General features: G+C 42.9%; 1 protein-coding gene across 1 annotated transcript; it reads left to right on the top strand.

The window, feature by feature from the left end:
- Window positions 1-8,522: 8,522 nt before the first annotated feature.
- LNX2 (ligand of numb-protein X 2) lies at window positions 8,523-34,395 on the top strand. The gene is made up of 9 exons (XM_009956853.2): window positions 8,523-8,929; window positions 17,899-18,137; window positions 19,345-19,544; window positions 23,221-23,592; window positions 25,080-25,226; window positions 27,432-27,609; window positions 29,382-29,613; window positions 31,318-31,476; window positions 34,260-34,395. Exons 1-9 carry the CDS (start codon window positions 8,529-8,531, stop codon window positions 34,393-34,395), a joined length of 2,064 nt encoding a protein of 687 aa, XP_009955155.1. The 5' UTR covers window positions 8,523-8,528.
- The last annotated feature ends 17,853 nt before the right edge of the window (window positions 34,396-52,248 follow it).

Here is a 52,248-nt window from a genome sequence, read left to right as displayed (position 1 = left end):
ACACTCTTTTGACTGTGGGCTTAAGGAGGCTTTTACTGTCTTCTTTTTTTGGAGAGTCTTGATGTGGTCATACTCGTTTTCTTTCGTTAGGGAGAAAATAAACAGTTTCTAGGCAGGGCGGGCTGGTTTAGGGGATTGCCTTAGCTCTTCAAGTGATGCTCCTGAGCTGCCGGGGTGCTGTTTGGCAGGTTGAGGCTGGAGGCTGAAGCCGCAAACCTTCTGTCTAGACGATCCTCGGCACTCTTTCTCTCGTACTTTCAGGTTTCTTCCTCTGGCCGTGTGTTGTCATGGGTTCCTCGCAGGTAATGGTCACTTGCTCCCGCGGAGAACTCTGCCTGCTTTCCTGCAGAGCAAGGGCAGCATGTGGGTTATCATTTGTCTGTGTGATCTCTAAATCATGTCCTCTTGGCTCCGTCTTGCAACAGATCTTAGGTATCCTTGTTTTGAGAGAGATCGGGGGGGGTTTTTTGGCTTAATAGGGGGTAGCTTCATTTTTTCCATGGTGTGGTGGAGTTAAAGAACTGCTTACTAACAGCATGGGTTACCTTTCAAAATAGCTTTCCACCCTCACTTGGGTTGTGGTTGGTTGGGGAAACCAGCTGTAACACGTTACGTAAGGTGGCATATACCCGAAGGAAGAGATGAGTCTGGGTTCACCATACAAATAGTTAGTCCTGCGATTTAACTACCCAGAAAGTTCTTTTATCCTTCTTTCCACCCCTCCACCCCCAGCTTATCTCTTTCATCAAAGCCATTTTGTGATTAATCCAAGTGTTGTCTCCTTGAATTTTCTCCATGCACATCCGTAGGGATGGAGGCTGGTTACACAGAAGAGCAGAAAAAAGGAACATAGCTCACCACTTCCTTCTTTATTTTCTTTGAATTGCTTCAGCTCCTTAAAATATGAATTAATCAAATCAAATTCTCTCTGTGCATACCCGGGAACCAGCTACGCTTAATCTAGTTGAGTGTTTTCCGTTCATCCACGAAAGTCCCAATTTCAGGGCAAAGTGCGCAGGGGAGGGCTTTCCAGAAGGTTTAGCATCTTGATGGACAGCTTTCTGCTGCCTTCATCTCTCCAAACAGAAAGGGTGGCACATATGGCAAGGGCTGGTGGACAGATTGCACTGCAGAAAATAACCATGGCGGATAAGCAAATGTTTTACTCTCTCTTGCCTTTCTCCTCCGCTCCATCAGTGAGAAGAATGCCTCACTAATTGTCTCCTTGTGGTGGATTTTTGACTGTTGGGGTACTTTTTTTGCTCCCACTGGATATAAAAGCCCACGCGTTACAAGAACGGTAATGAGATACTGCTTTTGTTATGTTCTTTGCACTAGGAAGGAAATTTGTCTTTGGCTCTACTGGCAGGTAAGTGTGGGTTATTTGCACTTTCATTTCATTTTACTACTTTTTATTTATTTTTTTTCACTGCTGCAAAATCCCAGAAGGGATTTTCACGCAGAATTTTTTTATACACTCCAGCCTAAAAATTTCAAACCTGCTTGGTTGTTGAGAGGCCTGGGAACATCTTGAGCCCCCAGGCACTTATCCCGCATTCCTTTGTTTCTGCGGTGCGATGGCTTCTGCCACCAAGCAGGGTCAGCCCCCAGAAACAGGCCTTTCTCATTCCACTTAGCAGAAAATTGAATGTAGCCACAGAAAAAGGATCTTCCAAATTGTAAAGGCGGCCACCACCTCTCTTGTGAAATAGGCTGGCAGAGAAGGGCAAATAGTTGTGAGACTTCAAGTAAGGTGGGCAGCAGTGGCTGCCGTGCTTGCAGAGGAGAGGTGCAAGTTGAAGTCCTTTCTTCTTCGGGGCATTCAGGCTTCCTACAGGCCAGGACAGTGGGGCCATCTGAACCTGGGCAGCTCTTGTCTGGCTTGTGTGTCATCTTCTTTTTTCAGCTCCTCTCTTGTTCAGTAAGAATATGCAAAGTTTAATCTGTAGATGCATAGATGTATCTTCATTAAAGATTCATGCTCTTGTCTGCTTTTCTTCTATTCTGAGATGATTTATCAGATGTAGCTTTGTATTTGCTATAAAGAATGGATATTTCGTTGCAGAGAAACATAAGGTCACAATCCTCATCTTCCCTGTCTTGTTTGAGACCGATTTGACTAAAGTAAAGCTATTTTAATCTCCAGGTCCCAAAATAGAAGCCATTCCATTTGTGCTTTAGAAAATGGCTGCGGGATGATCTTTGTGTGTTTGAGCAAAACCTTCTGGCAGCTTGTTTTATCTCAGAGCACCACGTCCTTCTCTTTCCTCCTGTCATCCCCTGGTGTCCAGCATCCCTGGGTTGGAGGTGCTAGTTTTAGGAGGTGGGCATCACCCATCTTCTCTCCTAAGGTTGGATGGCCTTGTGCTTCCCCTCGGTTTCCCCTTTCTTTACATCTCTTCGTTCCTTGGTGTGATGGTTGCTCAGACTCCATAAGCTTCTGCCGGCAGCCACGGGGCAAAGAGGGCAGCACAGGCGTTCCTCCTGCCTGTCCCCCCTGCCTGGCAGCATATCTCACACACCGCTCTACCGTGGGGACCCTTAACGTTGCGGCAGTAATTAAAGCCCGTAGCCCCCCGTTGCCACGGAAACGCAGCACTCCACAAATACCGAACACAACTTATGGTTCTCTTAATTTTCCCAAACACTCCTTATTTGCCAGATTTAAGCAGGGTTTCATTTTGCAGCCTGGAAAAATGCTGTACTCCAGAAATACCCAGCAAGGGGAGCGCATGTGCACATCTTTTTTAGGATATTGCACATAAAAACCCGCACCCCTGAGAAGGGGCAGGAAAAGCGTCACCTGTGACCCATTCATTGCCTTGCAGCGATGATGCCACGTCAACATCTGGTGTAGGGCTAACACCCTAGCTGTGTGGGCACTGCTTTGATGGAGCGAAAAGACAAGCACAGAGGCAAAGAAATAATCAGTGGAGAAATTGGTTTTTTACTGCAAGCCCAGCCTTGCCTGGTTGTGGTTCAGTGGAACAAAGTCACCGTTCAGGCATAATTTTATTTACTTTGAATATAAAAATTCCAGTCATTCTGCTGAACGACTTAAAAAAACGTGGAAAAGTATTGCTCATAGGTACAAAAAAATAGGTGTATTGGATAATTGGCATGCGGTGACAGTGTGGCTGCAGCATTAGCAGAAATCTGTCCCAGTCTAATTGCTGTGCTTTGCTCATCTCTCATAGGTTTTTCCCTAACTTTTGAGTTGTGTGCCATTTTTTGACAACACATTCAGTTGTTTGCATTTTTAAAAGAGGAAGAGTCTAACAGGATTACTGTCTCATAAACTTGGACTGGAATCAAATTGGGGTTTGGTGTTTGAAGACAGTGCAGCCCTCAGATATCGGTATAATTAATATGGATATTGTAAAGTCAATACAAGTTGCTAGTTCTGCTTCACTTGTTTGCGGTATGGCTTTAATATTAAAGCAGAGATTGTATCTGATGAGCTAGGTCACACTTATTGGAAGATGTGGAGTAACACTTTTCCCTTCTAGTGCTATGTGCCAGCTATTTATTCTCATCATGTTTTTTATTACAGTTTATGCTGTCTTTTATTCTTCCACTCAAGCTAGGGTCTGCTTTGAAAACAGTTATGAATCATCAGCCTGATGCTGTAATTCCTGTGAAGGATACTGGACTGGGAGCTAAGAACTAGTGTTTAATGAGTTATGATGTGGTTTTAAGCAATGGATGTAACCTCTGTCTAGTTTCCCTCTCCTGGGGCTTGTGTTAATCCACTCCTGTTCACAGCCCAGGCGTTTGAACAAAGCAGGGGAATTTGGGTACCCTGAGATCCTTTCTAGCTAGCTTGGGCGCTCAGGTGCCATGGACATGGAGAACAGACTTCAGAAATCCTATGACATTTTAAACTTAAGCCAACCTTTCCTGAAATCCAGTGTGGTGACCATATTTTTGTTCAGTTACTGATCGATATAGGTTGTGTGTTTCCTTGCAACCACAAATCTGACTGACCAGGAAAAGACTGCCTGAGTTTAGGGTCGTATGAAACCTTCACTGTAGCTATTACAACTTCTTTTCATACACTGCCTTTCCCTCCTATGGAGGGGTAAGAAAGGGATATGCTGAGGCATTCCAGGAGGCAGCAAAATTTTGAGCCCGCTGGGATGAGAAGCAGCAGCCAGCACCCAGTGGCCTTGAATCGAGAGGAAATACAGATGGACATTTTCTTACCTGCAGTTGGTTTAAGCTACACAGTAGAAATTAAACATTGATTCAGTGATAGATACGCTCAGTGAGAAGATGTCCATTGTGGCTTAGAGAGTTGTTAGCCACAGAACTGAGAGATCTGCATCCTAGCTGTTTTGGGATACAGGGACTTCAAAGTCCAGCAAAGCAACAGGGATGTCATTCATCAAATGGCGTTCATTTGACCTCTGCTTTTGGTTGAGGAACTTGCACAGGGTAGTAAACAAAATAGGAAATTGTGGTATATTAAAGATAGTTTTTAAAGAGCTGAGTTGGTAAGATGGGTATTTTCCTTAGTTGTTTGCTTCTGGGATATAGTCAGATTTTTTTGTACAATTTTGAGCAGTCACTTAATAGTCTCTAAATCTCCAGGATGTTAATAAGAGAATTTAGAAATAGATTACTTAAATCTCTGAGAGCATTCATTGCAAAATACGTATTTCCATTAACTTTAAACTGAAACTAGTGTTAATTGTTTGTGACTTAAAAAGACAACCATAGCAGAAAGGCTAAGTTATTGCTACAATTCTGGTTTGCTTGTGGTTTGTTTTGGGGTTTTTTTTGTAGTGCCTGTTCAGACGGAAGGAGTAAACATCATGAAATCTGATGTCAGTATAAAGCCTGACATCTTATGCTTTTCTAAAAATGTGTCAAGCTTCTCCAAAGAATGTTAGTTGAATCAATAAGTGAGAACTAGAGGAGGCCTAAGGATCAGGCTGTCTTTTTCAGTCTAAAATTGCTCTTATGCACACTCCACCTAAAAAAAAAATAAAAAAATAGCACAGTTGGATGTCCAGTCTTGCCCAGTTCCCAAGTGGATTGTGATTTTTAAACTGAAAGCAGGGCACCACCTGCACTGTTCAGCTGTTGTAATGAAGTCCCAGGAGAGTTATTTCCTAGGGAATTATATGACTTGAATAACAGGCCTCGTTGGCTCTTTTACCCTCTTTATATTTTTTTAAAATTCTGAATATTTTTCCTGTTTGTGGCTTTCCTGAGCTGCTGCTGTCCTCTGGACCTGGTGATCTGCAGTGATAAGAGATACAGCAAATAATATAAGGGATGCATGAAGAGGAATGAAGTAGGGTGTTATAAATGGCAGTGCTCCGGTATTGTGGATTTCAGGGATATAGTGCTTTACATCAATGAAATTTAGACTCTGCCTGCCATCCTAGTTGTTGCTCAGACCACAAATACTGTGTTTGTGGACTTTGTAAATCAGTTGATATTTTGCACTGGGGATAACCTGTAAAAAGTCTTGGAACTGGTAATTTGGCAGCTGTGGTATATAATCAATACAAATCCTGGTGACTTGATTCCTCTGTCATGGAACAGGCTTGCCCCAAATGCAGCACAGCAGTGAAGGAAGCAGACAGCAGTGTGAAAGTGAAGAGATCTCGATGGGGGTTTTTTGGGGGGGTGTTTTGGGGGGGGGGGTTGTTGGGTTTTTTTTTTTTGGATGGTCATAGTGGAGTTTGGTTTGGTTTGGTTTTTTTGAATCTTCATGTTGTAATCCACTATCTACTTCTACCGCAGTTCTGCTGGCAAAGGGATGGTGGAAGGGTGGTCACATCAGCTGCAGAAAAGGTGGTGGGGTTAGTTTATGTGGTATTTATTGATGATTTAAGCTAACAGGGCACTGGCAGCGCTGAGAAGCCACTACAGGCAATGTCAGCCGCCAGCAGAAACAGGCCTGAAGTTGCACCTCCACAGCAAAGTGCAGCCAAGGGCAATTGTCCCTGCACCAGCAGCGTTAGGACACTGGGATGGAGCAGTCATAGGAACAGGTCTTATCTGCTCACCTCCTTCCGTGGTGGGCAATAGAGAGTGACTGCCTGTGTTTCACTGAGGACAAACTCTTGTGGTTTCAGTAAATAGAGCTTGTCACTGAATATACCTTTGCTATGAGAAGTCATGATAATTTAAAACATGACAGTGAAAGCCTGATTGTTCAATAACTTTTCTTATTTTACTTTTCATAGTAAGCTATTTTTTAAAAGTTTTTAAGACACAAAAGGATTTAATTACAACCTTCTAAAAGAGGGGTGCGGATGTCTTTGACCATAGCAAGTATATGGTCAGAGTATCTCATGCCTGTATTTACTGTATGACACTGCCTGGTGCTCTGTAGCGCTGCCATATGAGTCACGTAGACTTCAAGGATGCAAATGCTAGAAGCATTCAAAAAGGTGAATTCAGGATGCTTGCTGTCAGGAGTCAATAACTGGAGCTCCGTAACTGCAGTGTATAGAATGGTCCCTAGCTTTTTCCATAGCCTTGCTGATGTAGGACTTGCTCCTTTTTTGGGACTTTGGTTACTGGGAGAAGGAGGAAGAGTCCTGGTCATAATCAGCAGTAGGAGTGGGTCTAGCATTTTGGCAACACTCTTAAAATGGCTTTCTCTGCCCATTCTGCATGTCGCTTTCCTCTGCCCTGCCTGTTGGTGTTGCAGGTACCGCCAGGTACAATATGACATGCACCACATGTTCCTCTCCTGGTGTCCTAAGCGGCAAAATAATTTGGTAAAGTTACAAATCAGTGCAGTGTTTTTCTAGAACATTTATCTGCTTTATTTTGCGTTACATAAAGAACAGCCATTAGATGAGTCTCATCCTTTCTGCATTAATCCAGTGACATGAACGCGGAGCAAGAGCTGCGGTTTGAGCATGAGGGCCCCGTGCACTGCTCTCCTTATCTGCTCTCCAATCTTTGAACTCTTATATAATATGTTTAAGACTGATTTTTGAGTAATCTCTTTTGGGGTCTCATTTTGCATTCTTAGTCTCCACTAACAAAGAACCGCTATGCTCTTCCCTTGTGAAATCCTTTCCAGAAGGTGCACATTATCTACTACGCAGCAGGGCAATGATGAGCATCAATTTCCACGGCAGAATAGAAGCCTGGATTACAAATTACTATTTAATCCTTTTTGCGTCAAAGGATATAATAATCCTTGTAAAATGTGCTCTAAGTCTTGCACTTGGCTGTGTGAGGTTAAGGGGCAAAAACCAACAACAGGGATTCTCTTAAAAAGTAAAACGTGGTGAAATGCATGTGTTCCACATGAATTTCAGGATATGTTTATGACTACGTTTCAGCAGCTAGAAATAGATGATGGGCTGGTACCTAGACTAGCATTTTGCATTTCTCCGTATGCTTGCTACTGCCCTACTAGAATAGAATAAGTGACTGTCATGAGTGTTGCTTGCTGAACTGAAATAGAGAATTTAGGCACAAAGTGAGCATTGGTCAAATTTAATCATCCCCCCATCCCCGTTACCAAAAACTAATAAATGAGGAGGTCTCTTAAAAATGTGAGAAAAATTGTTCTATTTTCTAAATCATCCTGTTACAACTGTCATTTCCTGACCAGGCAGCTGTTTTAAGAAGGAGAAAGTTTAATAACTTACAAAGTTTTAGAAAATAAATCCCGCAAACCCACAGTAGTTTGCCTGACATGATTATCATCACGTTGAGTATGCTGTAATTTTGTTAGATAAAAAGCAAAACCGGTTAGTTATTTGGAACCAATAGCTTCATATGATTAGTTTATTCCGTATTTTTATTACTGGCCTCTCTACTAAATTGAATGTGGCATATTGGATAGAATCAGTCTGTCTTACTGTGTAGCAACCCACAGAGAAAACCTGAAGGTAAGTGGTGACATATATGCAATATTACTAATGAAAAGAACAGGGTAAGCGGTTTGTTGCTGTTATTTTTAATGCAGTGTATTTAGACCTTTAATGTGTAATATTCTACATTAATAATCAAAATCCCCAAAAGATAGTAGGACCAGATTAAAATCATAATCTCATATTAAAGAACACATTTAATTACTCGACCATATAACCATTGTTCCACAGTAGGGTATTTTTGTGCTAGAGCTAATTGCACGCTTCTAGTGTGACATTGCATAATGCGGTGTCCTTGCTGTCACAAACTGGTCATCTTACAGATGAAATCTGTGCAGCGCAGCAGTTGTTACAAAGCTGTAAAACATTTATATTGTAAAGGAAATTGTACTTACAGATTTTCTTTGTTGCTCTGTTCTATGACAAGTTCACAGAAAACAGGAATATTCTCTTAATCTATCTAGCTGTTGTGTTCCGGTAAACCCAGGAGTTGATTGTTCCAACAAGAACTTTAATAATTCATGCACAGTGAATAATTTTTATTTCTTTATTTGTTGCAGAAAATGACGCTTGACTGAAGAGTCACCCTGGAAGAATTTGCTTCCCTCTGAGCTTCACGTGAGCACTCCCAGCCTATGAGGAGGGGGATCGAGCATACTTCTTAGCTGTACAATGGGGACTACAGGTGATGACATGGCTTCAGTGGAGCAGAATGCCTCCTTGAACCCTCTGTGCTTCGAGTGTGGCCAGCAGCACTGGACAAGGGAAAACCACCTTTACAACTACCAGAATGAAGTGGATGATGACTTGGTCTGCCACATTTGCCTTCAGCCCTTGTTGCAGCCATTGGACACTCCCTGTGGACACACTTTCTGCTACAAGTGCCTAAGGAACTTTCTGCAGGAGAAGGATTTCTGCCCGCTGGATCGAAAAAGACTCCATTTTAAACTTTGCAAAAAATCCAGCATTCTTGTTCATAAACTGTTAGACAAGCTATTTGTTTTGTGCCCCTTCTCTTCCGTGTGTCAGGAAGTCATGCAGCGATGTGACCTGGCGGCACATCTCAAAAACAGGTGAGTGGTGCAGATGCTTGCATTGCATGTGACTTACACGCATGGTAAGCCAGCTTGTGTAGCAGTAGACATTGGGGGCAGGAGAGGGAAGAGGGTTGGTGGTGGGTTTTAAATTCACAGTAGAAGACGGTGGGAAATGGTCAGTCTATATCTGTGCACAACTAGAGCACTGGATCCCATTTTGGACATCACACCAGAAATAGTGAAGAATGCTTGGAGAGAGTCATGAGGAGAACGACATGATTCATTAGAGGTCTCAAAAACATGATTTAGCAGAAACAGTTAAAGAAAATGGAGGTTGTTTATGGTAGGGAAAAAAAAAGGCTGAGGGAGGGGAAAAATGAGATGTGCAAACTCTGTCTGCAGAGAGGAAGGAAATAGTGCAATAGCAACAAAGGAGATTTAGTTCCGATTTTAGGAGAAAAAGCTTTATAATGGTCTGGCCCTGGCATAGATTGCTTGGGTGGTAGTTGTGTATTCCCCACTTCCAGAAGTGTTTGTGAACATGTTAAACCAACCTTTATCAGGAACAGTAACAGCGGAATTAATTCTGCTTTGAGGTAGGCAGATGGACAGGGTATCTCTCGAGACTCCTGCAAGACCTGTTTGTTTAAAAAAAAAAATCTATTTACTGAACAGGTTGATGGTATGTCATGTGAGCATGATGGAGTTTCTAGGATTGTTTCTTTGTTTTGATTGCTTATAGAACACTTCCAACATCTTGTTAATTTGATAGAAACTAATCACTTCACACCAATGGGAAATTTTGGTGCAGGTTTTGTGAGTGATTTTGTGTCAGAGAGATACATTCCAATATTACCTGCACCTAAATGTTTAGGACCTTCTTTTGAACAGTTGGTAAGTTTGTAGTTCTTCTGCTTCATGCCATCCTACCCTAAATATTTAAGTATTGAAAGGAGACCGTGATAGAAAGAGAGAAATAAGGTTATTACAAGGTTGGACCTTGGACCAGATGATCCTTGCAATCCGTTCCAACCTGGTATTCTATGACTATGATTATCAAATTCAGATAGAATGAATGATACTTCATATTGTGCAGGCTCGTGCACTTTGTTCTTCCAGCAAAGGAATTGCCTCTGCACCCTGCTACGTGAAGACGTTTCATTCTTCTCTGTAAGGCATTCTTCTCTACTGGAAAAATATTAAACTTGTTTTGAGAGCTACGTTTGACGTTTGTTTCCTTTATATGTTGGAGAATATTTTCAGTCAATAAACAGATAGAGCTTTTTTAATCATTGGCTGTTTCATTACATGATTCATGAACAAAACCTTGGACATATCATTTATGTCAAAGCTGAAATATGGTGGAATTAGTGAGTTGGGGCTAAAAAAATATTATGCATATCTATTCCAGCTAACTTTGAACTGTTTAGAGATTTATGAAATTGTAAGAGGAGTATAGTGAAGAGTTACATAGAGAAGGAAATTATGTATTCAAAGGAAATGCATCTGACTTCAGAGGGTCCAGTTCAGGTGAATTGCATCTGCTACCAGAAAATATTCCCTGTGTACAACTCAATGCTATTTGACAACCCGTGTTCATTTTGCAGAGAGAGGTTTCAGAAAAGTATGTAACTGTCCCTGCAAAAAAAAAAGTAAAACCCAGAAGAATAGGCATTGCGCATATCCACTGTACATAAACGAAACACAGGGAAATACAATTTAATATGTGAGTATTTTTGTCATCAGCGTTCATAAAAACAAGCATATTGTCTGGTGATTCTTTGCGAAAACGGATGGTACAAGTCCTAACTCTGCTGGTGTCCTTGGTCACCAGCTGAGATGAGATCTTTTCATTTCCATGACTTCATTATGGGCTTTGTTCTTACCTGCTTTGGTTTCTTTCAATTTGATGCTCTTTTTTATTTTTTTCCCCTTTATTTTTTAAACCAGCCTGCATGAACTTCTGCAGTTGCCCATTTCAGGAGGGTGTTTCATGGTTTGGTAGTGTTATCTGTGCTGGCTCTTTGGGTAAAGACCCCTCCACATTGGTCTTGAAATCCCTGGCCCCAGAGGGAGGGACAGTGTTGGCTGCGGGGAGATGGGGAGAGGTTTCCTTTCCTGTCACCCTCCCCAAAAGGAGGGCTGTATTAGCTGTGTGCCTCCTCTGCTCACCCTCAGTTTGGTCCAGCAATGCTGGTGGCCACCCATGTGGAAAGGTTTATTTGAGAGGTACATGGATCTACCCCATGAACTTCTTTCCAAGTCTCAGCCTTTGTCCATTTGGAGGCTCTTGGAGACCATCTTTGGGTGAAGGGTGACATTGCAGAGGAGGTTGTTTGGGAATCAGGCGTGGTGTGGGTGTTCATTCAGGCAAGTGCTCCACAGAGAATGGGAAGAGAGCAGCCACCACCTGCCCTGGAAGCTGTTCACATGCCTATTTCCAGTGTGCCCTCTTCCTTCTTACCCACATCCTGAAGGCTTCTGGGGACTCAGAGCCTGGGAGGACCTTGGGCTTGCAGACATGCAGCAACCCTACAGGCTGTGGTGAGCCTAGAGTTGCCTGCGTTTTGTTGGTTGTTGTACCCATAGCATGAATGTACACGTGTGGTGTCAATGTCAGGGAGGTGCGGGGACTAATGAGGAGCCTTTCTCTAGGGTTTTTTTTTTTCCTTCTTTTATTTCTCCACATGGTTGCTGTGTTAGCTTAGACTCTTGCTTGTTTCCTCCAGGCAAGTAATTTGTGATCTATATGATGACTTGGAGGTGGTGAGGAAGCCGAACTGTTTGTTCAATTTATAATCCTAATAATAAACTGATCTGCTTTTAATAAAAGGCAAAACGCTAGCAAGACTCCTGCTGCTTATTTGGGTCATCTTCCGGTTCCCCACTGTCATATCTGTCACCTTTTCAGTCCATTTTCCTTGGTAGGCATCTCTTTGAATGGTATTAGAGCTATTTACAAAAGGGCCACGTAATTTGTTTGTACATGGAACACTATGTATGCCTTCTTTAGGTATATATGAAATAGGCATTTACTTAATGCACAAGGTTATTATGAAATCAGAGTGAGCTGAGTCTCTAGCTTTTCCTGTTTGTCAGCTGGAAAAAAGCTTTCAGTTGCAGAAGGCTGCTCATTTTCAATTCCTTCTGTTGTCTTGGGATGCCGATAGGCATTTTGAGTATAGGGTGATTTACAGTTTTTAATTAAGTTTATTTGCAAACACCTGAGCACCTGTAAATTATCATTGCTGACATAAAGGATGGCAGAAACTGTGCAGTTTGAATTTGATTTTATATGGATTAGTGAATCCAGTAAAATTCTACTACTGATCATTAAATGTAGGAAAGAAATATAAAATTTAGTATCACTATACTTTTCAGCATAGATTAATATAAAACAATCTCAACAAGCCTTTACATGAGCTAGTTTGTATTTCTAAGAAATGCGGTGCGGTTGGTTAGTTTTCACTATCTAAAAGCATCCACACTTAGGTTTTCCAGTGTTGTTTTAATCAGCTCTGTTTGAGCATAAAACCTGCAAGAAAATGTCATCATATCCACCAGGCACCTTGGAGTGTAATGTTGCTGCAAGCTGCTCCAGCAAGGAATTGAAAGGCACAAGACGCAAACTTGCTTGCTTCATGGTCACTAATTGCACTCCATATTCGTGATTATCAGTCTTTCAATTTCAAAGTTCTACACTTGGGAACTGTGGTTTTCAAAGTTAAACACGATGCACATAATCTGATTTCAAGGAAAAAAAAAATATGAGTAATGCTGAGTTGTACTGTTTTTCCCAGGCAGTTGGTACAGAAAATTTGTTAATGTTTAGTAAAGTAGGTGCCAATTCCGCTTCTAAATGTCAAGAGTAAATTTATCAAAAGGAAATCTGTCAATAAAACTATTGAGCTTTTCTGTATATGATTTTAATTCAGTTGATTCTTATGGATTATTCAGACCTGAAGAAACTCCAGTGTACAAAAACATACTCTGAAATTCATACAAATTTTAATGAGAGGGTTAGGTGTTGTGATTATGTATTGCTTTTGAGTTAGGCTTCAGTTTTCCCCTCCTATATTTTACTATGGTAGTTCAAATTATCATTTTGGATGGAAACTTTTTTCCAGGTGTTTTAATGTTGAGGCTAATGTTCCAGCCAATTTTATGTCAAGTTGTTTGAACTTTATGTAGGATCATATTTTGTGGAATTGAAGAAATTATTGAGCTATTCACTGTGTGTCAGCAGCACACTTAGGATACGGATTTAGAGTGTCAAGATCCACAGGAAAATTAGTTGTATAGATAGAGAATTTTATCATTCCGAATCTTGGCAATGCCAGTTATTTTGGTGTTTATGATAGTGCTGCTGAGTCCTGTTCTTCCCACCTGGCCCACGTTAGCTGCAAGCACTCTCCCTACCCTGCTCATTGTAACACCAGGAGAAGTGAAGAGGATCTGTAGGATTTAAACTTCTTTTGGCAGGTCTTTTCTTACGCCTGAGTAAGTGGATAGGCAACAGATTCACTTTCTCCATGCCTTATGGATTCTTTCCATTGCTGGAAAGGTGAAGGATCTTTCTGTGGTTGTTCTGTGCTCTGAAGCCACCTGGCTTCTCGTAGGTTCCTCAAACCGCTGGGTGTGAGAGAGAAATGTGCAACAAAAACACTCCTCCCCCCACCCCCGCCTTTCCCCCCTTTTCTTTCCACTTCCCCCGTTCCCCTCACTTTTGCCTCCTCTTCCCTTCCTTTTCCTCCCCTTTGCCCACTTTCTCACCCTTTTTTCCTTTTCTTTTTCCTGAGTCTTCTCTGATTTCCAAACCTAGATAACTCCTAGTGCCTCCTTTTCTATTTTGGTTTGGGTTTTTTATTGGGTTTTGTTTGTTTGTTTTGGTTTTTTTCCCTGGCAAAAGGAAAACCAAGACCCAAACACTTAACTTTCCAAAGCAGCATGATGTTTTACTCTGAATTGCAGCTGTAAACCTTGCCAGAATTACTGCTTAAGGTCACTTTGCTGGCAAAGTTTTATGAGCAATAGCAAAGGCATTTGGGTTGCTTCTCTGCAGTCTTTGCTTAAATTCAGCCCCTGCTTGGAAAACTATTTAGTGCAACTGCTTTGAGGCTATTTGGTCTGTTTGCTTTTATCGAACCTCTAGACTGGGCAGAAGCTGATGGCATGTTACAATCAAATCTTTCTTTTCAGTAGTTAGTGAGCAAATGTGGTTTTCGAGCCCTTACTGTTATTCCACGGAACACACTGTAAACTACATCTTAATTTTGTATGAAAGCTCTTTTTATCTGCAGAGAGGGATTGCTGCTAGTGAGTGTTCCAAGAAGTCAGCTTTTAAATGAGAAACACAGCAGACTTACCTGTAAAAAAAACAACAACAAAAAACCAGCAACACACCCCCCCCCCAAAAAAACCCAAAACAACCCTTTTCTTCTCTGTCTGATATGGATTAAGAGAAGTTGAATGTAAAAGCTGTGCTTTGTCACCATCCAGAATTGAGCAAAAGCTGATGCTGACAGGAGGAGAGGAGGGACTTGATGAACATAAGCAGAAGCTCCTTTTACATCCCAAGAACAACCACCCTTCGAGTTTCCCGATTAAATGACATCACTCAGTTGCTTTTGCTGGTTGTTTCAGTATCTTTACTCTTGAGCATCTTGATTCATGAAAGAAATGAAATAATTTCTGGAAGTTCTAAAAAAACATTCCTGCCTTTCTTCTTGCTCCTCATCAAAATAGTCTGTCGATAAATAAGAAATGCCATTCCTGTAAGACACATTTCAGCCTCATTTCAGCCCTTATTTATGCAATTTGTTGTATGAGAATGGATGCCTGTACCCGTAAAAACAATCTTCAATGCTCATTTTGATCCCGAGTTGCCCATCTGTGTCCAAAATGTTTTTTATCCCCAATATTTGGCAAATACAGTAGTAATGAAGGTGTGCACATTTAGGGAATTATTGGTGCTTGTTAACTGTTAAAACTGCTGTATGGTTTTGCTGTTTGTGAATAATACATTCCTGCTGCCAATAAAAATCTTCTTATATTGCAAGTGGTAATGCAAAATCTCCTTATAAATGTGCTGGAATACCAACACTGGGCTTTGCCTCTTGGTAGGTGGTGTATCATGTTTGAAGACCTAGGAATTGGCATCCCATTAATTACTGTCTTCACCAGAAAACTACTTTCCTGGCAATGCAGTTGCGCTGTATGAGGCTGAATGTCGTAGTCTGTTACAATTACTGGTTAATTTTGGGAAGAATCTGGGTTTTTTTCCTTTTTTGCCTTGTAGAGTGCTGCATAAAAGGGATTCCGCTGAGCTAAGGAGGTATGCTCAGGAGGCTGTTTACATTTCTTCATATTAGCCTTTGAAATGATAATTAAATATCATTGGCAAAAATAAACCTCAAATCTATCTATATTTCACATGACAACTTTCATCAGCCACCAGGTAACAATGGGGGAACGTGCTCTCTGAAGGAGGGTGGAGGAGGACCTGGCTGTGGTTTGGAAGGTTTTGACAGAAATAGGATGCTTCCAGGGGTGATTTTTGTTCTGTCCTGGTTTGATACAGCTTAAAATTAAAAAAAAAAAAAATCCAAGGTATGCTTTGCCATCTACACCAGGTCCTTTGGGATCCACAGGCCTTGTGAGCTGACTCAATAAGTCGACAGCGCAGTGTTTTGGTAGAAGATACCGAAGGAAGTTTCTGGTTCACAGTAGTCCAGTAAGGCTGGACTCTGCCATACAAGCTCAGTGGGATTGAAGCGTGGTCCTCTGACAGTATCAGTTTTGAGCTATTCATTCACCTCTTTCCTGAAAAATCGCCACTCCTATAGCAGAGCAGTTCAGGGACAGCAAGGACGTGCAGTGTGGGGTGGTTTTGTCCTAAACTCTTGCAGGTCGGTGTTGGAGAGCACAATCTGTCAGAGCTCGCAGTAGACAAGAGGTGTCCTCTGCAAAAGCATTTACCCCTTGCCATGTTGCTGCAGAAGTGAGTGGTGCTGGAGATTGGTCCTTTTTTTTTTCCCCCTGTTGCCAGTGCTAAGATTTGGGGGAGTGTGGGGCTAACCCATCAAGTTAAAATATTTTAGAAATTTTGGGGGAAGGGACTGCATCTCTCCCTTTTCCGGGCCCTTTTGGATTCCTGTTTTGAGGTTTGCGTTGTGAAATGGTCAATAAGAAAAACTTCCTGCTGAGTTTCACCTGTAATTCTGTGTCTCTAGCCACCAGAATAAATGAAGGCTGGGCCAGATTTCTTCGCTGATCAGTCCCACTATGCCAGTGACTTCATCTAGTAAATATTACCTGGGCAAAACCAAGAAGTAGGGTTGTGTTCCGTCATTAAAAGCAGAGGAACTTTTTCACAAAGCACAAACTTTCAAGTCATTTCCATCTTCGATTCTTGCACTTTCTTCACTTTGAAGAACAGGATGACCAGCAGTCGCCTTGGGGAAAGCCCCAAGAAATGATTTCTTACATGTGTCGTTTCATAATGTGAACTGTCTCTAATTTATGTATTTATGCATATTTCACAGCACATTTGGGCTCCCATATGCTAATCTTCTAAACATCTATATCTTGACTTATGTATAGCTCAATCATTATATATATATTAATCACTTTATGTATGTATAACATTGCTGGGGGTCACAAAAGGTATGCAGGTGTCTTTATCAACGTTCTTTGGAGTTGAATAACTTTGTTAACATTTCTTCAAAATCCCACATGCTTGAAACAGTCTAACCATATAATTATCAAATCCCCTTCACAGAATGTCAGAACAGATTTGTGATTCTCAAAACATTCTGGTTTAACAAGTTAGGACGTTGTTAGACTTCCGCTGTCTTTTACTCTGTTAACACATTTCTTCTCTGGCTGCAAAACCAAAGAATTTCTTCTGTGGCTATAACAATCTGTCAAGTTCCCAAACAGGGAGTCCTTTCAAGAACACAGTTCCTTTTTTCTGACATTGCTACAGTATGAGCATCTTTAGGTGGTCAACAGCTCCGGAAGCAGGAACTTTAAGAAGGACGCTGAATACTGTAAGAAGTGATATATCAGACACTGGTAAAACTGTCACACAGGGAGATGTAAGATTGATGTCCACATCCAATTATCTACACTTAAATGTAAGACCATTCAATAAATGGAGGCCTCCCATGAATTTGCAACGTTGCAGCCCTTCTTTGCAATAAACTATTGTAGGGTTTTAAACATAAGCAAAAAAATTACTGCACTAAGAATAATGGGAAGTCACAAAAATGAGTTTATAATGAAAAGCGACAAATGCTGATGGAGCATTTTTACATGAGAGAAAGCAAAAAATTGCACCTCCTGTGTGAAGTCAGGAAGAAAAAAGGGGAGACAGGAGGAGGATGACACACTTTCTACTGATTCAAGAGGAGATGATGAGCAGAGCTGTTACTTTTGCTAAACTTTTCATGTAAACTTATAGACAAGCATTTTTTTTTTTCAGTATTTTAACAAATAGATTGCAATATAGGTAAGATTTTCATCTCTTTCCTCCCCTGAATGACGCCAGGAAAATATGATGCTTCCTTCTCTTGGCTTACTAAGGTGAAAGGAGAGATTGTTTCAGTGGGTTTCCAAATGTGTCTTTGAAGGGGGCGTCTCTTCTGTGGAATTTTATGCCGGTCCTGTTTAATCTTTTCAGCAAGGTTATCTTCCAGAAACTGGAATATACATAGCAATGTACATGACAGAGTAAGTCCACAGTCAGAAGGTGTTACAACACACGTAGTTGATGGCCAAAAAAACTATGTAGCAGAAGTTTTGTGAAGAAGGCAGTATTGTTTTGGGATTCTGTCCACTAAAACACATTTAGGCCTCAAGATCCAATGTCTTTAATATTTTTTGTTATTAGCTTAAAGCTGTGGCTTTGAACAAGACTGATTTCATTTGATGGAGTACTCGGGCATTTTGTGCTACACACATTCCTGCAGCCTTGAAGCATGGTATAAACATTGTCTTCACAGGTGTCCTGGGGCTTCTCATCGAAGGGTTGTTCTGGAGAGGAGGAAAACAAGCAAGCTGCAAGCAGAAGCAGAGGGCGAGAGTGGTCCCGGTGGGACGGAGCAGCCTAGCAGTTTATCTTCAGATGCAGATCAGGGAATAGTGCCAGCTGAGCAGAGCTTCAACTCGCCCGCCCTTCCTGCGTGGACAGACGAGCCCAGCATCGACAATCCGCCTTTTGAGGAGAACACAGTAGCAGACAGTATGTCGTCACTTACCTTCTTAAGTCTCTTTTATCAGATGTGGAAACATTTGTGGTGTCAGAGCTTGTCTTTTGCCAACCGTGGATGCATGTCTTCATTTTCTGCTCTTTTCTCTTGCGATTCCTAGAGAAATATTAGTGGGTTTTGGTTATGTACAAGTATACAACCTGGGATAAGGTCACAGTTTGGAAGGAAAAAAATATCTTGGAGTGTATGCCAAATATCACGGTGCTGTATCATCATCTGTCATGTCATGGTGCAGTAGTTCGTGTTTATCTACTGGTAATGCTGGCCTTGCAGCAAGACAAAAGGAGTATATTTTGTGTAAAATTACCGAAGTTTTTTTCTAAGATGAGATTTCTTTTCTCCTCTTCTGCCTTACCCCCTGCCCGGGTCAGCAGCCTTCCCACACTTGAAGTGCTGTCCTGCTCGAACAAAAAGGCAGCTGAGTAACTCTTGCATCCTTCTGCACCGAATGAGCAGTAGCATCTCTAGCATCTGGGATTTTAGAGAGGAATCACTGAGCCTTGCCACAGAGGAAGGTGGTCTTGTCCCCTTCCTTCTCCTCTGTGTTTGCCATCTTTTAGCATCACGGTTTTTTCCTCTTTAGTTGTCTCCATGTTTCCTTCAGAAATAGGCTCCTTCTCTTGACCTAGTAATGCAATGACAGCTCCTAGTGCAGTTGTGAGACCAGCTGACGAAGAGGCATGACTAACATGTAGATGTGGCACTTCAGGACGTGGTTTAGGGCGTGGTGTTGTTGAGTTGACGGTTGGACTTGATGGTCTTAGAGGTCTTTTCCAACCTTAATGCTTCTATGATTCTATGACCAAGTCATGCTCTGTGGGGTAAGCCCCAAAACACATTTTTATCATCACCAAATGTGAATACACAAGTGATCAAATTGGAAATGAAGCGTATGAAATTTATTATAAAGGACAGGATCCAAAAGGTTCAGAATATCCTTTTGCAATCCAAGTGACCCCATTTCAGGAAGCATAGATGCTACTAAGTCATTAGAGAGCTCTTTCTAACGAGCTAGGTGTTCCAACAAGTAGTAGAACTAATCCAATTGTGCTTGTTTAGTTTGTTGTTAAACTGTTGTATTGTGGCCTGTCTACATTGTCCTTTGGTGATTTGCTTTATTGAAAGTGAATGAGGTATAAAGGATATTAATCATCTTTCTTTTTATAAAATAATTGGCAGCAAATCAACAGCCACCTACCTTGCCTGAAGGAGAGATCACTACTATTGAAATTCATCGGTCAAATCCTTATATCGAATTAGGAATTAGCATAGTAGGTGGCAATGAAACGCCTTTGATCAACATTGTCATTCAAGAGGTTTATCGAGATGGGATCATTGCCAGAGATGGAAGACTTCTTGCTGGAGACCAAATACTTCAAGTATGGAACCTAATTATGTATTCTGTCTGCTTACTTTCCATTCACTCCTTGCAGAACTGCCTGTTAAATGAGATGGGAGATTTTCGTTGTCAGACTGTGTTGTGTAAATGTTAGCTTTGCAATTATCAGTTTTAAGGCAAATTAATATTCAGAGCAGAGCCTGTTGTTCTAGCACTTTTGGCTATGATGCTTTATGTTGTTTGTCGGATCAGTCGCTGGAATTATTTTTCCTCGTTACCATCTCTTATCAGTGTTTAAAATATGAGTTGTTTGTTGAGGTTTTTTTAAATGTTGTGGAGCTTGGTCTTTATTTCAACTTTCTGCATGCTTTCCAAAGGAACCCAAGGTTACTTCTGGCTAACAAGTTGTCTAATTTGTCCTATGTAAAAAGCAATTTGTGGATTGTTAGGCTGACTTCATCTAAACTGGTACTTAATCTGGCTTCACTGTTACCTTCCAATAGCCTAGGCAGTTGACATGCATCTTTCAGGATGTGTAAAAGAGTCAATGATATTCTTCACTGGCATGATTTGAAGCAAGGTGCTCTAAATATTTTTCCAAGAAAAAAGTAAACAATTAAAATGTAAGTTGGTTATGAGCATGTATTTTTGTTACAGTTTTAAGTAATTAGCCACAGACAGTATAAAAAGATCAAATTCTATTAGTTTTGTAGTTTTAGTGGAATTTTATATTAGGGGAAGGGGTTGTTTATAGGACCCTTAGGAATGGCAATAACAGTTCTACATAAACAGGACAGTCCTGCAACTTTTTTCTGTTTTTAATCATTCCACCTGAAAGCAAGGTATTACCATCATTTCAAAATGACTTCAGTAACAATGTTTGCTTTTGATCTGATAGCCTAAGATCAGTCCAAATGTAGTATCAGCCTTTTTCATTTCACTTTTTTGAAATCCAGCTGATAGAAGTAGCTTAAATACTGTAGTTACCCTTGGAATGAGATTAGTTTGCACTTCAGAAGATAAAGTCCCTTTTGAGAAACATGCCTTTTTCCTCTCTTGGAGTGTTAGCATAGTGTCTGGCCAAGAAAGCAACCCAAGAGGTTTCCAAAATGTTGCCTTTTTAAGAAGCAGTTGCAGACACTGATTGAATGCTGCCTAATTTATTGTAATACTCAAGGGCTCTCCTTGATCACCAGAATAGGGAGCTTGAGCTCTGTTGAAGCTTTGGAAATCCTTGCTGTTCAAGCAGGTGTCAGTTATAGTTTCTAAAGCTGTAAGTGGCAATAAATTGATTATAAATACGATTTATAAGCTGCAGTGAATCTTTCCTATCAATGTGCTAGCACTGGGGCTGTCAGATGCTAGCAGGGTGTCCATCAGAGTCCTTCTGTCACACCGAGGGAGAGGTACAGGAGGTAACGGACAAACTTTTTGGAAGGTGCAATATCTTTATTGCTTTAAATTTACCTGTGCAGGTGCTCAGCTGTTGTATTAAAATGGCCAGGCTCGGTCTTTGCTGTCTGTAATTGAGTGCAGAGTTCATCGCAGCTCAGTGGTACACTTCAGTTGGATATTTCTGAAAATGTCTTCAAAGGCTTTTATGAGCAGTAAAGGGCTAAAAGAAAGCCAGAAAGGACTGTGAGGTGAAACTCAGCATTTTCCTGCCCAGTCCAACAAGAAGTATTACCCTTTCAAAATCTGAGGGAACAGCATTTAGTAACAGCTACATAAAACCGTATGTTTTCTGCAAGGTATAGATAGGTGCCTAACATTTTCAAAGTGCTCTACAAATTGTCCGGTTTTAGTGCTGGGCTGTGACTGTAATTCATGTAAAACACGTCCTAATGAGAATCTTTTTCCCCAAGAAGTGCTAAGGGTGTTTTATTCTGAAATTGTGAACTGCCTTGTAGAGAGAAGAATTACATTTTATTGCATATATTCTTCTGTGCCCTTTGAATCCTTCCATATTTTATGTATTTACTTTAGCTAGCGACAGCTAAAAATAAAACTAGATTTAATTTAAGGGCTCTGACGGATGAGCCCTAGCGGGTTTTGCTGGTGGCAGCTCTAAATGTTATTTCTCCTAGCTATGCCTCCTTTCCCTCTGCCCAAGGTTACAGCCTGTCTCGGGGCAGTAGCGGACCAGGACACAGCCGTGGTTCTGTGTCTGAGCTTGCGGGGCTGCCGGGAGCAGCAGCTTTGTGCTGGGCAGGGGGCTGGAGGATGGAGGTGGCTCTGGGAGGGCTGCCTTGCACTTCACTGCTGGAGTGGCAGCCTCTCGCAGGGGTAGGGTACCAGTGGGTACGGCCTCCCCTTTGCCATGCTGAAACCACCACGGCCAAATGGTTTGGCATTGACCTCTCGGAGCCCCTCAACTCTGACGTGTGGTGTAAATGTGGTGGCTGTCATACATAGATTTCTGGGTCCTTTCTCTTCCTATTTTTTATAAGTGTCAATAGTGCTATTAGATGGTGGAAGCCACAAGTTTATATTTTTACTTACTTAGGTTGCAATGGGGAGCATTACAAGGCTTAGGTAAGGGATGTCAGTATAGCCCATTTGGTGGTCGTTTCTGTCTGCTGAAATTATGGGGCAGAGGTTTCTCCAACAGGTCACAATAGGATGTGCTAAGGATGAAGTTTTAGCGTTAACTTTGAACCCCTTCTTACAGAACAAGTCAAATTCAGCTTTTGTGCTGGTTTTTGTGGTGCTGCTATTTTCTGTCAAATCTCATTGCACTGACAATTTTTCTTAACTTTATAGTGCAAGAAATGACTGAAGATTACTGATCTTTTATCAGTGGGCCACATAACAAACACAATTCTTGTTTATAGGGAGTGAAAGTTTAATTGGTTTTTTATTTACAACTGAATTTTGAGTGATTCAGGTTGTAAGTCTGAAACTCTGTCCTAGTTGAAGTTGGTGGAAAATCTCCTAAGTTCATGCTGAGACTTGAGAACTAGTACAACCACCTTTTTCTACTGTCTTTGTGAACAAATTTCGTTATTCTGTATTTCAAGGGGTTTTTTAAATTTTTCACATCATGGAAGTACTGTATACTATTAGACATAAGCTTTCTTCAGAAATTTGGGTGTATTCTTTTTACAGCTGTTGTTTTATAGTTTTAAGTGATGCTAGGTTTGACACTGAAAGTACATGCAAAGTTCTTGTGCTGGAGAACAAACAGTATAAAGATCCAAGGAAGACAAACCCTGGACTGATTACAGAGGGTGTTCACTGTTAGAGAGATGTTGTCACACTTGTAGGGAAAAGGACTCAAGTTGCACCAGGGGAGGTTTAGATTGGATATTTGGTAAAATTTCTTCACCAAAAGGGTTGTCAAGCATTAGAACAGGCTGCGCTGGGAAGTGGTGGAGTCACCATCACAGAGGTATTCAAAAGATGTACAGACATGGTGCTTAGGGACATGGTTTAGTGGTGGGCTTGCAGTGCTAGGTTAACGGTTGGACTTGATGATCTTAAAGGTCTTTTCTAACCTAAAAATAGGTTTGTAGAATGAGCAGCCAAAGTTGGTTTGCAGGAGAGGGTGAAAGGGTGAGAGAGGAAGCCTGGTAGGGTCAGATATGTAGGCTGCTCCAAGGTTGGTTTTGCAGTGAGCTCTGAATTTAGTTTGGAAAGGACTTTATTTCCATAACCAGGAACAATTAAACGCCTGAAAATATCATTCGGATTTTTTTGATTTTGTTGTTTTGCAGGTCAATAGCTTTGACATAAGCAACGTGTCTCACAACCACGCTCGAGCCGTGCTTTCCCAGCCGTGCTCAGTGCTGCATCTCACCGTGCTGAGAGAGAGGCGGTTCGGCAGCCGCACGCACAACCATGCGGACACCACCAGCTCCTTGCGGGAAGACAGCTTTCAAGTGACGCTGCATAAACGTGACTCCAGCGAGCAGCTTGGCATTAAACTTGTACGCAGAACAGATGAGCCAGGAGTTTTTATTCTTGACCTTTTGGAAGGAGGGTTGGCTGCTCAGGACGGCAGGCTCTGCAGCAACGACCGGGTACTTGCGATTAATGGACATGACTTGAAGCACGGGACGCCTGAGCTTGCTGCACAAGTTATACAGGTAATTTGCATTCCCTACCTGAGTCCTTAGCTCAGCTTTATTTCTTGAGCAAAGCCTGGGGTAGAATCTGTCCCAGACAGAACAGCTTGTGTAACACCTAAAAGCCTGCAGCGATGCAATTTGCTGTGATTTATGTTCTGGAAATAATAGTGCAAAACAGGGTCTGCTTTGGCACCCAGCAGATGAACTTCACCTCCTCAGAAGTGAAAAGTGCATTAGTCTTTCCTGGCATACAGCCTGAAGGTTAGAAGACTGCTCATGTGAGCAAAGAGAGTACCACGTAGCCTATTGGTTAGCAGAAAGAAACACGAGGATTATTATTATATTTATGTATGTACAGTAATTTTAATCTCTCAGTAAGGTCTATAAAAGTGGTCTTTGTTTTGTATTGATTTGCCTGTGCATGGAATTGGGGTTAAAACAGGAAAGTGATTTGTCAGACTTTGTAGAGGCAACAGGTAGCAGCTGGGAAGGAAAAAAATAGGTCTTCTGTGAGTCCCATACAGTAAAACTCATTTTCTGAGTGTTCAAGAAAGAGCTATTCCCAATGTCTGGCTCTGCTCTGTATTACCCGAAGCTCGATGCAGTCTGACATCTGACCCTTCCCTGTTCCCCACAGGAAAACCTTTATTCCATGCCTTTCTTCCAGTCTATACGGAAACAGCTGCACCACATTGCTGCTTCCTGCTGATGAGATGTTGGTGAAAATTGCTGGGTTTAGGAAAGCTGGAATAGACCAATAGTTGGTTCTTGCAGTCTAGTGCAGTCGTCTTTGCTTAACCCAGCACCACAAAGAGAACTCCAATACAAATGAGTAGTAAATATTTGTTTCAGGTATTGTTTGAAGAGCTTCCCTTGCAGTTAAAAGAAAATAACAACGATCTTGGGAATTGTAATTTCAGTTTCCCAGTGTTTGGATACAGTGAAGTATCTATTGAGGTGTGGTTTTGCGGCAATAGGAGAAGTTGATGCTTTATTTAACATCTGATAACTGAGTCTCCTTATACTCCCCAAACTCCACGATTTGATTGTCTGCTTGTTACAGAACATATTTCTTGGAAGGCTCTTTGGAAAGTACCATAGGTGTTCGGAGCTTTTGATGAAAACCTGCAGACCCTAGAGCCATCACGTGGGCATTTCTTTCTTTTATTGTTACATGTTGCAGAACGTCGCGCAGGCTGCAAATGAAATTGGAGGGTTTATAATGTTTGAAGCTTCATAACACAAAATGCGAAACGGTCCGTTTGGCAAAGGATTTCCAGCTGATATAAATGTAATATCAGAGGCAAAGGAGGGAATTGTTTAGGGGGAATTGCAGCAAGAAGCAAGTAAGGGACAGTGCAGTCTAAGCAGTTTATGGCACCCCCAGGAAATGGAAAACAAGTCCTGCTGTTGTCTCGTTTCATATTTCATTGTACGTTTTCCTCCCTCTCTGCTAATAATCAGTGTCATATCAACCTCGTGACTTTGTTTTATATATTCAACAGGCTAGCGGGGAGAGAGTGAATTTGATCATCTCTAGACCCTTGAAGTCACAGACAGTCAGTATTATCCGAGACACGGGGACTCACAACAGCAACTCACACCAACACCAGTCCCAGCAGCTGTTTCATAGCAGACCCAACTCACATAAGGTTGGTGTTTTTCCTTCTAAGAGGCATAAATACCATTTTACTCATGTGATGGTCTAAGTGTGTAGAAAGGCAAGACTGGAAGAAAGGGTTGTATCTTCACTTAAAAAAAAAAAAAGAAAAAGACAAAGAGGACGACTTCCACATACTCAAGTCCTGCATCATGTCTGGAATGGAAAAAAAAGATATGCAACAGCTTTTCAGTATTTTTTTTTATTTGATAACTGTAGTGAAAGAAGCAAGTTCTCTGAGCTCATATAGCTGTAGTTGTTAGACCTTGCCTAAGACAGTGGCTCATGTGTTACTGCTGTGTGGGAAAGCTGTTATTCAAGAATGTTATTTCTTGCTGCCACTGTGCTGGCTGCAGCCAGCAAGGACAGGAGGTGTGCTGCACACATCCAGCATATAAAGAGCATGTTGAAAGGATGTGTCATCTCCTCCATGAGCCAGCAGTGCTGGCTGCAAGACTGCTGACTTCTGCAGGGTCAAGCAGGGAGGGAAAGGCAGAGATTTTCATGAAGCTAGTGTCAAATTATCTGGAAGACCTGCAGAAATAAGTCCTGTGCTCGAGATGTTCTTGTAGTTAGAAAAATATGACTTCTCGCTGTTGGGAAGTTGATTTTGTGAAATACTTGTCATGTTGACCATGTCAACCAAGCCACCTTTCCTCCTATCCACTCTGTTGGCATTACTGTTTAGTGTCAAACAGGAGTTGTGTTGGGAGGATTTACATGTGTTGACAGTATTTTCTTTTAAAAGTCTGGGTAATTTCAGAAAAGAACAAGTGAGGCTCTAGGAAGCTTGTTTTCCTCCTGAGGGACAAAGGTGAGGCTCCTGAATAGTCAGTGGCCTTTAGTACTTGCCACAACATTAGGCATTATCAGCACAATGATTACAGCTCATCTGTATGAGAGCTTTCCATCTGCCAGCATGGACTGTGTTCGTGTCACGGTTCCAAAGCTGATCCGTTGGTTGAGCTGATTTCTCTCACATATCAATGCCATCCCTGGGCACTTTCAAAGTGGGGAGTCTCATGTAACCACAAGTGGACATTTCCCATGCTTCACACCATTTATCTTTGCCTCTGTCTCATTAACCTACAGTTGATTTAGAAGTCTTGTGGCTTAAAAAATGTTTATATAATTGCATGTCACCAGCCAGTTAGTCCTCAAGCCTGAAGACTTAAGAAGGAGCTCTCTTTGTAAGCTGTGGTATGTATACATATAGCTAGATGTGTGATTAACATGTATATGCAAGGAACAGTGTCAATCAGAAGGAGAATGTGACATTGGAAGTCAAACAATGCCATTTTCCAAGAGAAGGCAGGGGAATAAATAAGTATTTGTAGTTGGAAGAATCTCCCAGGTTATTTCTTCTGTTATTTTGGATTCCTTGCAAATACTCTGTTGATTTAAGATGCTATGACAGGTGTATGTGTAGTGGTTTGAATGTGTCACTAAATATCCTGAAGAGGAAGGGCTTCAGCAAATAAATTATACTTTGATTCAGGTTTAGGACCTTTTGATGTGGCAAAACTAAATATGGGCTAAACTTTTAATTCAGATGGTAGAAAATTAAATACAGGATCTCTTCTTGCTTCAAGTTTGGATCTTCCTTGCAATTATTAGGAGGTCTGCACAAGGCACCCATTACCAGCCTATAGCACTGATTGGCCTTCATTACTTTGTGCTCTGGGAGATTCTGCATACCAGTTGTGAAAGAAAACATGACATAAGAGGGCATTAAATGGTCTCTCTTCGTCATAGTGAAAACACGTGTGTTCATTTCTTCGGAGCTTCTTTGTAATTCTGGGCCATATTCTACTGACAAATGAGGTAATACTGATGTTCACCAAGACATCAAAAGATTTGTTTCTGTTTTGTGTCCACTCTTTTGACCATACGGTTTTGTAGTGCAGTCCTAAAATTTGGCCTTTTCCAGTGTAGGATGGTAAGAAAAACTGGAGTGGGATTGTCAAGATGGGCCTTTATAAACTTTCTGTCTATATCTAAGTATCTACATGAGCGGATTTTTTTTTTTTTTTTTCTGACCTGGAGGAAATCCAGCTGAAGCCGATTAGCGCTACTTAGTCCTTTTAAACCATTCTGTTTAAGTGCCAGAGTATAGCTTTGGGTTGTATTTAGTTGTGTTTTGTTCTGGGTTTGTTTTTTTTTTTTAAGTTTTAACAATGTTATCCTTGTCAAACAGGATCTCTCCCAGTGTGTTACATGCCAAGAAAAGCACATTACTGTGAAAAAAGAGCCACATGAATCTCTGGGAATGACAGTGGCAGGAGGCAGAGGCAGCAAAAGTGGCGAACTGCCCATCTTTGTGACAAGTGTACAGCCTCACGGGTGTTTGGCAAGAGACGGCAGGATTAAACGAGGTGGGACTTGGCTTTTCTGGTGGCACGGGTGGCCGCTGATTGCTGTTTGATGAGTACGTGCTCTGGAGTCAGGCGGTGTCAAAAAGTCTTTTCACAGATGTAGGGAAGCGCTGATGGATGCTTTTCTTCATATTTCAATAATGGAAATAGAATATTTAGTATCACACTTCCACCTTTTCTAGGAAAGGGATGTTTAGAGAACGATAGCAGGGGAAGAGGATAGGACCAGGAAATGTCTGGTTACATTCTTTAAAGCTGACGATAATCCCCTGAGCTGAGGGTCTGCTGCAATGCTTTGTACTGTAGTGCACGCATCCTGTTTTTGTGTTTCCTTTGGTGTGCCGGGCCCCATCTCTCTCTGAGGACTCTCTGCTCCTCAGTATATTATCTGAACAGCAGAGGTGCTCTGATGACAGGCCACAGCTCACCCGTGCTAAGTTTATCCCCAAAGCTACATCAGTGTTGACCCTGGTTCCTGAATGCTTTCTTAATCCTTGGGACAGCTTGGGTTTGCTGGTCTTCAGGGGTGCTACAGCACCTGTCTGTGTTCCTCGGCTTTGCAGAAGGGAAGCAGGAGGTGGAGGTTAGGCTCGGTATAGGTGAAGGCAGTCCTGCCTGATCGATAGCAAAGCATTTGTTGATTAAAACGTATTGTGCCATATGTGAAACAAAGACTGCCTATGGGATCTCTGCGATTCAGAGTTCACAGAATCACAGATTGTTTTAGGAAAGAAATTTAGGAAAAAAACCTTCACAGATTGCAAATTTAAAAAGAACAGTGTGGGTGCTTCTGAGAGAGGGAGATTTACACCCACATACCAACGGGTATGCTTTCTTTTTCTGTACTACTATGAAAAACACACTTGATAGAAGAATTGCAGTTGCTCTTTCATTGTGTAACGTTAAAGTAGCCACCGCAGCAACAAAAGTGATTTCCAGTTAAGCTGCACCTCAACTTTAGCTTTCCCTGTGAGGAAAAAGCATTTCAAAAATCAGTCTCGTTCCAAATGTCACCCAAGTGTTTGCATTTTTTGCTTTGGTTTTTCTGGCCTTGATCAGTGAGACATTGTGTGAAAGAAGCTGTCACTGCTTGGACAGTAAATAACATTCTTGTTTTCATCCTGAGGCTTTTAAAAAATATTCTGAAATAAAATAAAAATTGTGGCAATTTTTTTAGTGGCTTCGATTCTTTCCAGATTATCTTTGTAGAGATGCTCTTTCGTTCTTCTAATGGACTGGGTTTTGTACCAACCTTTCCAGTAGTTTTTGAATTCCATTTTGTTCTCTCGAGTAACAAGTTAGAAAAAGCAGAAAACCCACAACACAGTGGAGCCTCACTTATCTACAAGAGTTGGTTACTTTGTGGTGCCTGTATTGTTCCTTCCATCATTCTTCCTTCCCTTGTAAAGTTAGCGTGGACCTGAGATCCACCACTGGAAACGATTAGTGGCATCTGCAATAGCAGTTGCAGCCAAGATGGTGAGGTGCTTAGGTAATTTTTGGTCTCAAATTTTCAGAACAGTATACCATGGAAACTACAGCATTTGATATGTTATGTGGAAATAAATTATACTGGCCCAGCTTAATAGTTCAGTACATTGGTGTTTCAAATGGGCAGCGTAAGGTTTCAGAGCTATTCACATTCCCAGGCGTCAGTTCAGACTGTCTCAACTCCAAAAAATACAGTATTAAATGAAACCCTGGCATGGGAGGTGCTGTCAGTAGGAACAGCTCTGACAGGCTGATGTGTTCTCCCTTGTGCCTTTCAACAGGTGATGTGCTGCTGAACATCAACGGCATCGATTTGACTAACCTGAGTCACAGCGAGGCGGTGGCCATGCTGAAAGCTAGTGCTGCCTCTTCAGTAGTTGCCCTGAAAGCCCTGGAAGTCCAGATTGTAGAAGAACAGCCCCAGGCTAATGAAGAGCAGTTAAGTACCATCAGTGAAAATGAATACGATGCCAGCTGGTCACCATCGTGGGTCATGTGGCTGGGACTTCCAAGGTACAAAATTAGTTGCTAAATTAATTAATTACCTCTTTTAAGCTAAGCTCAAGAGAGATATAAAAGCAGAGACCTTATTAGTTGCAGCACATCTGCTCTTATTTCCATTTGACTGACCATCTCAGCTACGTTCGGTTGGCAGTATGCTTACGAAGCGGGCTGTGAACAAGAGCGATGTCTCCTTAGGAAAATGGAAGATGAATAGACTTGGTTTATGCCTTCACAAAATGTAGTAACTACCTGTGTGGATTCTTCTCATTAAACACAATCTTTTCTAGTGTTTAACCATGTCGTAACTTCCTGTAGAACATCTAAAGCCAGAGAAATTATTAATAAAAACACAAACTATGTACCCATGTCTCTCTCTGCTAATCTGCTACCTAAATTTATGAGGCCAAATATATAACTTTAGAGTATTGGGTCAGACTTGCCATTCTGACAGACTCTTGACACGGGTCTCTTGCACACATATAAGCCTGTAGTTCCAAATCCCCATGTCTTTTTTTTTTTTTTTTTTCAAGAACCTACTACCATTTCTGCCAAACACACAAACTCTTCAAGATTTGCAGCGAGTTCCCTCCCCTTCACTAATTTGCATTCTGCTGGATATCACTGTGTTTCATTTTTACTCTTCTGTTCTTCACTCTCTTGTTGCTATAAGCTCTTTCTGGCATTACTTGCTGTCAATTCCTCTCCCTCTGATAGAATTACTGAGCTCAGATGTATAGTTTAAGCATAAAACCACGAGAACCAGGCATATTGGTAGCAGAATTGCAGTTGAAGATAATAGAACCATGTGTTGGCCCTCCAAATATTTCACACTTTTTCTGAGTTTTACTATCAATTAATTTCTCTTCCATTCAAGTATTAGTGAGTTACCTAATTTCAATTAATAGCTCTCAGTTTGGGTAAATGTACTCCTTTTCCGTGCTTCAGCAGTGGTTTATTGCTTATATACTACTGATACCCATGCGTGGCTCCTAAATTATGCTATGCATTGTGCTGCTGTTTGTTAAAGGAGTGTTGTGTATCAGTGAAGAACTTGGCATCTTTTTTACCCAAAAGTTAATTTCTATGTTTTGTTTTGGTTTGTTTTTTTTTAATTACAGTGATTGCCAACTTCATTGGCAAGAACTAACTTTCACTGGAGGAGATAACATATACCAGTACAGTTAGCAAAACATTATCTGAATTATTTATGTTCTGTGCAATAAAATAGTTAATAATTTATATTTTCATTACTGGTGACTCATCAATTCAGAGGTAGCAAAGATGATGCAGGGATTTTTAGATCTTTACTTAAAGCAGAAAAAGCCTAAACTGACTCGGGGTGGAAGAAAAACTCACTGCGTTTTTGACTTCCAGACTAACTACATCGGGTACCCATTTTGCACCCGCATTCTTGCCACCTGTGAAGTCCCTAAAATGCCATTCTATTACTGTCAGTTTACAAAGTAATTATTCTACCACTGTATTATTTCTTTTAAAACACTTTTCTGTCTCAAGATTTTGGGTGTTTTTGATAATCAGTTTGAATATTTTAAAATTACTCTGGGAACAGAAGTCTAATCACCATCCCTCCCCTTCTCTTCCACACTTAGCATGGTGGTAATGATGAGACAGCAGGTGTTGTGCCTACTATAAAAATACCTATATGTGGTGTACACGGCATTTCTCTTGCTGTTCTGTGCTTCTGTTCCACAGCTGCCTACATAGCTGCCATGACGTAGTGCTGCGGCGGAGCAATTTAGGGAGCTGGGGTTTCAGCATCGTCGGTGGCTATGAGGAGAACCACACGAACCAGCCTTTCTTCATTAAAACCATCGTTCTTGGAACTCCTGCGTACTTTGATGGAAGATTAAAGTAAGCTGAAATAATAGTAACAATAATAACAATAATCCACACTTTTAAATAGTTGTGTGCTAGTGCAAGTAACAGCTTAAGGAAATACACTGTAGTGCCTTCTGCTGGGGGATCATGCAGCCCAGTAGTGCTTTGCCTCCCTGATGAGTGGGATGCAGGGAAGTACGGGGTGTTTCTGCTGGGGAAAGGGTGTCTGTCAGAGGTGGTGCTTCTGCTGTCTCCTGTCCTCCTCCCCAGCTGCAGTGCTGGTGTCACCTGCTGTCTCCATCTCCCTGTTGAACGCTTCTTTAGGCCAAGAGACACTGAAAATGTGTATGTGCGGAACTGACTAGTTCATAACATTTTTGTCTTCCTCGAGAACAGCTAAAAAATTACAACTTCTGTAAAATCAGGGAAACTGCTTTATCCTTTCATATAGCCTTCTGAAGCCTGTGTTTGAAACTGGTACCGAAGGTGGGTGCTGCTGCTTTAATGGGAAGGCAAGAAAGTAGATGAAGAAGTCAGCACCTGAAAAGATGGCTAAGGAACCAAGTCACGACGTCAGTGCCCTGAGAGTCATTAGTTGGCAGGAAAAACACTGATAAATGAGGCAAGTTCAGCGGAGGCCCCTGAGATGGGGGAAGCTGGAGCACTTTCCCTACAAGGGGAGGCTGGGGGAGCTGGGCTTGCTCAGCCTGGGGCAGAGATGTCTTCGGGGGCACCTAACAGCCCTTCTAGTACCTACAAAGAGATTATTGAGGAGATGGAGCCCAGGCTCTTCACAGTGGTGCAGGGCAAGAGGAAGAGAGACAACGGGCACAAGTTGAACAAAAGAGGTTGAGAATGGTTATAAAGAGAAACTGTTTTCCCATGAGGATGGTCGGGCAGTAGCACAAGTTGCCCTGTCTCTGTCCTTGGAGGTTTTGGAGACCTGACTGGATAAAGCCCTGAGCAACCTGGTCAGATCTCACAGCTGACCTTGCTTTGAGCAGGAGGTGGGACTAGAGACCTCCTGAGGACCCCTCTGACCTTAAAGATTATATGGTTCTACTTACACATTATGTTTGGATGCAACCCTGAGGTCTAATATGCACATATGCATCTTAGCCTTGTGTAGGATTAGTTCAGAACTAGGACTTACACTTCCTATTAAAGGTTCCCTTGTTCATAAACTGATCTTTTGCAAAGGTGGCAGTAAAGAATATGCAATTTAAGGTTTTATGGCATGATTTTTACGTGTAGATTTACTTACAAAGTAACTTAAGAAAAAATGTAGTTATGCCTAGAGCCTTGCCAGTAATTGATTTTTCAGTTCAATGACTAAGTAAATAAATGAAAAAATAGCTTGGCTGAACACAAAATTAGATTTTTTTTGGCCAACTATGAAACAGTTTGGATTAAATGAAAGATTTCAGTTCAGCCCAAAGTAAATAATTTCAGATTGGGGAATTAATAACTAGAAGTCTTCACACAAATGGAAATTCAAGCATCATTCCTAAGAAGGGGGGAAGAGTGGTTGTGGTCACATTTACCCCCTTGTAAGGAATGGAAAAGATGCTCTCGTGTGATATTGTGATACAGTACCCTCTGTTCAACTGTGCTGTCTCACTGAGAATATGGACTTAAAAATGGGCCATCAACAAGGGAGAGCTCCTTAGAATATGCATCATGAGTTATCCTGTGGCAGGGCTTTTTGAAGATGTCCTGTTTTGTTTAAGTTACCTAAATGTTTTGTTCAGCTGGAAAGGAAGGAAGAAAATAACTTCACAGTTCAATAGTTAAGGCAGTTTTCTGCCTACATTATCTATCTGGCATGATGTTATAGAAGGTGAAATGACTTCAGCAGAAAGGCTGGGTGAGACCCCACTCAGTGAACTGTAGCATTGCGGTTTGGGTATGGAGTACCTTGGTTCAGGCAGAGAAGTGCTTTTGAATGCACATTTGACTGGTGTTGGTCACACCTTCCTCTGCCCTGCCCTAGTGGAGGGCACTGGGAATGCTCAGGAGAGCATCTTTTTTGCCATCTATTTTGGTCCTCCCAATAGTGGGAGGATGAGTTTTGGGAAAAGTCCTGTTTGATCTCCAGAGTCATGTTTGACTGCTCTGGGGGATGCCAAACAGACACTCAAGTCGCAGAGAAGAGATGCCTGGAGATGGAGCATGCTCAATGTAGGAAGAATGTGCTTTTTTTAAGTTTCTCTTGAGCTTGTAAAAACTGAAACTTAACCCTTTGAGTTCAGTTTTCTCAAGTCCAGCAAACAGCACCTTCCCAAATTTCCGTTCCCTGCTTCAAAAACAGAGATGCTACAGCTTCTCAGTCAAACCATCTGCTGATGGTTATATTTGACAAAATCGTAAGCCATTGAAAACAAGGTTCTCAGTTGGAATGTGGTTGGTAACCATAAGTATCTTTACTTACACCTCCTACAGTAAAGGCATGTTTGGTGTAAACGCGTTATAATCCACACAAACAAACAGAAATGCTTCTGTCATGCACATGCCATCTCATTACCTTCTCTTGACTCCATTAGATCTTTCCAGCTCTCTCTTTTCATGTTTGCATACAGGTCAGCTCTTAATGCAGAACTCTCTTTGTATTAGGATTGAAATCTAGTGATTTGGGAATTTCCCAGATGAGTTTCAGTAGTAAAGCAGACTTAAAATTGAAGCCCTTTGGATTTTTTAGCTGCCTTTCCAGCCTGATGCAAACCTAGCACCCCAGCCATGAAGTGCTGCTTGTTGGTGTGTACTAGCTACTGCAGAGCAGGAGTCATCATTTGGTGTTTTTCTTCTTGTGTTTTTAGGTGTGGCGATATGATCGTTGCTGTAAACGGACTGTCCACGGTTGGAATGAGCCATTCTGCACTCGTTCCCATGCTGAAGGAGCAGAGGAACAAAGTAACTTTAACCGTGATTTGCTGGCCTGGAAGCCTCATATAGATTTGTGAATCACTTCGGTTCAAGCAGCATCTTTTTCTAGAGAGCTGGCACAAAAATCTCCTCTATCTTTTTTCCCTATTGATACAGCTGGTTATAAGTAGGGCCAAAACTGCTGTATTTTCTTTTTTTACAGGCCTCTCAGACTTACTCTGTATATCTTTCCATCCTGAAATAGCCATTTCTGTTTGCTATATCCATTGCTGACGCAAATGCAAATATACACAAGCTCACAGAGAAACTCCCACTCTGATATGGCTGTCATTGAGCTTTCCCTGTCAGGCTTGTAGAGTCAGCAGAAGAACTCAGTGGTTCTTTGGGTTTCTCTGCACAGTCCTTGAGTTATATGTGATATATAAACGTAATAGCCATGTGCCCGTTCTTGCCTGCGAAGAGAACGTGTGTCAGTACCGCAGTGACACATCTATCTGCTGCTATGAATAAAAATCTGTTTCCAAAGGTACGTCTCTTCATTTCGTAAGCCTTTCCATTTTTTATTCAGTATTTCAGACCAATTCAAGTAATCCATCTTACTCATCAGAAATTACTTGGTCCCCTAAATTTTTCTTGCAGGGCATCAGCGTTCATAGAAAAGTAGGACAAAAGCCTGATATTACTGGAATTTTTATAAAGTGCAATAATTGGACTCTTTGTTAGGAAACTTTAATATATTACAGAGTTTGTATCCTATAATGGCAAGAAATGTGGAAGTAATTACTGTTGCAACGCTGGCAAGAATACACATGCCCAAGGTCGCCTTTGAGTGAATGGCTTGCAGTATTAGACTTTACTTTACAAATGAATGTTTTGCTATGTCAGAGAATTTTGAAGAACATTTTTACAAAGATCATTTTTACCGTTTCTATTGTCGTTGTCAGCTCTCTTTATTCATATGTGGAAACGATACTTTGACTTGTACTTTCTAAATGAGAGAATTATTTCCAGGAAAACAGCAAGCTATTAAGAAACCATACGTTATGGTTTACAGGTGGGCAGGCTAGAAGGAAGGCTCTTTGAATTCAAGTAAGCTGCAAAGTTCACTCTTACTCTGTCACCTCCTGACAAATGTGCAAATGCCTTGATATCAAATGCTGAAACGATCTCTCTTGCATTTCAGGATATTATTTTTGTTTCCTTTAGAGAGCACCTGCTATTAAGTTGTCAGTAAGAGTAATACTATTTATCTTGGATTGTATTTAGTATTTTTACAAACCAACCTGTAACTTCTAGACTTTGTCTTTCCATGGTATTTGCAGGCTAAGCACCCGTTTGTTTAAGAGAAGAGGGGTGGAGCGCAGAAAGAAATGTGCTGATCTGGAGCTAACCCTGTGTGTTGTCAGTGTTCTGCATATTTGAAAAAGAGCTTCATTTATAAACCAGGTTCCCAACCTAAACTGATTTTATGAATGACCTCTGTATTGTATTATGAATTACCAGAGAATGTATTTGAGAATCACAGCATATTTCAGTTGTGAAGCATGAACTTCATTTTCAAACTTAGCCGGTATAATATCGGGGCATATTATCGCATGTCATTAATTCCAGTAGCTTTGTTTTCAAAAGAAATAAAGTTACTTTTTTGCAAAAAAAATTGTAAAAAATCTCATATGAATGGTTTTATTCCTCTCTGTAATGTATGCTGTTGGTTTAGTTTCATGTATTACAATACAAAAGAATGTCCTCTACAGTATATTACTGTACTGAGGATCTTTGTTAATGAAGCAAACACCAAACTTATTTGATACTCTAACTGATTTGAGAACAAGTTTCCTCCCATCCCCAGATGCTGTTTAACTGTATGCTTTGCTCTTAGTGCAGGGTAATTTTTTTGTGAAGTACCTCTTAGTGTAGGCTTTAGGGAACATTTTTACATATGTACTAGATTTAATGGTTTTTATTTTAAAAATTACACTTTTCATTCAAAGCCCTGCAAAAATCAGACTTTTAGATTTTCTTTTTTCTTTTATATGTATATGTAACAAAAGCATGGGTTAGCTTAAACTGTGCGGTTTTGTTTCTGTGCACTGTAGCTTTTGGTCAGAACGTCTAGCGATAAAACCTTTCAGAATTAATTCCCTCCTGAATCATTTTTCAACTTTCTCTTGTAGCTGCATAGTTGGGTTTGATTTTCTGTGCCTTCTGTTTTAAATTATTTCAAGATTTTTATTTTTTTTTCCAGATACGGCTATCTAATTGTATGGTATTAATGAAGGATGAATGAAAATAAAAGTTCATTCCACTTATTGTAATAACTCAAAGTATTGTCTCACTCTTTGCAAAAGATACGGGGAGCTCAAGGCAGACTCAGTTTAAAGATTTTTTTTTTTAATGCTGTGATTTATCATAAATTACAGTTTGTGAATGTACCAAAAGCGTCTGAGGGTATGCTCAGGGTAACATGCCAGTAACTCCAGCACCGAGAACAGTTTCTAAAGCGGAGGTACGGTCTGTGCCTTATGGTACTTTGCCACAAGCAGCGTTTCCTCTTTCCCCTTCAACGCCAGCTGGTACTGATCGGTTGGAGGATGTTTTCAGAGCACAGATTTGATGCAAGGAGACAGTCTTGCTGGAAACATCAGTTTTACAGCTGAAACTTGAGCCTTCTGGTAATCAATTCCCATCTCCATCTCCTGCAGGCAAGTACACTCTATCTTTAGATGTCTGCAAAGCTGGAATGACTCTAAAAGCAATTTCTTAATGATTTGCAGTAAAGTGCCCAGAACCTGGATTCTTATTCCTTGCATAGTTAGTGGGTTATGAATAGATGAGTTCCTTTGAAACAAAACCATGCCTATGTAAAGAAACGCAGAAAGAACCAGCCGTGTCTGCCAGTAGGTCATTAGTTTCTTGTAAGGTAAGAGCCGGACCATCAGTGTTTCGATTTACAGACAGATTAATGAATTCGTCATTGCAGCTGTTGTGTGAGGTGGTGGACCTAGTCATCTGTGTGCTGGAGCCTCGTGGGAGGAAAACCATCCCCAAACAACCCTAGGGATCTGCAGCGAAGAATGTAGAACAGTTTAGTCGGCTTCACAGCATGCCAATGAAGCGAAATCTGAAGCTACTTCATTTGCTGCTCTAAACTTCCTATTTAGAGTCAGGAAAAACTGAGGGGAAAACCCCACATCACACAAGAATTAAAATTTATTTTATTTGCAAATTCCCTAATAGATCTGGGGCGGGCATAATGAAAATGTAAACCTGTTTCTCAGCTATAGCGTGACCCAGTTAATATAAGAAGCAAGGCAAGTTCCTTTTAGATAAGAAACTTGACCACTTACTTCTGAGGCAATTTTAATGGATCATAAAAATATATTAATGAACTAGGGTAGGAGATCCTGGTGAGTTAAAAGAATGAGTATGCCAGGCAGAGCAGCAGTGGTGGCAAACATGGAATTAAGGCCACACGGGCTGATGCCATATGGCCCAAGAAGATGTTGTAACACCAAGGAAGGTCAGTGAACATCCTCATCCCAGTTGTCTCAGGCAACTTCTAGGCAAGCTTACTTACCTAAAAAGTGGCCCTCTGTTGAAACGTAGTAAAAGGAGAGACAGAAAATGATTTGCAATGGCCACATCACACCTAACATAAATCTGTCCAGCTAGTGAAGAACAATTCTTAGATTACTTGTTGCCCAGAGGATGGAGAAAGCCTTAGACTTTGCGCCTCTGGGACAATTCAGATAACGTTACATTGGTAAGAAAGTTTAATTCTAGCTAAATGTTGATGATGTCCTTCTGTTTGTTGCTGTGTCACATGGATGGGTCCCCTGAATATAAACAGTGCAATATGGATGCAACGCCCATGTCAATGATGCATTGCAGTTCATATGATGGCAATGAACTCCCTTCTGTAGAGTGACACAGAAAACTTAAGACAACGCAGAAATCAAAGAGGCCTGAGAGTCCAGTCAAAGGTGCAGAGCCTGCTCGGCTTCAGCTGTGGCATTCACTGTGCTTGAAGCTGTTGTAGAAGGAGAAGAAATGTGTTTGGGTTTGGGGCTTGTTTTTGTTGTTAAACTATGCTGGTCAAGGCTGGCTGGAGGGATCTGTGGGTTACAAGCACAGCCAAGCAGAAGCAGCATGCTCCTCAGCAGGGAAAGGCAAGTTTGTTTTGCCAAAGGAGAAATGAGAGCCAACTGCTCCCATTGCAGGAGGGGGAGGAATTGGGCAGGAAATGGAAGGGGAGAGCCTCTTCTGCAACTCTTAGGTGCAAATATTGCACCTACGAAGCACTGCCCCTCTTCAGCCTTCCTTCCCGAGTAGCAGTAGCTGCCTTAAACAGCTCAACTCCCCTCCCAGACCTTTCCTACCCTGCCTTAGCCACAGCAACCAACTGTGGAGGCCATGGCTCGGGTTTAGAGGGAAGAGGCAAAGGCACCGAGGCTGCTTTGCATTCCGCAGCAGCCTGCCACGCTGATGAGTACCAGCTTGGGCCACACTGGAGTCAGCAGTCATGGTCTCATGTAAACACCTCAGGAGCACTCTAACCGCTCTCAGATTTAGGCTTGCCTAACGCTTCGGATCCATAGCGTGCAGAATAACCTCTGCTGGGCTGGGTGGGCTGGGTGGGTGTTCATCTAGCAGCTCTGCTTTGCCCCAAAGGCATAGTGTCTGGTGGTGCAAACCCACCACTATTTCAGGAGCTATGTTTGGTCTTCTACAGCTCTTCTGCCATACCAGTGTTAGGAATCATTAGAGGAACAGTTGAAGGAGAGGAGGTAAGTTTTAGTAAAACAGAGCGCTTTCTTCATGCTTTTACCTATTCATGGGCTAATCGCATTCTCTGCAGCACATTTTCTGTACTGTGCCTTCAGATTTGTGATAAATGGTGGTGTATGAGCACTAAATGGCAATGGAAATTAGAGGCGGATGTGTTCTGTTGCATTAACTGGTTTACCACTAGGCTGGACAAGATACATCACATAAGGGAGATGGTACTATAAGCAGTGAGCGAATTTAATTACAATGATGAATTTAATGCTATGATGTGATTTAGATGTAGCCATGACATTAGCTACTTGTAGTCACTCCATTGCTTAGCAACCTCGGCACCAGGCAGCAAGACCCAAAATTTCTGCCCCTAAAGCAGGAGAATGTTCAACCGTAACCAGCCTCAGGGTGAGCCCGGTCCACAAGCCCTTTCTCAGCGAGCAGCTCCGCTAAATCCAAATGGAGCTGGGTTTGCAGTCTGGACCCAGCTTTATACAGTAATGAATGAAATATGCAATTAAGGAACCCATTTGGTATTTCTTTCAATCTGAAACAAACCAAAGTGCTGGTGGCTTTGCTCCTAGGTTTTGCTATAAAACGATTGCAGAAAGCTACTGAAGAGAAGCATTTTAATCAGATTAGAATAGATAAAGAGTATAACCCTGTGGTTATACAATTGAGCTTTCTAATCATATTAGACTCTAATACTGGCATCAGTGCCATATTGGAACAACAATCATAAAAAGCTACAAGCATAAAATATTACAGATCCTTAAACATATTACAAAATGTCATCCACTAAAGTTAAAAAACATTATCATGTTTGGGGAAATGTGCCAGCTAAAAAAAAAAAAACAACCCGGGAGCCTGAAGTCCTGCGTGCATGTGCAGATTAAATGCAGCACAGCAGCGGCAAGGCTTGACCTTTTTTGTTTCTTACGTTTTTATTAATTAAATTGCTTCCCAAACAGCTACTTCTGTCACCATTACCCACCTTCATCCTCGTCCACCGAGGTGCTAAGTGCACTTAGCTCTTTTTTGCAATCAATTAAAGGGTCCCTTGTTGTGGGACGCAGCAAGAGGTGGCTCCTCTTTAGTGGTGAATCAGCCCTGGAAAGAAACAACTTCAGCTCTGTCACACCTCTCCCGTTGCAGCCACTGCTCCACATCCATCGGTGCTTAAAGCAGGAGAGGACTGAAGCCAAGAGCCGAAGGAAAGGGGCTGTTAATGCACATCAAATGCCTGATTTAAGTGGGTTGGTCATCTGGCATCTATGTGCTTCCACTGATCTGAGTTTCGTCCATGAGTCAGGTTTGCAAGTACAAAGGACCCCACTTGGAAGTGATGGCCCTTTACAGAAGCTCTGCCGACTGCCGCAAGTCCTGCCGCTGTGCCTCTGGGCTGCAGCAGCCTTGAATCGTAGCAGGCAATCACGGCTGTCCCTCCTTGAGTGAAACTGCCAAGCAATAATTCAAACCCAAAGGTTTCCCTTTCTTCTCCTGTCTAGCTGGAGTTTCTTCTTCCCACAGGCAGGCCGGAGGAGCTATGCCATTTGTTTTGACTGAATAGAGCCAAGGTAACAAAGACCTTGAATTTAAACCACATGGTATGAGCATGGCTGGCAGCTTGATGTGGGGTGATGTCCACGAGAGCAGGCGGGATGGCCCAGGAGCCACCCTCAGCCAGGGGTCCTGGCATTAGCTGTCTGTCTCACAGGCTCACAGAATGGTGGGGGTTGGAAGGGACCTCTGGGGATCATCTAGTCCCACCCCTCCTGCTAAAGCAGGTTCACCTACAGCAGGTCGCACAGTGTCACATGCAGGTGGGTTTTGAATATCTCCAGAAGAGTCTCCACAACCTCCCTGGGCAGCCTGTTCTAGTGCTCTCCCACCCTCAAAGTAAGGATTTTTTTCCTCATGTTCAGGCAGAACTCCCCGTGTTCCAGTTTGTGCCCATTGCCCCTTGTCCTGTCACTGGGCACCACTGAAAAGAGCCTGGCCCCATCCTCTTGACACCCGCCCTTTAGATATTTATACGTGTTGATAAGATCCCCTCTCAGTCTTCTCTTCTCCAGGCTAAAGAGCCCCAGGTCTCTCAGCCTTTCCTCATAGGAGAGATGGTCCAGCCCCTTCATCATCTTAATAGCCCTCAGCTGGACTTTCTCCAGTAGCTCCTTGTCTCTCTTGAACTGGGGGGCCCAGAACTGGACACAGCATTTCAGATGTGGCCTCACTAGGGGAGAGTAGAGGGGGAGGAGAACCTCCCTTCTCCTGTGCCCTTGGAGTGAAATTTTATTCTGCTGAATATTCTGCACCTCAGAATCTTTCTCATCCCTAACTAAAGAGCCTTTACCCTCAGATTTTTCTTCCCAAGCTTTCTGTCAGTTTTTTTCTGACCTTTTTGTGTGTTCCCTGTCCCCGTCCCACTGCCACGATGCTGCTCCCCTACAACCCTTTACGTGCTGATTTTTCCAAGGCATCTTCTGGCTCACTAATGCTTCCTCCAGGGTCAGAGTCTCTCTGCATCATCCTCTGTCAGGTAGCAGTGCAGTCTGAGGGGTGAGGAAATCTAAGCTGTATTTCGGGCTTTTCTTTGCTGCTGACACTGTTGTTGCTGGGGCTACAGCCTGGTGCTGGGACAGCTGCTGGGTTTGCTGCTCCCCACTGCAGGGGAAGCGTCATGGCTGGGTCCCAAAGAGGGCACCCACCTCCAGCACCCATGCCGGCACCCCACACCCTGGCAGCACCAGAGTGGTGGGAGGGAACCGCTCTCTAGAGCCCAGGAAGTTCGTCTCTTTGTGTTTCTTTGCAATTGACGCCCTGGTAATTATGCACCTTATGAAGATATGCAATGTAATCATACTCTTCTAAAAATGCCTTGGATTAAAAGCTTTTCCTGGGTCTTTAGGTGATGGGCCTGCAATTACAGAAAATGAACTGCATTTTAGCTTTCCATTGAAATTAATAACAGTGGTTCTCCAGTTGACTCCGTGAGTAGTTAATGGAACAAACTGGATGCTTCACTACAATATGGGTTTTAAAGCTATTTGAGAGAGATTCTGTGTTTCAAATAGGAAAATAATTCACACGATGCAAAATAATTTTGTTCGCATCTTTGTGAAATAATGGCTCTGTGTAGCTTTGAGATGTAACTGTTTATCAATAATGATTTCAATGTGCTCTTCCATCCCTCACTGCACTTGGAGGGGAATGACCTGCAGAGAACTTTGGAAAAAGAAAAACAAGCTAAGGAATTGATGATGCAGAGAAGAGCTCCAGCTTGGCCTGAGCTACACAACTGGGTTTTACCATAAACCTTGAAAAACAGATTTGTGTGAGTTCTTCAGGGGCAGAACAGCAAATATTCCAAGACTTGCTGAATTTCAGTTACACCATCTCCAACTCTGCTCAGTTAAACTCAAGCTGTGTTAACTGGCAAATTTTAGAGTGCTGCTGGTGGGTGGCATCCAACCTCGGGGAGAGAGCAGCCAGCCCCTCTCCTACGTCCCAGTTAACCTGCCCCATAGGCAGGGGCACAAAGAGCTCATGTGTCTTCTGCCTCCTTTCATAGCTCCTTGCCTGCCAAGCAGAGGTTCAGCTAGGGCATCACTCTCCAGGTAAGTGGAAAAGTGAGTGGTCCCTCTTTCCCCAGTGCCTTTTGAAAATGAACTGGGCTGAGGATGGACCAGGATCCAACCCTGCACCTCCCATGGTGAAACCAGTCCCACCACTCCTCCACACTGGGGATACCAGAGGTCCAGAGCACTGGGAATAACCACCAGGAGCAACCGCAGGGCTTTTTCCCAATGGAGTGGGTGTACCTCAGGGCCACCCTCTCTCCCTCCACCATGGTGGCACCACGATGTGCCACCAGCCTTGCCCATTCCTTCAGTGCCACAGCTCACCCAAGAAACATTTCAACACCTTTGGCCCCCAGTCAGCAAGTCCACTCTCACAGCAGCCGTGAGTAGCTGCTCAGCCTTTTCAGTCAATGTTCTCCTTCTGTAACTGGGAAGCTGTTCCTGGCACTGGCCTTTGCACAGGCAGGTGCTGAGTTGGGTGATCCCCAGTAGCTCATGCTGGAGCTGCTGCTTTCCAGCACTGGCCACGGTGTTTTCAGAAACCTGTGACCCTGTGCCTTATTCCCCTATGGACACCGTTTCAGTGTCCACATTTTTAACTCCCATCCAGTGGACACCTTTGCACTGCAAGGCTAAAGCACAGTGGGCACTGAGTGACACAAGCAGCTCCCCGGGGCCAGCACTGGGGCTGGCTCCCTGGCTCTGGTTCATTTAGCAAGGCAGGAAGAGCCCCAAGCACACCCTGCCCAAGAAGTCCTCTCCTCAGGCTGTCCCCCTGGGGTGCAGGGTCAGTCCTTGCTCCCACACACTGTGTCCTGCCCTGGGGGTGTTAATGTCTCAGTGTTGCCAGTCTTACTGCCTTTCCCCTGGATGACAGCATCATCTATGTGAGTTTTAGTACTTTCTCTGACATCAGAAATAGTTTTGTTTTCCAAGCATCTCTCTCAGCTGTCCAGAGCAAGCTGAACTGCAATCTAAAGAAACTGTATTTTGCAAGGAACTTCTTGACTGAAATAGTTGCTCCCTTTTATTCTCTCCAAAAGCATCTGCCAGAAATCTAGCGAGACACCAACTATAGAAAACTATTGTCATTAACTGAGCCTCCTGGGACTCACACACTCATAGGAAAATATTCCCTCAGTCAGTGGCCATGTACACAAACCTCTACTGCAGTGGCCTCCTCAGGCACCCTCTCAGAGGTTGGTTGGCACCAATTGACAACAACGTGCTCTGAAATCCCTGGCCTGGGCCCAGAGCCACTTGTAACAGCAGCACTTGCGCAAGGACAGGTTTTGGTAGCATCCTGCTTCCCAGACAGATTGGATGTGGTCAGGGACGAGGGCGCATAATCTATCAAAACATCAGGACAGGGAAATTGTAGGTAATTATCTAGCATATTTTATAGATAATATGTTTTTATGACCTATATATTATGTATTACCCATATATTATAATTACCCATATAATTAACTATAACTACCTATAGGTTATAAGTAACAAATTATAGATAATTACCTAAAAGTTTGCAGCCTTTTGGGTGGCCTAGCATGGGCAAGACTGAATTGAACTTGTTTGTTCTCCTTCCAGACTCTCAGCTCCCTGAGGCACAGCTCTGCTTCCTTATACTGCTGTAAATCAGTCTTAGCTAGATTAAAAAAAAATCACACTCATTTTTCCTTTGCTTCCTTCTCTCCTAATTCACCTTCCCCTCACTATTTATATACTCTACCTTTCCCAAAGTACCAAGACTTGAGGTGCTGGTAGATGAAAAGCTGAATACAAGCCAGCAATGGGCGCTCACAGCCCAGAAAGCCAATTGCATCCTGGGCTGCCTCAAGAGAAGTGTGGCCAGCAGGTCGAGGGAGGTGATTCTGCCCCTCTGCTCTGCTCTGGTGAGACCCTACCTGCAGTGCTGCATCCAGCTCTGGAGTCCTCAGCATAAGACACATGGACCTGCTCAAGCGAGCCCAGAGGAGGGCCATGAGAATGGTCAGGGGGCTGGAGCACCTCCCCTGTGAGGACAGGCAGAGAGAGTTGGGGTTGTTCAGCCTGGGGAAGACTCCGGGGAGACCCTATAGCAGCCTTCAAATACCTAAAGGGGGCCTACAGGAAAGATGGGGAGGGACTCTTTATCAGGGAGTGTAGTGATAGGATGAGGGGTAACAGTTTCAAACTGAAAGCAGGGAGGTTTAGATTAGATATTAGGAAGAAGTTCTTCACTGTGAGGGTGGTGAGACACTGGCACAGGTTGCTCAGAGAAGCTGTGGCTGCCCCCTCCCTGGCAGTGTTCAAGGCCAGGCTGGACGGGGCTTTGAGCAACCTGGTCCGGTGGGAGGTGTCCCTGCCCATGGCGGGGGGGGTGGAACTAGATGGTCTTTAAGGTCCCTTCCAACCCAAACCATTCTACGGTTCTACAAGGACTGACGCCCCCTGCCCTGGACCAGAACTGCTGCCACAAGCTACAGCCAGGACAGGTGGTTCAACCCCAGGGCTGGCTTCGAAGGCATCCAGCAGCTATGCTTCTGTCTACACTTACTTCATTTTAATTCTATGTCTCATTATTTTTGTTGGCAAGGAAGGTAGGTGAAGGCATTTTTTATCAGGAGTGGAGTTTTTTTTTACCTGGAGATGCTGCAGCAACGTCTTTTGGCAAATAGCTGCTGCCACTTGCCCTTCCTGCACGAGGCAGAGGAAAACTTGCCCCAATCTACTGAAGTCTAATACATTTGTCTGCTTTTAGAAAATTCTTCATTTATTGCTAAATTGGTTAATTCTATTAGCAAATAGATCAACTATGTCCAGGTCTTTGTGTGTATTACAGTCTTGTGGGCTACACAACTATGCTGCACGTGGATTATCAACAAGAGATCTCTGTAATGGCTTGACTTTGCCTTCATTTGTGCTCTGTTAGCACAAGAAGCCACAGCTCCTCAGCCATCGCTGTTTCTCATGGCTGGAGCATTCAAGCATTCAAGTACCAGTTCTTTGATATACAATTAAACCAAAAACTTGCTCCTTACACAAACTCCTCTGTGCAGAGCCCCAGAGCAAATCAACCATTTATACACCTGTGTGAAAGCCCTGAAAAAGGAGGTTTTAGTGGCCACGCTGATAGCCCCCTGCTCAGAGCCACTCTGACGGCTGGCCCTACCACCACGCTGCTTCCTGACAAATGGACACCCAGATAGGCATCTTCCTTGGTTTAGGGCAAGTATTTTATCACCCATACCCTTCAGACACTGCGCTGCTCTCCCACTGTCTCCCATTCACAGTGAAGAATAAGGAGCTGCTCACCTGGGCTTGAGAGTGTATTTTTATCAATCGTACTGGTTGCGATACTGAAATGAAAAAACTATCGACTTTATCATGAGGGTGGAAGGCTGAGCACAGAGATGCAAATTTTGCCTTTGTTTAGTGTGATTTTTCATTGTCAAACAGATAAAAGCTAACCAGGGAGCAAGGAGCAAACCTGCCATGTTGTGACAGACGCTTGCAAACAACAGATAAAATGTGCCGTTTCCAGCTTCAGCCAGGTGGCTGACTGTCACTCAGTGAGTCTTTGGAAGCTTTGAATATCAGATATTTTAATTATAAATGCTCAGCCAAGCCAATATATTTCTCAGTACAGAGACAGCAAAAGAAAAAAAGGATTTTCTTAAAATTCAGCATGCACAATGACAAGCACGTCTTTAAAAAAAAAAAACAAAACGTAAAACATATATAAAAAACAGGAACAGCAAATAGACCTTTGGGGAGACTGCAAGTAACCTTCAGCCCAAACTTGGAAAGAAACATAAGCTTTGGAAGTCTGGAAAGACTCAGCAACGTGCAATTACATTGCACTTCCAAACCTTGAAGTAAAACACGGCTGTAGCTGTGCAGTCTTTGAGCTACCCAGGACCTTCACGATGGAGGAGAATTTCACCAGACAGGCATCGCTCCTGTCAATGATCTGGATGTGAGGCATGAGGATAGAGATGCTCTGCCCAGGCACAGGTATCTGTCATGTTGATACCTAATGTTTATACCAGGGAGCTTGAGCTCCCTTTCTCCTTAATGGAGAGAAATTGGCACTTTTAGGTGCTGTTCATCTCCTCCTAATGTAGTTGTCTAAAATAAATCAGATGACTCACACCGTGGACATAGTGGTTTTTTTTTTCTCTGTCTTGAAAGGGAGCGGGGATGAGCAGCTGAGGTACCAGCTTTCACACAGCAGTGTCTAAAGGTAGGTGAGAAGAATCCTAGCGTAGTCAGGAGGAGGAGTTTTCTGAATAAGTCAGATGTAAAGCTCCCGAGAGAGGCTGGTTTTGAGAGCAGTCGAGAAAATTTAAGCAGCGAAGAAGAATTCAGCTCCCCTCCCGGGATGCACTTGGCGTCGGACAACATTAAGCACAGGTGGTAAAACAAAAACGGGGTGCCCAAGGGAGTCCCAAGGGGTGAGGTACTCAGGGAGGTCCACACTAGGGGAGTTATAGCCTCAAGCCACCTCCTGTCAGGTGCTCCTGGGTTGGAAATCGTGCATCTCGGAGAAAATCCAGCTCAAAGCTTGTGGTTTGGCGGCTGTCAGGGAAATGTGACCTCTTCAGGGGTAACACTGGGTAACTCAGGAACAAGTTCTCCCCCACAAGCACCTGCACCCTCGCTGGCTACTGCTGTTGGCTGCAGGGAGCCGGGTGGCTATGCCAGCTGGTGTTAGGGCATCCACCTTTGGGGTCCCCAGTTTCACAGAGGGAAAATGCCCATCCAGCTCCTTGGCAGCTGTAGAGGGGGGCGCCATCTCAGCCAACTTCACCCACCCGGAGACTGAACATCTCAAATTGTGCCTCCGTGATCAGCAGGGAGGCCGGGAAGGTCATCCCTCCATGTACTTAGATGTTTGCCCGAGCAAGAGCTGGGCCAGCCCTGGAGGCTTTCGTGCCCCATGACTGATGAGGGGGTTAGCTGTGGGACCCCTGCGTGGTTAAACCTGGGTGAACAGGGTCCCATCATCACGCAGTCACAACCAAGTGGCAGTGCTGGGACATGGGCTTAAAGGGTGGACATTTACACCAGGCATAAGCAGTGTCTGTTTTTAAAGACAAGTTTAAAATGATGCATTGTTTTGACTATCATGTTAATTTGCAGTTTCCCTGAGGCGCATGTTGCCTGATAGACCTAAACTGAAGAAACACCAGCTCCCACTTTGGAGATACCCAAAATCTGTCTGGACATGGTCCTGGGCAACCGGCTTGAGGTGGCCGTGCTTGTGCAGGAGGTTGGACCAATTGACCTTCAGAGGTCCCTTCCCACCTCAACCCTTCTGTTACCCTGTGTAATCTAAAAATAGTGTAAAAATAATACAGAAATTAGGAATGTTCTCAGTGAAGCTTTTCCTGAAAGGCGACTCTGAGATTTTATGAAACGGCAATTTTCAAAAATACTTTAATTATTCAGGAGCACTTTATCTTTGAATTTTCATCAAAACAACACACTTTGGTGGAAGCATTCACGTTGGCCTGCCAAAATCTACAGCTCAACAACCGCTTTCCAGCAGAAAGGGTGTGCCCACAGGATCATCCTCCTCCCACCTGGCTGAATCTGGGTTCACCACCACCACCACCACCATAGTTCACAAGTGAGGCACCACCAGGGCATCCTCTCCCAGAGCAAAGCCCCTCTCCCATCCTGGTCTGCCCCTGCTCCCCTGCCACATGATGGAGATGCGGCCATAGTGTCGGGCATCACTCCACCGTCACCCCATGGCAACCAGCCTTGTGTCTTGCTGCTTCTGCTTGGGTTTTCATATACGCTACGTACACATTGGCAAGACATGGACAGCAAAACCTCATCTCCTTCCTCTCCTTCCATTGCTCTGCATCTCTGCACCTGGAGGGGAAGAGCGTGCTGATGTGGGTTAGATACAAAAGTAAAAAGAAAGAGAAGGAGAAGAAAGCAAAGTAATTCTTCCCTGATGAAAAGCTCTCCTATTTGTTCAGATCACTACCATATCAGCAAACCCACATAAAAGTACCGTTAATGTTAATACTTTCCCAGGACTAATTAGGTTTAAATTGGGTAGAAAATATTGTGCAAATAACTCGCTGTGCATAAAATCCTTGGTGAAGTTTAAATAGGAGTGGCAGAAAACAGGGAAAATAGTTTTTATTAGTGCATTTACACCTTCTTAGAATTTCCCTGAATTGTGTTTTACCTTGGCTATAAAAATGAAAACATTTAAATTTCTTTAAAATTACATTTGACTTAATTACAGCCAATCCCTAATACCAGCAAACAACCCATTTTGCCTACTTTGCAGCATAAATAGCCACCAGCCTCATCATTTCATAAAGAGTTGTTTTTCTACATGATGTTCTCTATGTGCAGAATGTTAATAGCTACTATAGCTGAATATGAATAGGCTCTGTAGCTCCACTTGAAATATAGAAAAATGGCCCAGACATTAAAAAAGATAAAAGGGAAAAGGGCAGTAATGAATTTAGAGGAAAATGAACATTAATGGTACTAGCATTACCTCATGTTCCACATAACAAATTATTGGAAATCTGTCAAGCACACCAAATTATCTACTCATCTGCTGTTGTGGGGCCCTTTGGAGCCATCCAAAACCAGCAAAAGCAAGACAATTTAAGCTAATTTTACTATTTATAACAATAGAACAGACCATTAAGATAAATTAATGTCATTATCAAGTTTCTATGAAAATGACAAATACCGCTATTTCAAGCAGCTTTAGAAGCTGTTGACTATAATGAAATCTGCTGTACAGGTACTAAAAAGAAACACTCCAAGTAATTATTTTCTAGTAGCTTGTTTGTTTCCTTCACATTCATTTACTTTCACCACAATTAGTTCTGTACACAATATATGGTAACTAAACAGTCAACACTACGCAGGCTTAGGACTAATTGGGCAATTACGATGCAGTTTTCAGCCTTTTAGGTCCTAAAGAGAGCCAGGAGTAAACATTTTAGAGGCAACAATAGCAGCACCGCATCGATTTGCGGGGTTGGAGTTTGAAGGAATACAAAGCAATGCGAGAAATAAAGCCCGGTAAAATGCTTTACACAAAACAGCCCAAAACGAGATGGTTTATTAAATGATCTAATTGCTGAGGCTCCAAACGGGAGGCTGGACATGGCTGACAGAAGCCAGCCGGGGTTAGGATTTTGGAGAAAGCGGGCTGCCACGTTGGCTGCGGCACTAAAGGTGAGAGTGATGCTGGGTCAGTGCAGCCAGCCTCCATCCTCGGATCAGTGCAGCCATCTACTCAACAACCAGTGTGACACCAGGCAGGGGTGGGAAAACATGTGTGCTGGAAAGATTTATGCATATTCTTTCAAAACTTGCTCGGCTTTTGTTGTAACTGCAGGTGTTTCACATGTACTGTCCCACCCCTTCCTGACCCCCAGCACTGCTATGTTAGACAACAAATTACGCAAAAAAAATTTCTTTTCTTACTGCCAGTCTTGACTTTTTGCTTTGGAAGATAAAGAAAACAGAAGCTCCTGGTCCCACATTCTCTCTACCACTCACGATTTACTGGACGAGGCTGTGAAGAATAAACATTGCAAACACATGGATGCAGCTCAATATGTGAATAAATTCCAGCCGAAGTATTGCTGTTCATCTGCTTTAACCAAGTACGATGGAGGCAGCCATGGAAAGCTAGGTGGAGATGTCATGCTTTCCCAGGCCGGCCTGGAGGCTTTTTCACCCCCACAGCTCACTCACACAGAGGGCAAGAGGAGGATGAGGGAGCTCAGCATCCCTCTTCGAACTCCTTTTCGTTTTCCCCATTTCTGTAGCTGCCAAGCTTTCATCCGCCCTGCATGTGCCATTTCATGCCAGCGACATAATGAAATAATTTGCATATTTGCACATAATTTCCACACAATTGTCTCCAACTTTAAAGCCTCTGTATGGCTGGGGTGTGGGGGCAAGCGCGGGATGCAGGGAGAGCTCACTGGTGCGATGCCAGGGGAGTCCCAAAGCAAAGATCTGCCTGCATCCCTGCCCAAGGTCATGCGAGTCATGCTGGGAGCCTCCTCCTTGCCTCGAACACAGCTGAGGTGTTGAGCTGGGGGCTCCCCAAATGGCCGCGGTGGAAGGCACAGTCCTTATGCTCAGCTCCCTGCCACAAGGATAATGCTCGGCAGGGCAGAGGGCAGACTGCATGGGGACAACCTGTGTCGGTGAACTCCCAAGGGTGTGGGAACAGGGCTCCCCGCTCCTGGGGCCACAAGGTGGTTTCCAGCCCAGGGACAGGTGAGGAAGGTACCAAACCCAGCCACTGACACAAAGACCCCTCCTTTCCCCTCTTCCTCCTGGCCAGTGCCTGTCCTGCATCCAGAGACACCACCATGGCACAGCGGTATCTTAGTCTGGGTGCTGATCAGTTCTGTGCTAATGATAATGAAAGACAATTAGTCACTAAAAGCATTATCACAACATTGCATTATGACATTTTATTAGTACTATCAGTCAGGGATTTTATGAAGCAGAGGTTTGCTTTTTCCTTAATTAGACATTTATGAGAGAATATCAAACCTGACAATTCATTTAGGAAATTATTACAGAATAAAGAGACTCCAGCTGAAATTCAGCTTTGGTTTATACACCTGGTTTTGAACTGAATTTAACAGAAACTGCATCTATTTGCACAAGTGCAAATTTGGCTCAATGTCTATGCATCCACCAATCCAGCGAAGGCTGAGCCGTCCACCCTGCTCACAGCTGCTTCCGAAGGCTGGAGACGCTCAGGCTGTGTGGGGATGCATGGGCAAGAGGAAAGGTCCCATAAGCTCTTGCACCAGGATGATTTTTAATGGGTTTTTAAAGTAACCTCCTAAGCGAGTGCTTCGGCACTCAGAGCAGGGGCCTGATGTATGAAATGCTGGAGCAGCTACTGGGGGCAACTACTCAGGTCCCCGATTCAAATGTAAAACCCAGACAGGTGAGTGTGCCAGACCAGGTTAGACCATCGTGTCTGGGCCACAGTTTTCTGGCCCTGTTCTCCCACCACTCGTTGAAGGCGAGACATTGTGGTTGGGCTGGGCCTCTGTCCCTGATGATGCCCACTGCCTCACCTTCCCACCACCCAAAAGCTCGCCTGGGAGCCACTGGAGCCCAGCAGGCAGCACAGAGCAGAGGCTTGGTGAACTTGGTCACGCAGATGTACACCTGAGCCCCTGGGACCTTCACTTGGATTTCTGCCTTGTTACCATCTTTGGCCCTTGTGCTTTGTCCTGCATGTTCCATTATTTGGCCAGATTCTTGCATTGCTCCATCTCTAAAAGATGCTAAAAGGAATTTCTTAGAAATTATTTTTTAAATTTCACACCTGAAAGGAGTGACGAGGCAGCTGCTGATCCTTCAGCAAACAGCTGTCAGCAGCGCTGGAGCACTCAGAGAGTGTGTGCAGGATGGGGTGGCTACACCAGGAGTCAGCAGGGTCTGGCCATCTCCTCGGTGGCCAGAAGAGCAGCACCTTTCCAGGTGGCCCAGGGCCCCGTGGAAGGCACAAGACAGCCGTGCACTGTAAGCTGGGCTTCTCAGTCTGCTG

This window comes from Leptosomus discolor, chromosome 1, assembly GCF_034619465.1.
Source record: "Leptosomus discolor isolate bLepDis1 chromosome 1, bLepDis1.hap2, whole genome shotgun sequence".
Lineage (NCBI taxonomy): Eukaryota > Metazoa > Chordata > Aves > Leptosomiformes > Leptosomidae > Leptosomus > Leptosomus discolor.
The sequence above is the reverse complement of the archived record's forward strand: the minus strand, read 5'-3'. Positions and strand labels throughout refer to the sequence as shown.

Bases quoted from the DNA above. Each gene is read 5' to 3' on its own strand.
- LNX2 (XM_009956853.2), top strand. From the start codon at position 8,529: ATGGGGACTACAGGTGATGACATGGCTTCAGTGGAGCAGAATGCCTCC. The intron at 8,930-17,898 runs GTGAGTGGTGCA...TTGTCTTCACAG, and splicing joins GCGGCACATCTCAAAAACAG to GTGTCCTGGGGCTTCTCATC. The intron at 19,545-23,220 runs GTATGGAACCTA...GTTGTTTTGCAG, and splicing joins CTGGAGACCAAATACTTCAA to GTCAATAGCTTTGACATAAG.